The sequence below is a fragment of the Camellia sinensis genome, chromosome 7, assembly GCF_055761805.1.
Source record: "Camellia sinensis isolate YWXY chromosome 7, ASM5576180v1, whole genome shotgun sequence".
NCBI classification, from domain to species: domain Eukaryota; kingdom Viridiplantae; phylum Streptophyta; class Magnoliopsida; order Ericales; family Theaceae; genus Camellia; species Camellia sinensis.
In genome coordinates, this window is record NC_138967.1 from 26967158 (window position 1) to 27039246 (window position 72089).

General features: G+C 38.6%; 2 protein-coding genes across 5 annotated transcripts; one reads left to right on the forward strand and one right to left on the reverse strand.

Annotated features, from left to right (window-relative positions):
* The first annotated feature begins 17234 nt into the window (after nt 1-17234).
* LOC114298905 (protein ACCELERATED CELL DEATH 6) lies at nt 17235-36631 on the forward strand. The gene is made up of 3 exons (XM_028243559.2): nt 17235-18081; nt 35115-35641; nt 35792-36631. Exons 1-3 carry the CDS (start codon nt 17424-17426, stop codon nt 36380-36382), a joined length of 1776 nt encoding a protein of 591 aa, XP_028099360.2. The 5' UTR covers nt 17235-17423; the 3' UTR covers nt 36383-36631.
* A 684-nt stretch (nt 36632-37315) lies between these two features.
* On the reverse strand, nt 37316-44389 carry LOC114298906 (DNA-directed RNA polymerase V subunit 7). Of its 4 annotated transcripts, none has more exons than XM_028243560.2 (3): nt 44237-44374; nt 39140-39242; nt 37316-38057 (listed from the first exon to the last, which is right to left on the reverse strand). In XM_028243560.2, the coding sequence occupies exon 3, from the start codon at nt 38044-38046 to the stop codon at nt 37507-37509; it is 540 nt and encodes a 179-aa protein (XP_028099361.1). In that variant the 5' UTR covers nt 38047-38057; nt 39140-39242; nt 44237-44374; the 3' UTR covers nt 37316-37506. The 4 variants fall into 4 exon arrangements, 2 of the variants coding, with proteins under 2 accessions (XP_028099361.1, XP_028099364.1); XR_014335096.1 differs by lacking the exon at nt 37316-38057 and adding an exon at nt 38636-38992 and having other exon boundaries at nt 44237-44389; XR_014335097.1 differs by lacking the exon at nt 37316-38057 and adding an exon at nt 38916-39017.
* Between the last annotated feature and the right edge of the window lie 27700 nt (nt 44390-72089).

Below are 72089 nucleotides of genomic sequence, written 5' to 3' on the forward strand. Positions count from 1 at the left end.
GATAGAGGGCGGCTTGGGCTTCATTCTAATCTGGAAAATAGTGGATTTGGAGCACTTGGATTTCAGGTCATCATCTCTTTTTGAGTTCTCTTTTGAGGTAGGGATTCTCCTTGTTTCATTTCAATACTTCATCTATAGATAGACATGTGGTAGTTTTTGTATTACATAAAAATTGTATCATGTTGGATTTGTGAAAATCATGGGACTGAACCTTGGGTTGGTTGTTGAATTTGGGTTTATTATCATTAGTTGTGGTTTGGGCTAATTGGAGTCTTAATTAGCATGTGGTTGTTGAAAGGAGAGGAAACCCTAAATTTTCTTATTTGATTTAATAGATTAATTGAGGGGTTTAGATCTTTGGGCAAATACTTAGGTATTTTGAGTCTTAATTGTGGTTATTGTTGTTTGTTGATGTTAATTGGGCCTTTTTGGTCAATATTGAGAAAGAGGAAGGAAAGACCCAAATTTATTGTTTATGACCTAATGTGCATAATTAGTATGAAATGGCTTTGAAAAGAATGTAGTGAATTTAAATGAAGTATGGCTTTTGTCCATAGGAGTGATTTTTGTGAAAACAAAGGAAGTGGAATTCATTTTGTGAAATGGGAAAGGTATTTTGAAACAAGTATAAGAGAATTGAAATGTTGTATCTTGAGTGTTGAACACACTTGTGTGGGGTATAGCTTTAACTACCATGTTCATGTTGTTGCTGATTTTTGTACTCTCATGTTAGTTGGGTCTGTTAATAGATGTATAATATGCATGCATCTGGAGATTTTGGTCATCGGTGGAGGATGATAAGGTTGTGTTGAATTGTTGTGTATGTATTACACCATTGTTGATTGAACATCATATGTAATGAAATGCTGAATTACATTATTTTTGTATACCGGTTGGGGAGAAGAGAGGGGTTGTACTCCAGTGTGTGTGAGAAGATAGGGGATGGACTCCACACACTTATGTGTTCAGCGCTTATAATCAGAGGTATCATACCCTTCCAGCTAGCGCCTGGAGAACTGACGCGCTGATAATCTAAGGTACCATACCCTTCCAGCTAGCGCCTGGTAAACTGGTAGATTGTTGTGAGAAGTGTATCTTTGGCTTACTACGCATATAGCTAGTAGTGCATTGTTGTTTTGTTATTGTTTCAGTGTATCTGGAAACATTGTGATTGTATTTGTTACAGTGTTGGAGGGACGAGTTGACTCATTGATTGATTTTATGTATGTAGTTGAGTTGTTATCTTTTTTATAGAAGTATGTATGGATAATTATGATGTAATTGGAATTGCATTGAAATGCCAAATATGTTTTGAAAAGGCACATCTGTTGTATGTGTGGCAAATGGAAGAGTAATGGGCTTAGTGAATCTATTTTTTTTAAATAGTTGTTAATGTTATAAAAGATTGGGAACGGGGGTTAATGAAAGGAAAAAGGAAGGATAAGTTGCTTATAGCGGTGAATTAAATTATTGTTTTCAAGAAAAGTTCATATATATATTCATATATATATTTTGTATAAACTGTCACATTATTATTCTAGTATGAGAATGGGTGTTCATGATCATAGCTATCTGTAATGTTGTTATTGTTAAGGAGCATGTTGAGTTCCCTACTGGACTATATGTTCATCCCACGTTGTTGAATCTTTTTCAGGTGTTTAGCTGGGTGTGCTACAAGATTTGGATCTTCTTATTTGTTGGCCACGGGGCCTCTGTTATGTTGGCGGAATGCCATTGTTGTAAAGGGTTACACCCTTCTTCTTGTACTTTTAATGATGTAAGCCCAAGGGCAATTTATTAAGTTAGTTCATGTAATATTTACTTGCATACGAATGAGAGTATTGTTAATCACTTCTACGGATTGAATGTATGAGTTTATTTCCGCATGTTATCTCTGAAATTGAATTAAGTTAAAGAATTTGGTAATGACTTCGAGTAATAAAAAGTGGGGCGTGACACGAGCGGTTAAACATCTTTCCCAGAAGTTCAGTTTGCAAGTAGAGGTACTGGATGATCCACTTCACCGCTGATCCCTCTAAATAGTCAGCAAAATGGCAAATAAGAAATGTGGAATGCTCAAAATACGAAATGTCAGCACAAAGTCCTCTACACAGGCACAATTTGGGTTAGATTCATATCTAAACACTCACAGCCTGACTAAAATAAGAAAGCGAATAAAATTACAATTAAAAGAAATTTTGTCAAACAGGATTGTCAATTACGACAACCTAACAAAACCACCATTGAAAAAATGTGAAAATAGAACAAATCCATTCAAAACCCCACCAATTGAGAATATGCAACCAAACAAGCCATGATCTCTGGCAAAGAAGGAGGATGTGATCTAGGCCCAATTTTGGGGGCAAGCCCACAAAGTAGCCTCTTTGGACCCCCAAAAAAAGGTTGAAAATAGGGTCTCACAATTATTTAGTCTTATACTAGTCCATTAAGAAAAAGGCCCAATTCAATTCAAAGTACTAAATGAATAAAAGACCCAATCTAAAATAGAAATTCATAAAAATAAAAATAAAAATAAAAAAATGACTTGAATTTTAGAAGTTCAAAATTATGTTTAATACAAGGCCCAAATTGAATTCAAAAAGGTCCAAAAATTAAGGCCCTAATGTATATTATAAAAACTTGTAAAAATAAGTGTAAATAATTTGAGGCCCAACCCAATAATATACATTTCATTGCCTTGCCTGGCAATCTTTTTAAAAACTTGTAAAACAAAATATTTTTCAATAAAGCTTTCATGACAGTATATTTAAAATAAATAAATAAATAAATAAAATAAAAAATAGAAGATGGTTAGTATAATCAAATGTTGAAAGGTATTACTAAAAAAGATTTAGTTGATAAGTTGGAATATAAAAGCTTGTTTGGTAATTTTGCAGTTAAAAATGCAAGAAGGGTGACGTTCAAGTGATACTTCGTTATTTTTTGTTCACTTTTTTGGTACTCCAATTCAGATTTTAGTCATTTTTGTTATTATAAACTTTGTTATATATTTAAGCAAAATTTAGTAGACTTTATGCGAGTATCATTTTTTTAAATATGTATGAAAGACCCCATATTTAATGTTTACTTTGGACCCTGACAAAATCAGAACCGGCCCTAATGTGATCCGATGATTCAATATTGCAGCCACGTAAAGCACAAAAGCAATCAGCTCCCATAGGGATTGTTATGCAATGATCTGGTTTCAATCACACAATAAATAACAAGGAGAAGAACAATCACAAACACAAACACAAGATATGCGTGGTTCGGTGAGATGCCTACATCCATAGCAGATAAACAATCAAAATCCACTATATGCAATAAGTATTACAAATCACTCTGCAGTTCTCTCTATTTTTCTCTAACCCTAAAACGTATTAATTGATACAATTTATAGGGTAAAAACAGTTCTGCAATTGACTTATTTTTCTGAGTGGAGAGGGAGAAAAGCCGAGGGAAATTAGTTGATAGAGGCTCAACTCCAATCGATAGATCAATCCAAAAAAGAATATCACAACCTAATCCTAATTTTAGCACAAGATTGTTGGTCAATAATTCACTAAACACATCACCACTGCTGCCCACTTCAAGAATGCTTCTCCAACCTTTGGAAATTCGTAATCCATGAAGATCAAACGGCAGCCAACTGCTAGGCCTTGTTTCGTATATTTCAACCACTACTTTTCCCCAAAGAGCATTCTTTTTGCCAAAGGGCATTTTTTCTGTGCCACAACACCACCACCATTTGGCAAAGAGAGCAGATTTTTTTAGCTTAAGTGAATGAACGCCTAAACCTCCAAACTCTTTCCTATTTGTAATTGATTTTCATTTGGCAAGATGACTGCCGTTTTTATCCTCACTGCCTTCCCAAAGGAATCTTCTTTGGAGTTTTTCCATCTCACTCTTCTTTGTTGAACTCATCTTCTTCAAAGCATTGTACCCAATACTCAATGGGTAACAATTTACCTTCATGTTTGGAGACAATACTATCAATCAACTTCCAAACATGATGGTTTTCGTGAATCTCCATTATACGTCCATACCTCTGAATGTATGGCCTTCTTTAGAGCTCCGATTGCTTTTTCCTGTTTCTTCTCTCGAATTCTTTGAGGCAACCTGTTACTTAGCTTTTCTTCAACCACATCGAACAAGTCACATGCTTTGAAATATGAAAAGAGAACAATCTTCAATCTCTTGTAATTTGAGAACATCATTTTCTCACACCAAAATACATATTTGGTGATTCCTCCGTGATCATATACTACAATGATCTATCAAGACTTCCAAGCTGCTTCGTTGGCGGATGGGCTACAGCTCCATCTTCAAGAAGATGGATAAGAAAATCTGGAATGCTCTTCCATTTGCAGTGTTCTGGACTTTGTGGAAAGTAAGGAATGAATGTACGGTCAATGAAATCCATCCCAAATGGGACAATATTAGTGAGCTGATTAAGGTTAATGTGACTCTTTCGATTAAATACAACTGTAAAGAGGTAAACTATTCCGTTAATAACTTGGTTTCAAGCTTGATGCAATAAGATGTAATGGTCATTAGCTTTATGGGTTGCTGTTGGACTGTTGTTGTCCTTATTGTTTTGGGTTTGCTTTGGCCTGCTGCTGTTGGCCCTTAGAATGTTTGTTCTAGTTGATGCCTCTTCAACCTCTGTTTGTGGGGATGGTGATGCAAATGATTTGGCTTGCCCCTTTTTGCCAACCTAGTTGGGATGATTGGGTTTGCTTTGATGTTTATAGCACCTCCCTTGTGTTTATTTCCTTGTTTGTTGCTTTACTGATGTTTGATGTAAGGAACTTTCCTTGATTCTTATCAATGAAGTTTAATCTTTGCTGATCAAAAAAAAAAAAAATGGCTTCCAGGATCATAGTGGCTCTAATGCCACTTTGTTAGAAATAAATTGGCCACACAACAATCACTCTCAAATTTGGAAGCGAATTAGAGACGGAAAAGATGCAATCATGTTATTCTCATTGCATTCTCATTATATTCTCCTACTAATTTTTATCCTCATTACATAAGTTGCATGACTATATATAAGATCCTAACATGTAACTCACACACTCACATTAAGGCCCGCTAACTCTATTATGCTTTGTAATCACTAACACATTAACATACTACTAATGCTCTTAACACACCATTATGCATCATTACATGCATATCCTTATTCCTCCATAATTAGCAGAACTAACTATAGGAAATATAACTCCTAATAATAAAAACAAAGTTTATTATTTTCAACAAAAAGTTGTTTCGAAAAGTAAAAATAGAGCTTTTAGTGGCAAAATTTTTAAAATGTTGCCAATAATTGAGTACAATGGAAAATAAAATTGTTGTTTCAGTAAGGAATAAACAATTTTCACCAAAGTAATTCCCTTGTGAAATTTTACTACTACATGTAGGCATAAAACACAATAACAAAAAAAATAATAATAATAATCCATCATATCTTAGATCTATGAAGCAGGGAAGGAAGGGTAAGAAACTGCATAAAAAATTTCTTGTACAAATATTCCTGAAAGTAAAAAAGAAAAAAGAAAAAAAAAGCATTTTCATTGTTACATTGTTTGTTATTATTTTCTTTCCAATTTAAGATATTATATGTTTGTATTTAATTTCAGAAATCACCAAAACACTATTGGATTGGAACAAAGATTTGGCCAAGGAACCAGATATGTATGGTTGGACACCACTTCATTATGCGGCCCGATTTGGTCATGTAGAAAGGGCTAAACAGCTACTAGATGTGGATAAATCCATTGCATATGTGATTGCAAACAAAGATGGTAAGAAGACAGCTCTTCATGTAGCAGCTAGTCAAGGACATGTCGGCGTAATGAAAGAGCTTCGATCTCAATGTCCCGATTGTTGGAAGATGGTTAATGATAAAGGCTAAAGTATTCTTCATGTTGCAGTGCAGAATGAGAACAAAAAGGTGGTCAAATTCATCTTAGAAAATTCCCAGCTCAATAGCCTTATAAATCATAAAGATATTGATGGGAACACCCCTCTCCACCTTACTACTACTACGGTGCATGCAAACCGACTCATATACGATGAAAGAGCAGAGAGGATGGCCTTTAACAAGGAAAATCAAACTCCCCTTGATGTAACAACACATTATGAAAACATAACATTAGTAAACCAGGTAACCCTTCTCAGTCCGAGAGATGGCAGGAATCTTCTGCACAAGGCCGCCTTATTGCTTTATTAATTCATTAATGCTTTCCAAACTGATTGAAGAATGATTATTGCATGCAGGCTCTCAAGAGGTCAGAATCAAAAAAACGTGGTCATTCGCTAGGTTGGCGAAACATGATTAGCGACGATATTGAGAATTTAACAAAGAAAATGAAAGCTAATGATGATAAGCGTAAAAGGATTACATCCACAAACATCAAGAAAACAATGGACACCCAATTGATAGTGGCTGCACTTATAGCAACGGTGACTTTTGCAGCTGGTTTCACCATGCCTGGTGGCTACGATGGAAACCAGGGCCCAAATCAAGGCATGGCAACTCTAACAAAAGAAGCAGCTTTCAAAGCTTTTGCGGTAACAAATACCATTGCCATGATATTATCCACTTCTGCTATTTTAATATATTTTTGGATGGTTCCAATTAATGATCCTGATATGCTTTTGAAGCACTATCATTTCGCTGCTTATTTCATATAGATTGCGACTGTAGCAATGGTGTTGGCATTCATTACAGGCACATATGCTGTATTAGAACATTCACGAGCCCTAGGAATTGCAGTTTGCGTTACTAGTTGCCTGTTCTTTGGGATTTTTAACAACTTAATTAAAGAGAGTTTCAACATGGCAATAGAAATGTCATCTGTATAAATACTACATGTGTTACAGTCCTCCTATCTAGTGTTCAATGTTCATATCTGATGAATAACATCAAGGAATGCATTCTTGATCAATAATGTATTTTGATAATAATTTCAAGTATGAGATTGTAGGCTTGAGTTTGAGGGCACCCAATCTGTGTCGATAATGATGTAAATCAAGCCTATGCGAGCATATGGTTCGATTGCTATTGTAATAAAAGAATGAAGTTCCTGGAGCAGCAACACTCCTTTAGCTCGAAATTCTGTGGATTCCACAAGCATAGCAAACCACCAGCACTCCCTTCTGCACCCACCTCCATGAACTCCAGCTGATCCCACGGCCATAGTGACTTAACAAAATTAACATCTACTAAGCTTCTCTTTGTCTCCTGCAGCAGAAGAAAATCTACCTTCCTCGCCCAAACTACACTTTTAACTTTTGTTCTCTTCTCGGGTCTTCGCAGACCCCTAATATTCCAAGATAATACAATCATAAAAAATGCACAACTCCGAAAGCCTCCTGCCATAAGTCCTGCCCTGACTTACAGAGCAACACCTTTACCTTCTACCCTCTCCAAGTCTTTCTGTTCGAGTTCAGTCAGCTTGCCAATCACCTCTTTCTCTTTCCCTTGAAAGTCCAATCCCAGAATCTTCCCAACTTCCATGGTAGCTTGGGCTTCATTTAATAACTTGTTCCTCCTTTGCGGGCAGAGTAACATTAATCAAGTCCGTCATGTCAAGTTTGCCAGTTTATTTTTTATCAATTTTTAAGCTTCCAGTGGGCATTGCAAAAGCACTACACAGAATTCAAGCCAATTTTCTTTGGGGAGGATTTGAAATCAGGAAGAAAGTGCACCTAATTAACTGGAAGGAGGTATGCCTAAGTAAAACTAAAGGTGGGTTAGGTGTGAGAAATCTAAGCCAGGTTAATGAATGCCTACTAGTTAAATGGTGGTGGAGGTATGGCAAGAAGGAGGCAGCGTTGTGGAAACAAGTGATATGTAGTAAGTATGGAGGTTTAGGTGGTGGTTGGTGCCCATTTTTTTCTAATTCAGTGTGGCTATCACATACGTGGAAAGATATATTGTCAGTGGCTGTAGTTAACACTGCCCTGCGTGATTTCTTCTTGCGAAACTTCAGGTTAGTTGTTGGAAATGGTAGAAGGTTGCATTTTTGGACTAATAGGTGGTGCCACAACCAAAATCTAAGTGTGTCTTTTCCCAGATTATTCACACTATCAGTTGATAAAGATGGAAAGTTGTTTGATTTTTTTCACCGAAGAGTGGCAGATCCCGACTGGAATCTGGTTTTCAGAAGACCACTTCTAGCATGGGAAGAGGAGGAAGTGCAAAAACTTAATGATCTTCTGCAGAGTGCGCCTAGGCTCAATGAAGGGGTGGTAGATTCTTGTGCTTGGTTAGGCCATCCGTCTGAAGAATTCACTGTGGCATCAATTTGGAAGTGGATGGAAGCAAATCAAGGGGTGGACTGCACAGTCACTAGGTGCATTTGGAATAATATAGCCCCCCCCCCCCCCCCAAAGTTCAATTCTTGAGTTGGCTAGCGTGGAAAGGAAGGATAAAATGTTCTGAATTTTTGCAAAGAATAGCAATGTTGAGCCCAAATGCCTCGGCTGTCTGTGTGTTCTGCAGATCTGGGGTGGAGTCTGTAAATCATGTTTTTCTGCACTGTCCTATCATTTGGAAATTGTGGGCCATGTTAGTGAACTGGTGGAATTATAAGTGGGTTATCCCTGGATCAGTGGAGGGACAACTTCTGTCGTGGTCAGGTATAAAAGTGAAGAAGAAGTTGCAAGCAGTTTGGAAGATTATACCTCTAACAGTCATGTGGTCTGTGTGGAAAAGTAGAAATGATTGTTTATTTAATAAGGTACAACCGGATTGGAATTCATTGGTAGAACTGATAAAGGCTAGAGTCGCGTTGTGGGTTTCTTCATCTTTGAAGGGGTTTAACTATTCGGTGCAAGATATTATCTATAACCTGAGTCAAGTGTGTCACTGTGTGTAATTCAGTGCTGAATTGCTACTGGTTTTGTGGCTGGTTAGTTGGTCTGCTCTGAAGTCTATTTTGAGTTTGTTATAAATTGGTTCAGTTGGCTATGGCTGGGTTTTTGGTCTGGATTGTACCTTCAAGGCTTAATGCTGTGTGATTCAGTCAGTTAGAGGAGTATCCATCTGCATCTTTGGTATGCACTCAGAATTTGCAGAGGTGGCTAGTTACAGAGGAGGTTGATTCAGAATTTGCATTGCAGAGAGGGCTGGTCTCTTGGTCTATACAGAAGTGGCATGCTATTCACTTTACAGTCTTATTAAATAAGTGATCAAGCTGCTAATTGTGATCAAGCTGCTCTTATTTTTGATCTGCAGCTGTGTTTGCCTTCATAGTTTGGTGTGTGGTTTGGTTGAAGGGCTGCAGCTGTTCAAGGAAAGGTGTTTGGTATATTTAGTTGGGCTGTTGTAAGGCAATGTAGCTCAAGGCAAATCTGCTTCATCTGTTCTGTTTTGGTGCTTCATATCTGTTGTTTCTGGTTTTTTTTTTTTTCTCTTGTTTTGTTTGCCCGTTGGTTTCTCACCAACTAGGAGGTTGGAGCTTGTTTTTAGCTCCAAACTCCTCTTTATTGATGTTTTTTTCCTTTTCCATCAATAAAGTCTTCTTTTTGCCGATCAAAAAAATAAAATAAAATAATGTCTGATTGTCAATATATATGCATTGCAATATATCAAATTTTTAGAGTGAATCTGTATTGTTTCTCAAAATACTCCGCTAGAGATATATTTAGGCTCTCGATTATATTTTTAATCAAGTTCTCATTCAAACTTCGAAATCATAGAGAACTTTTGGTATCAAAGCTCTCAATCACCATATGTACTTTTTGTTCCACCTCATTTCTCATTTATTATTTTGTACCCAAAAAGTTAATTTTACGAGCAGTTGAGTAATAAGTAATTGCTTATCAGATGATTATTGGTTCACTTACAAAAGGGATTAGATTTAGTGGGTTGTCTTACAATTTCTTTGTAAGTTAATGGAATAGTAGTGCCCTCTATTGTGTTTTACTCCTAATTTCAATTGTTGTCTACATAATATTTGTTGGTGTAGCTTATATGGGGTGTTTGGTAGAGCTTAAATCCAGCTTATTTCAATTTTTAGTTTAAATTAAGTGATTTTTGTGTGTTTGGTGTAGCTCAAGTGATCAACTTTTAACTTAAATTAAGTCAAAAAAGTAGTTATTCTTTGAGTTGCTCCGGAGGTGCTTTTGGATTTAGCTTAAGCGCGCAGCTAGGGGTTTGAAGGGTAAAATGACTTAAATGCCCCTCATCATTTCAAGTTATTACCAGTGTGCCATGTATATAAACCAAACACAACTCATTTCTGTCTCTCGCACGACTCTGAGAGGCGATTTTCGGTGAGGTGGAGGTGATTTCCAACCAATCCTAGCTCTCTGAAACCCTAGCTCTCTCTCTCTCTCTCTCTCTCCCTCTCTCTCTTTCTATTTGGATTCAGATCTATGAGAGTGACAATCACCGCCCTAGATAGGCTCGTGGTGGCAAAGGACGACAGAAACCTAGTGTTTATGGGAGCCGAATCGACAGCCTCGATCAATGGTGGTGGATCTACCATTGCCCAGATTTGTCTCTCTGCCTTCGGTGATGGCGATGACAACGGATGGGGAGGCAGTGGTGGTTGTTATGTTGTCGGAGAAGACAAGGAGATGAAGATCTTGGCCTATAAGATGAAATGAAGAGGCAGCTCAAACCCTAGCACCGCTGTGACCGTCGAAGCTAGGGTTTCAATGTTTTGTTTTTGGTTTTTTTTTTTTTTTTTGTTGAAGGTTTTCAGTGTTTATTTAATTAAAAATAATAATAATTAAGCATTTTAGTCACTAATTAATAATTTTAGTATTAATTGATGGTAATTAATAATTTTAGTATTAATTGATGCTTAGTCATCAATTGACACTAATTAATTTATAATTAAAAAAAAGAAATAATTTTATATTAATTGATACTATTAATGAAATGATAATTTTAGTATTAATTGATGCTACTTAAGCCAGTAATTGACACCTAATTCATTCATAATGAAAAAATGAAAAAATGAAAAAAAGTATACTAATTGATAATATTAATAATTTTAGTATTAATTGAAGGTAATTAAGCCATTAATTGACACCTAATTCATTTATAATGAAAAAATGAAAAAAATTATACTAATTGATACTATTAATAATTTTAGTATTAATTTATGCTAATTATATTAACTTTTGTAATACTAATTACATTAACTTTTATTAATGAAATAATTTTTTTTAAATTAAAACTGAAAAAATTACAAAATAATCATTTTTATATCATATAAGGACAAAATGGATAATTACACAATTTTACTGCTTATTAACCAAATACTACTCTGCTGTTTAAATTCATAATCCCACAGCTGCACCAAATAGGCTAACAGCTTAGGCTCACAGCTATAAGCCATAATCTGTTAAGCTATAATCTATAATCACTTTTCCACAGCTCTACCAAACGAGGCCATAGTCAAAGTGATCATTGCCATGACAATCAATTCGGATATCTAAGGCAACACTCCCTCTCATACTTTCCCTAATCATCAACCAATCATATCACTTATACATCATTGACTCTAGAAAATGGGTCTAAAAAGTGGGCTAAGTTTGGTGAAATTGTTGATAGAAGAAGATGGTGGGTTTAAATATGAAGCCAACAGTGCAGGTGAAACTCCACTTTACATCGCTGCAGAGAAAGGATGGCATGCAGTGGTGTCCAAAATCTTGAAACCTTTTAGAGCTCCGGCTTATGGTGGCCCTGGTGGTATAACTGCTTTGCACGCAGCAGTTATTTCTAACAACCAGGGTATTAGTCATTAATTTTAAACAAATTTTCTTTCGATTTTATTTATTTTTTTCTAGACAAAAAAATAGTGGATTCATATTAACAGAAAATAGTATAAAACCTGTGATATGCATGGTCTTAGACATTAATTCAAAATTGTATTTTGAAAGTAAATGGTACATTGAAAAAAATATATATATTAACAAAAAATAATCAATATTAAGTATATAAATTTAGCAAATCTGAAGTCATATATAGCACACATGCACATGCATTTGTTAAAATATTTAGATTGACTCGTACTTTATAATTTGTATAAAAATGCCCATAAATTTGAGTAAAGAATTCACTATTCAGATACAGCCTAAAGAAAATTACTTCTTTTTTTTTCTTTTTTTTTTTTGCCCAACTAAGGAAATAGCAGTTATTTCAGTCAACCATGTAATGGTATGGGAAGGGTGTAAGGAACTGGTGAGAAGACTTTTGGCAGAAATATTGCTAAAGAAAATGAATGATTTTGGTTTTGATTTTGAATTTAGTTTTTTAATTTCTATTTAATTTATTACATTATATGCTCTGTATTTCATTTCAGGAAGCACAAAAACATTATTATATTGGAAGAAAGATTTGGATTATTCATCATGGTATTAGTGTAGGAGATCAACCCAAATTGAGTTGGCAGCCACATGGAAGGGTGGCCAACCCACATGGTAAAAGGAAGGCAAAAGAGGTTGGCATGAGTTGGCAAGCCATGAGGCTTGAGTTGGCAGCCATGAGGCTTGCCATGCGCCAGCAACAAAGGAGACTATTGGGCTGGCAGCCAACACACCCATGAGGCCTCCTCCACCTTCTGTTTTGGTGTATAAAATGGAATGGTGATGGTGAGTTGAATACACGGCAAACATAGCAAGCAAGAGAGAAACACACTGCTGAGAGAGAGGCACAAAACAGAGAGAGCTAGTGAGAGCTATATTCTGTTTGTGTATCAGAGAGTGTGAGAGAGTGTGTTATATAGAGAGACAGTGAGTTGAGAGTGTGTAATCTCCTCCATTTGTTGATATATAACAACATCGCTCCCGTGGACGTAGGCCGGTTTGCCGAACCACGTTAAAAGTCTTGTGTTTTTACTTGTGAGTGTCCCCTGGTGTGCCCAAGATCCGCAACAATTAGAGCTTCGAGCTTCAATGAGCATTCGCACCAATTTAATCTTCATTTCATTCAAAGAACTTTGATCTTCATCAAGCAGTTTCAATGGAGTCTTCTTCTTCTTCTTCGACCATCCCTCCCAATCTTGAAATGTTAATCTCTAATTAAGCTCACTTGTGACTGTCAAATTGGATAGTACAAACTTTCTCATCTGGAAACATCAGATGCAAAATATTCTTCGAGCTACTGATCTCCTGAAGGTTGTCAATGGATCATATCAATGTCCTCCAGCAATGATTCAAAATTCTTCTGGATCAAAGATTTCAAATTCAGAATTCATACAATGGCGTATGATCGATGCACATCTTCTGAGTTGTATAACTGCTACTCTTTTCTCCAGCAATCTTCACAACTGTGATTCATCTTCAAACGAGCTTTGAGGTTTGGCTATCACTAGATAAGCGATTTACCTCGTTGTCTAGGTCACACATTCATCAGCTCAAGAACAAATTAAATTCAATATCAAAGAGTTTTGATTCAATGAAGTTTTATCTTAGTCACATCAAAAGTCTTGTGGATCAGTTGAGCATGGCTTCATCCTTTGTTGATGATGAGGATGTGGTCCTCATTACACTGAATGGGTGCTCATGAAATTTTAAGGGGTAAAAGAAAAAAAACTCTAAGGCCTGACTCTTATAATAAAATAAATCTTTAATTTTTAATTTTTTTAATTTTAACCTTAATATTTTAATTTGTTTTGAATCTAAACTATTTACTTATTTTTATTAAATAATCTTGACGAAAAAATAATATTTTAATCATTAAACTCAATATGAATAAATGATGAATGCATGTGTATTGATTATATTTATTTTTATTAATATTTGGTTTGGATGTCAATGACTGGGTGAATCAGTATTGTTTAAATTTATTTAAATTAAATTTCAATGTGGATGAATTAGATTCAAAACAACGAATTTGTGGATTGTTATGATACAGGAATGTCACAAAAAATAGTTCTTAGATATTTGCAACACCAAGACACCGTCACAAATAATTATTTATTTTTTTACAATGTGTTTGTACTTTTTGAGACAAGGAAATTCGGTGGCTCACTCTCTTGCTAGACTGTCTCGCACTCTTCAACAGCAACAAGTTTGGATGGAGGAGGTGCCCCCATCACTGGATCAGTTCATTGCTTTGGATGCTTTTACTTGCTACTAGTAGTTGTTCTTGCTTTGTGCTTTTTGGCTGCTAGTCCTCATGCTTTTGTTTCCTTGGCTTTTGCAGTTCATGACTATGTAAAAAAAATAATCCGATCCTTAAAAGACTTTTAAATCTTAAATCTGTCCATTTTATCTAATAAATATAGACTATTAATTTTTTTATGAGCTAAATATAGAATTAATTACCAATCAGTCCTATTAAGTAAACTTAAATACTAATAGGTCCTATTGACTTTTGGAATGCACCAATAAGTCCTACAATATCTATATTGCCATTAAATTTATTCCCTCATTAAATTTCTTTCTTTTATTATCTTCTCTCTTTTTCTTCCATTTTTCTAGAAAAATTTTTATCTTCTTCTTCTCTCTCTCTACCATTCTTTCTAGAGAACTTCACACCACCACCATCTACCTCTACTGTTGCCATACTACAATCGTTTACCGCTATCGTTGCAACACCACCGCTATCGCGATAACCGTTCGCTCACTACTACCGCCGTCATTTTTCTTATTATTACTTTCAATGTTATTGTTTAAATATTATTGGTAAAACTCACTAAATTATAACATTTATAATTATTTATTACATCTTAACAAGTACTAACATTTGCCTAAAAGAAAGGACTTTCATTGAAGCAAGGAATCACTCAAATCAATGGGCAAAATCTTTGTACACACAAAAAGGATGTGAAATAGTTAGTAGATTGAGGAGGACAAAAGAGGAGGTAAATTTTAAAAATTAAGCAAGATATATTACTTCACTGCATAAAGTGAATTGTAAAAGAATCCAATTAACAAACAGAAAAAGTGAAAGAAAATAGGACATTAACAGGATTGATTATAGTTAAGACTGCAAATGAAACAAGTTGTTTGTGAACTGATTTGGCTCGGCTTGTTAAGGGTTCTGTTTGACTTGACTCGTTTAGTAAATGAGCCGAGTTCAAGCTCGAATAAGTTAGGCTCGTCAAGGTTTACTTATCTTTATTTAAATTATATAATAAATATATTATTTATATATTAAATAATATACAAATATATAAATAATATTTTTATTTAAATAATATAAATAAGAAAAAATATCTTATCAAGTTAAGCCAAACTCGAGTGTCATTAATATTAATGAGCCAAACTCAAGTGTAATTAGTTATCAAGCCGAGCTCGAACTCAATAAACAAGCTCAATAAGTAAACAAGTTAAGTTCTAACTTAGCAAAACTTGACTCAGAATGACTCATTTACAACCTTAATTACGGTTTTGTTTGGACTATCAATTTAGTTTTAGGTAGTGATTTATAGAAAGAAAAGAATAAAGAAAAGAAAAAAGAATAAAATGTGAAGTGGAATTTCACGCACTACAAGAACTTCACAGTGCGGGGAAGATATATGCCAATGTATTTTCCAATTTTTAGTGGGCCATCTCTCAAACTTCAGAATAATTAAGGAGTGGTTTAGAATGATTTAAATAAGTGTATTTTTTTATTTTTTATGAAATATGAGTTGGGTATGGGTTGAATTGAAGTGATGTGATAGAGAGGTGATGTAACTTAAACAAGATGATGTAACTTAAATAAGATAGTGACGTTTTGACTTTTTTAAGTTATGGCAAACAAGATCTAATTCTAGTTCTAGTTACAACAGTGATTTTCAAATTTTAATGGGGCATTTTCTGGAACTTCAAAATTATTAGTTCTAGTTTTAGTTCCGGTATTAATTTTAAGGATCAGGCAATTTTCGGTCCGAAATCGGACCGGAACATATTATTGGATTCATAGGGTTTACAACGAGTGTAATTTCGATAATTTGAATCGTTCAATGTGTAAAACTCGTCGTGTATTTTATTTCTATAAAAAATTACGTCGATCAGATATCGATAGCCACTTAATCATATCGTATTTTTGTCAATGGTAAATATAATTTTAAAAATAAATTATTGACAAAAATATGTTCTGATCAAGTAGCTATTGATATCCGATCAACTTGATTTTTTACAGAGATGAAATACTCAACGAGTGCTACACATTAAACGATTTGAATCATCGAAATTGAAACCGTGGTGCACCCCACGGACCCAATCTAGATCCTAACTTTAAATAACAATATTGAGATGCATGTTAATATTGGTGATACAATTAAATATCAATTTGTATTGAATAATATCAATTAATATATTTATAATTAATTATGTTGAAGATTCAAAATACAGACATATATAAATCAATACAATACATAATGACCAATATTTGAAACTATACTTTTGACATACCTAAAGTCGACTACAAATCAACATCTAATTACTTTATTCATAGGCTCATAGCCTTCATTTTTAGGGTAATTACTGATAGGCTCATAGCCTTCATTTTTAGGGTAATTATTGAGTAATCTTAGAGTATTATATGGTATGGTATTGTGTGATGCTCTCAACAAATGGCATGGCGGAAAAACTTTAGGAGTAGAACAATATTGATCCACCTTATTAGGTAGTTAGAAGACAAGAAATAATATATGCAGCTTTTAATTGGCCAAGAACACCACGTAAGTAATATCATATGATATCCGAGGACCATTCAATAATTTTTTTTCATTTTAAGGATTGTTTTTCAGATACAAAGCTTTTCCATATAACTTGTGTTGAAAGTGTTGCTATGGAAATACTATATACCATGAAAAGTATTCCGAAACAAATGGTGAGATATGAGTTACACTTATTGGTGAGATATGAGTTACACATATAATGATTGTGATTGTTAGATTTTTTCTTTTTCAAAGTTGGTGTCACTATTATTCATGATGTAAAGTAGTGACCATTGTACGATTTGTGAGACTCATTTCAAGTTATATTTTGATGATCTAAACATTCAAATTTAGGAAACATCGAGAATAATGTACCTCTAAAAAAATAAGTTGATCGAATATCAATAGCTTTTTCATCAAATCACACCTATACGAAGAAAAAAAAAAATGAGTATGTATGTATCAAATTGAACACAAAATTGATTTGAAGAAAGGTTATTAATATTCAATTAACTTGATTTTTTAGTATATTCTTCTCAATAGTCTTAAAATTTGAACTGTTCAAATAAACAAAACAAGATACAAAATGAGTCCCACGAACTGCACAACGGTCACTGCTGTGCAGGACGCCAAATCTTTTTTTCCTCGTTAATTTTTCTCGGGGTTGTATTGTTGAGCATTGCTAACCTACTACATTGTTTAGCATTGCTAATCTACTACCCACTCCTCTCAATAAACAACATATATATATACAAATGCAAAAGCAAGCTAATTAAGTTCCAAAAACAATATAGAGAGCAGTCAGTCATGGATCCTGGTTTATACAGAGCTGCAAAGGAAGGCAACATTGTTGTCTTGGAGCAATATGTTGACCAACTTGAATCCCAGGTCACCCCAAACAAGAACACTGTCCTCCACATTGCAGCCCAATTCGGCAATTCACAATGTGTCCGAGAGATCCTAAGCAAGAATTCGTCGCTGTTAAATCGTCAGAATGCAAAAGGCGACACCGCTCTTCATGTTGCAGCAAGGGAGGGACACTCGGACATAGTCAAATCACTCATTGAATATGCAACGTCACTGGATCATGATCAAGTAGCGATAGAAAGCGGCTCTGACATCACCAAGAAGATGTTGAGGGCAACAAATGATGATGGAGACACGGCCTTACATGACGCTGTGAGGTATCGTCAACCTGATCTTGTCAGATTAAAACCGTTCAAACTACGACCATTACCACAGCCATTACTACGACCAAAACCCGATCTGGTCAGGCTGTTTATTGAAGAAGATCCTGGGTTTACATACCGGGCAAACAATGCCGGTGAAAGTCCGCTTTACATTGCTGCCGAGAGAGGGTACCTTGAAGTGGTGTCCGATATCTTGAAAACTTGCAGAGCACCGGCTTATGGTGGCCCTGCTGGTAGAACAGCTTTGCACGCTGCAGTAATTTCTAACAATGAAGGTATGTATATGTAGCAGTAAAGCGAATCCATAATATGTGGCCTGTATTTTTATGCATCACTCAAAAAAGATAAAATTTAAATTAAAAAAATGAATATAAAAATTTAAAAAGATTAAATTTAGTATTATTGTTTTATATATTTTAACCATTTACATAAAGAAAAAAAAAATACTCCACAAAATGTTTCAAACTCTTGGTAAAACTTCATAATTTCACCTACAAGAATGTGAAATGGTAGGGTGTCAATTTTTTATTTGTCACATGTTCAATTATGTGAAACTCTACTTCTTATCACATCATTGTGGGTATATTTGGAAGTCTCAAATGTTAGTCTCTAGCGTTACTCTATACAAAAATCTAGCTTTATAACAACAAAGAAAAATTGAACAAATTATATTAGTGTTTCACTTAAATATTACTGTTCTTATGTTTTTATTTGCAATTAATTCAATTATTGAGATTCAATTTTGAAGTAAGATCACTGATTGAGATTCAATAAATTTTTCTATATTGTCTAGGATGTATAATTAAATAAAGTTTATTTTACTTTTTGTAAGAGGGGCTAATTTGAGCCCACTAAATTATTTAGGCCCAATAGTCCAAGATTAGTGGACCCGAATTTATCGCAAGTCCAAGAATCGGTGGGCCCAGATTTATCGCCATCAAACGGATTGAATCGCTCTAAGCCTCGAAAGGGTTCGGATCCACGAACCTAGAGACTTACTTAGGCCCGGACTCGAAAAGGTATTAGGCAAGCCTAGAGATCCGAGGCACTCGGACTCGAAAGGGTTCAGCTCCACGAACCTAGAGGTCCGAAATACTTGGCTTCGAACGGATTCAGACGCAATCTAGAAGTCGCTCCGTTAATGAGTCCCAGAACACTTGCGGGCTCGGAGCTTTCCGGGATCTACGCACCAGAACCATGGGCGTAATGGAGTTCGAACAAAGGACCCAATCCCGAGGACGGTGAGTGGAGACAAATTCACTCTTCGGTTAAACTAGCCTATACCCGGGTCGAGGTGGCACGACCCCGGGGGGTCCATGAGACTCGGCAATATTTTTGCGGCAGGACGTCCTCTGGGACTACCCCTGACCCTTTGGGATGATTGGGGATCATTGGTTAGGTGTGGCTAAGAAGAAGGGTTCGCCGAGGGATTGATCTCCTCTTCGGGGTTTTCTCATCCTCGGAGAAGTCACCTCCTCGGAGAGGTCACCTCCTCGGACAAGGTGGTTAGAGAGAATATCTCCCATGTGCCTTGCACATGGGCTCCATCCTACATCATGAGGTGCCTATAAATAGCACCCACCCATAGCTTTACAAGGGATGGATTTTGGAGATTTTTAACTCTTGGGAAAGAACTAATTTCCCTTCTCCATTATCAACCTTGAGAGTGAAAGTGGGAGATCCATGGGAGAGCCTTGCCATTATTTTATTCTCTAGCCATTTTGCCTTCTTCTTCACCCAATCTCTTATCTCCATCATCTCCTTTGTTGTTGTGTTCCTAAGTTGAGATTATTGAAAAATCTAAGCCTCTCACTATATTCTAGAGAATTCGAAGTTGTTCTTCAAGGATCTTCGAAGATCTTCGAATTTTCTAACTCTTTTCTTGAACCCTCTCCTACATTTTGGCGACTCCGCTGGGGAGGCGGATTGGTTAATGGTCTCAACGAGATCTGGAATCCACACAACTCCAACAAGGATGGCGGAAGAAGATGAAGTTCACCAACAAGGATCCTCTAATGGTGGTGATGACAGAACCATGGCTCCAGATCAACCACTTTTGCTTGAAGCCATTCAAGGACTACAGAATACTCAGCAAGAGATTCTTACCACTCTTCAGAATCTCACTCACACCATGTTGGTGATGAGTTCTAACTTTGCACCGGCGCCAAACGGAAATCAAACTGGTGGTGGAGTTATTCCCGCCGGAGCGCAAAATCAAATCCAAGGAGAAGTAGGCCCCAATCAGCCTATGGCTCATGGCAACACGGCCACAGTAACACATGCTCAAACCATAGTAGGCGGCGGCAATTTGCCCATGCCCGGGCTCCATGGCGTGCCAAGCCAAGATCCAATGGTGACTAGGGGAGTTTCTGGTGTAATGAATGGTGCTCCGGTGACTGTTGGTGTCCAGGAAAACATAAGGAGCATAATGGCGCAAAAGGGAGCTCTGCCCGTACCTAATCTTGTTACGCCACCAGTAAATGTTACCCAAGCACCAAGCGGGCCTCCTTTGGTGCCGACAACAAATCTGCAAGCACAACCCGGTATAGCAGCGCCGTGCGGTGGACTCTACGGGCCTCAATTCAATATCCCATCACCAACTGGCTTGTCTATAGGCGCTGACGGCCAGTATCGTCAAATGTCCTCACCAATGATGAATTCGCAGCACCAGAATGGCCAAGTTGCCCCTAGCTCAGTCTTTGGGTCCACAGGCCAAGTCCCGGGAATACCACCATCAAACTCTCTCCCTCAACAGTTTCTCACTCTCGCCGATGTGCAGGCCATGTTCGATCTCGAACGGGGCAAGAGGACCTTACCCTCTTTTCCTGATCCAGACGTCAAGCCGCCTTACCCCATTGAGATACTGAGCTATCCATACCCTGAGGGGTATACAGTGCCAAAGTTCATCAAGTTCGACGGCAAACAAGGAAATGCCCGAGAACATGTTGTGCGATTCATCGAGACTCTGGGTATTCACGGTTCAAACCACGTCCTCCGACTGAGAGAATTCTCTAAGTCCCTCACCGACCGAGCATATAGTTGGTATGTTAATTTGGCCCCAAACTCTGTCCGAAGTTGGGAGGAAATGGTTAACAAATTCCACTCCAAGTTCTTTCAAGTGGCGGAGAGGGTGACCACACTTACATTGTGTAAAGAGAAGCAACAAGAAAGTGAAGACATCCTTGACTACGTCAAAAGGTTTCAGGACAAGGCCGTAGATTGTCATGAAGCAGTCGAGGAGAGTTATCTGGTTCAAATCTGTCTAGAAGGGGCATTGAGCAGATACAAAATGTTTCTTGTTAATCACAAGCTACCCACCTTCTCGGCATTAATAGAAGCAGCTCGGAACATTAGCATTCCTTATGCTCAGGAGTCCGGATTTAAGGCCAGTTACAAGACTAGTTTCAAATCGTCTCGTGGACCTATTGTTGCTGCTGCCTCTGCCCCAGATACCCGACATTCACAAGGAGGAGGTCATAGAGGCCAGAAGAGAAAGCAATATAATGGTGAAAAGGGGAATGTTTCTTATCCATGTGGAATCGAGGAAGTGAAAGCTCTAGTTAAGGAATGGGTGGCTGACGGAGAGCTAAAATTGCCTTATGTTGAAGAAATGCCATCAAAGAAGGACCGTGAGAGCCCTGAATTCTGTGTCTACCATCGTACATTGAAACATCCGACAGAGAAGTGTTGGACTCTCAGGAAAATCTTCAGAGATAAAGTCGAGGCAGACGAATTGAGGTTCAAAAAGCAAGGGACTCAAGACATCCGAGAACAACCATATCCTCAACACCGAGACAAGGGGAAGAATGTTGCTATGATAGCTTATGAAGGCCCGATGATCGAGGCTATCGCCAATCTCGATGACGATGATTGTTATCTGGACGACATCCTCGAGCCAGAGGGTGAGCAAGTTTACTATGGAAGTGCTCTCGATCCAGAGGGCAAAACATTTATGACTCATGGCGAAGATCCCTTTGATCCAGAAGGAGGAGAAGAATACTATGGAAAAGGAGGACACCATGTTTATGTGGCATCTTATTTTGAAGAGACCGAGGAGATGGTTAACTACGAGCCTCCAAGAGTGGAAAAAGATCCGGATCACTATGCCAAAACCTTGCAAGACTGTGTAAAGTTCAAGCAGTTCTTTGACCAGCTTGGACTTTCCAAGGTGGCAAGAACAGAAATCACCAAGTCTATCATTAATATAGCCGAGGCACACCATGAGGAATGCATGTCGACTGAGGGATCTATCCCGAGGAAGGCAAAAGAGCAATCTAGTGCCATTACTTTCTCCGAGGTTGATCGGAAGTATCCTTTTTCTCACAATCGCCCGCTTTATGTGACTGCTTTTATTAACGGGGTTGAGTTCAAAAGGGCCTTTCTAGATAGTGGAGCCTCTATCAACATTATGACTCGCGCTACTCTAGAAAAGGCCGGAATCTCTGAAGAACGCATTGTGAAGCAGCCGATAGTCATCACTGGCTTCGGTGGAGAAAGGAGAGTTACTATCGGATGCGTAACAGTTGATTTAGCCGTTGGAGAGATTCGCTCGGCCACCAAGTTCCATATTATCGATTCTGAGGCAAATTATCACATCATTTTAGGGAGGACCTGGATGCATAGATATGGGGCTGTACCGTCAAGTTATCATCAGTGTGTTAAGGCTAAATGGGGAAAGAAGACGGTGACAATTCAAGCTACAGAAAGGCCTTTCGAGATCCATGAAGCTCATTATTCTGATCCCATCTACTTCACTGAATTGGCTGTCGAAGAAGTTCCCACAACCTCTAAGCCTCGAGGGGTCAAAATTCCTCGTTGGGAGGATATCAAAGATGACAAGGAGTCGATGGCAGAATCAAGTAAGCGGGCGATGTCGAGACCAGAAAGTCCGCCTATTCCTCGGAAGGTGATGAAAGTCCGAGAAGGAGGCAAGATGGTGTACTATTTATGAAGGTGCGGGGAGTCGGTTTCTTCAGTCACCGACTCCGAGCCAAAAGAAGAGCCTCCTGACAATGATATAGTAATAAAGCCTGAAGTGGCTCCAGAATGTATGCAAGATGGGCCGAAGCCTCAGCCCGAACAACTTATTGAAATAGATCTGAGTGATGGACAAGATGCACCAAGGCCGGTATTCGTAAGTTCGAGCCTTAGCCCAGAGAAGCGGGAACAGTTGTTAAAGTTGATAAGCCGATACTCAGATGTGTTTGCTTGGTCATATAAGGAAATGCCCGGACTAGATCCTGACCTAGTCTCCCACTATCTTGATGTGTTCCCAAACTCCAAGCCAATTAAGCAAGCTGCTCGAAAATATCATCCAGATCTCGAAGAGAAGATTAAGGAGGAGATTGAAAAACTTCAACAGGCTGGTTTCATCCGGCCAATACAGTACCCCATGTGGTTAGCAAACATCGTGCCAGTAAAGAAGAAGAATGGCCAAATCAGAGTATGTGTAGACTTTCGAGATTTGAACAAATCTTGCCCGAAGGATGAATTCCCTCTTCCTCACATCGACACCCTCGTGGATACTACCTCGGGACACCAGATGTTCTCATTCATGGATGGATTCAGTGGATACAATCAGATTAAGATGGCTGAAGAGGACGCAGAAAAGACTGCTTTTAGAACACCTCTCGGAAACTTCTTCTATACAGTCATGCCTTTCGGACTCAAGAATGCCGGTGCAACTTACCAAAGGGCTATGACTGCAATCTTTCATGACATGATCCATCATGAGGTGGAAGATTATGTTGATGATCTAGTGGTGAAATCCAAGAAAGAAGAAGACCATCTTCGAGACCTTGAGAAGGTATTCAAGAGGTGCCAGAAATTCAAAATGAGGATGAATCCTCTCAAATGTGCTTTCGGGATGACGGCCGGGAAGTTCCTCGGGTTTCTTGTACATAGGCATGGTATCGAGGCAGATGAAGACAAGGTCAAATCTATCAGAGCAATGCCTCCCCCGCATTCTCAGAAGGAGTTAAAGAAATTCCTCGGGAAGGTGTCTTATATTCGGAGGTTTATCCCAGCACTGGCAGAGATCTCTGCGCCTTTTGGCTCTTTGTTAAAAGGAGATGCCAAGTTCGAGTGGAACCAAGAGCACCAAAAGGCCTTTGAGAGAATCAAGGCGGCCTTGACCTCGCCTCAGACCATGATAGCCCCGCAGCCCGGGGTGCCTCTAATGTTGTACCTAACTTCAACCCCCAAGTCCATAGGGGCATTATTGGTCCAAGATGTAGATGGAGTAGAACGCCCGGTGTATTACATCAGTCGGAAGATTCGAGGAGCAGAAGTCCGATATACTCCAGTAGAGAGACATTGTTTAGCTTTGGTATTCACTGCCCAAAAGCTCAGACATTACTTCCTAGCACATCAGATTCAGATTGTTACTAGAAGTGATCCAATCCGATACCTCCTCAGCAAGCCTGCTCTAACCGGGAAGGTGGCAAGATGGTTGTTAGCACTGGGTGAATTCGAGATCACATGTGTAGCCCCCAAGGCGATCAAAAGCCAAGCCTTAGCTGATCTCCTTGCCCAATTTCCAAGTGGTGACTATGAACCAGTGAATGAAGAATTAAGAGGAGAGGTGCACGCAGCTATGGCTTCCGAGGAAAGCTTCTGGACATTGAGCTTTGACGGAGCAGCAGCCGGAGGGAATGGAGGAACCGGGATAGTCCTTACAAGCAAAAGTGGGGAAAAGTTATATTTGTCTTATAAACTGGATTTTCATTGTTCGAATAACGAAGCCGAGTATGAGGCTCTTATTTTAGGCTTGATAGCAGCTGAGAAGCACAGTATCAAGAAGATTCGGATCCAGGGGGACTCAAAGCTGATAGTGAAGCAAGTTTCAAGACAGTTCGTCTTAAAGGAGCCTACTTTGGCCACATATCGAACAACAGTCCAAAGGCTTCTTGACAAATTTCAGAAGGTCGAAATAGAGCATGTGCCTCGCTCCGACAACAAGTTTTCAGATGCCCTCGCAACATTAGGGGCAAGAGTTGACATTCCAGAGGAAGAGGCAACGATTGTTATCAAGAAGAGAACAGAACCTTCAATAATACCCGAAGACAAAGACCTTCCGGAGGACTGGAGAGGAGAAGTCCTCGAACAACTCAGAAGCAAAGTTGGAAAACTGACTATGGCCAAGCTTGCCCAATTCACAATTATTCAAGGTGAACTTTACTTCCGAGGGGGTACCGGATTCCTAGCCCGGTGTGTTGGCCAACAAGAAGCGAGCTTCCGACTACAACAAATCCATGAAAAGTCTTGCGGGGATGGGGATATCAGTCTGTATATAAGAATCCAAAGACAAGGTTATTATTGGCCCGAGATGGAGAAGGACTCGAATCAATTACAGAAGGAATGCCCCAAGTGTCAGTCATACATCCGGGAGGATGAGAGTTGCTTTGAAATTGATACCCCTGACTGGAGGCAAGTCTACATTAACTATCTCAAAGAGGGAACACTACCTGAGAGCCCAAGGGACATTGCACACCTCAAGAGGAGAGCGAGGCGGTACTTTCTTGATCAGGACAAGCTGTATAGAAGAAGTATTGAGGGCACTCCCCTGAGGTGTCTCTCCAAGGAGGAGTCAGATCTAGTCCTCGGAAGAGCCCACGAGATTGAACATCAAGGAGGGGCTCGGCTGTTCGAGCAACTTATACACCTTGGGTATTACTGGCCGACCATGGAGTCAGATGCATCCCATCACGTGAAGAGGTGCCAGACTTGTCAGAAACACAGAAATTTGATCCATGCTCCCGCTGTAGACCTGCATAGTATCCGAACGCCATGGCCGTTCCATACCTGGGCTTTCGATCTGATAGGGCCCATCTCCACATCTTCTAAGGGGTACAAGTGGATTCTCGCAGCCACAGAATTGAGTACAAAGTGGGTCGAAGCAATTCCTCTGAAGAACGCTACGGGGCCTGCAGTCGCGAACTTCATCAAGGAGAATATCATTTGCCGATTTGGAGTACCAAACACCATCCTCTCGGATAACGGCACTCCCTTCATAAACAAATATGTGAAGAGCCTCCTAGAGACTTACCAAGTGAAGCATCACAAATCCACACCCTACTATCCAAAAGGGAACGGGCAAGCGGAAGCCACAAACAAGACACTGATGAGGATTCTGAGCAAGATGATGGATGAGTTTGGGGGGACTTGGTCCGAACAGTTGATAGTAGCCCTATGGGCATATCGCACTTCGAAGAGAAAGCCAACTCAAGCAACTCCTTACTCCCTTGTGTATGGGTCCGAGGCAGTGTTACCTATAGAGTTGGAAACGCCATCTGCTCGAATGGCTCTCGCCTCGGGGATGGTATTGGAGCCTCGAACCACCAGATTGGAAGCATTAAAGGAAAAGCATGACAGAGCTGCAAAATTCATGGAAAGGTATCATGAGTCCATCGCCCGAGCCTATAACCAGACTGTGGTACCAAGGAAGTTTGAAGAAGGTGATCTAGTATGGAAGATTGTAGACCCAATCATGCGAGGACAGCCTTTACCCAAGTTTTCTCCAAAATGGGAAGGGCCCTACAAGGTGGCTCAGGCGAGCTCAAGCGGGTACTACAAACTCGTAAGGGTTGAAGACGGCTTCCGAACTGGCCCGCTCAATGCAAAGTTTATCAAGCATTACTACCCATAGTTGGACTCATCTATGTTGAAATTCATTTTCACTTTCTTACTTTGTCTAAAAGTTGTATTTCCCTTACGTTATGAAGAAGCTGGTTTTCTCTATGGTGTATGTTTTATCCCATCACTTACAGTGAATCTATTATACTTTTGTCAAGAAAGTTGAAGAACTAATGAGAATATTTCAGCTTTTATAAACATGTGCATATGATTGTTCTTTCCATTGTATCATTCGAAATAAATATTTTATCAAGTAGAATGAGAAAACAATGCGAAAATATCCAAACAACAAAAATTTTGTCATTTCATTGCATTGTCCTAGATAAAACATTTTTATCGAAAGGGGCAAGAAAGTAATGATAAAAAAAAAATCAATCTTTCCTAAAGACACCCTCGAAGAAGCTACCCGTCACATCTACATCCGGAGGACAAATAGTACAGTGTGCCTCTAAAGTCTCCAAGGCCCGAGCATAACCCGACTCAAGTTCACGAAGAGTTGCCTTTGTCTCATCTATAGAAGTCCGATAAGAGGCAAGCACAGACATAAGTTCCACCCGATGACTGGCGTTCGAAGCTATATCCAGGCGCTTCCGAAGCCATGATAAGTCCACTTGGTGACGCTCCATGTCAGAGATCCCCTGATACGCCGTCTCGACTACCTTCCCATTAAGGTCACACAACCGTTGCCTGTCCAAGCTATATAAGATAGTGGCAAGAGACTCGAGAAGAGCAGTCTGAATGAGTGGACACTGGCAAGCAAATGAAGCAAAATTCTCCGGGTAACTCGAATGCACAAGCTGTAGAACTGAAGCAAACTCAGGAGCTACCCAATAATGGAGAAATGATACTTTGCCAGAAGCCGAAGAAGGAATTGGGGCCGGAAAGATGCTAGTCTCAGGAATCTCCCCAATATCTATCGGGTTAGATGAACCACCCGGAGGGGTAACTCCCGGCAGAGGTCCCGAGCCTGAGAATGCCGAACGATAAGGGGAAAGACCAAAAGCATCACTATCAATGTGGAAATCACTAAGATTCAGATCCAAAATGTTCGAAGGCACTGGCGATGAAGAACCTCTGGCAGTCGTCTCAAAGGCAGGTGTCCCCCCTTGAGAAGGAGAACCGTGAGGAGTTACAAAGAGAGTCGGAGTAGAGCCCTAGGCAGGTGAAGGCAGGACCTCGGTAGCAGCTAACACTGGAGCAGAGTCCGAGGCATGTGAAGGCAGGACCCCGGTAGCAGCTAACACTGGAGCAGAGTCTGAGGTAGGTGAAGGCAAGACCCCGGTAGCAGCTAACACTGGAGCAGAGTCTGAGGTAGGTGAAGGCAAGACCCCGGTAGCAGCTAACACTGAAGAAAAGATAAGAAGGCCTTATTAGAGGTAGGGAACAGGAAAGTCATTTAAATAAAGATTTCTCACAGATATAAGTAAATGACAAACTTCAGAAAGAAAGATTACCAGAGGGAGAATCAATATGCAAAGCCGGGGCAACTGAAGGACTCCTAGCATCAACAAAGTCACTTAGTCGTGTAGAGACCACCTGATCGATCTCAATGTCTGATGAAGCCTGAACAGTAGCAGTCATCCCTGAAAAAGGAAGGAGGGCCGGAGGATGAGAATCACCATAAGTGCCAGAGCGAGTCTCAGAGATCTCTGGCACATCCACCTCCACACCATTCCCAGAGGCGCACCTCATCTCTACATCGCTTCTAGAAGCATGGCCCGCGACATCAATTTCTGTGGCATCAGTCCCTCCAGCAATCTCAACATCAGAACGGTGAGCCCCAATAAACTCGTCACCAAGGTAGTGCTCTTCCTCAGCTACGGTAGGGCGGTGACGACGCGTGCGTGGAATAAGGTCACAAAAATGATCGGAGGACTCAGCCTCATCATCATCGTCATCTATAACTGCTATACGAGGGGTGCGCATCTTCACAAGTCTTGCAGACAAAGGGAGGGTGTCGTCCAAGTCTGAGTCCGGCCTGGGGGAGGCAGCATGGCCAGGAGCCACGGTACCGAGAACGTCAACAACCGCAGGATCCTACACAACATGGGCAAATAAAAGTTTTCATTTTAGAAGGTATAGTCGCAAGAAGGAAAGTAGCTTCAAATCAAGAATTTCGGGTACCTCATGAAGCCTTTTGGAAAGGCGAGGAGCGGAAGGACTGGCATCAGAAGTCCTCTTGTGAGCCATCTTCTTAAGGCGTGTCGTCCGAGGACCAGAGGCCTTATTCAAAGGGACTGGCTCTGGAGAAGTAATTGCCAAGCTAGAAGCAGATGCCCGAGCAAAAGGGTCAGTTGGAGCAGATGAAGTGAAGAAACCCTCGTACATGTGGTCAGATTTTCGGCTCTCGGGTAGCCGAAGAGAAGAATCCTTCTTATAAATTGACGGAGGCAGACATACGGTCGGTCTGCTCTGGACAAATACAATAAACGCATCGATATTCTTCTGCCAATACCGCCTGAAAGAGGGGGTGAAACCCCCTACTCGGCTCAAGCCTGGCATCGTCAAACAGCCGGATATGGGAAGCACGGTGTGTACAAGCCGGCGACTGAAGCGCCCGTAGCTCTCTGAAAATGATAATAAATGAGGTGCTGGCCCCGGGGCACATTGATCAAACTCGAATTGACATGCTACACGGTCAGGCCTATAAACAGCACTATCAACGCCTTCCTCATGCCACACCGGTAATGAACCCGGACGGATCATAATCAGCATATCAATAAAGGGTGCAGGGATGTTCTTCGGCAAAGGAAAAGACACCGAGCGGGAGGAACCATGATAGATAAGCGGTGTGGCCACACCCACAGGTGGGCATACATACGGCCGTGCCACAAAGCGTCGGGGATCATTCACCAGAGTATTCAAGGATAAGGTGGAAATGGTACGTGACCAGCGTGTAATCAACGGCTGACAAGACTTCGCTTTCTCAAATGTCTGAGACCCATCAGTATCGAGCACGGGGATGCCATCTTTATCCACTATCTCCCGAAGAACCTCCGCCTCGAATACAGTCGGAGCAGGGGCAAATTTTGGGAACCTCTCGAAGAAGAAACAAAGCAGGAACTGGTTGTGAATGAAGGAGACAGGCTCATATCGACCCACGGAGCGAACCATATCTCGATGTAGCAGATCCAGCCGATAATAGAGATTCCCAAGAAATAGGGGAGCCAAAGGGATCCGATCTCCTCTGAAGAGCCTGACTGCCAAGGGGAAGACGAAGGGATTGAGGGAATCCGGAGGTGTGCTCGGAAGAATGAAGAATGAAAGGAAGCAAGCCAGAAATCCCAAGAAATAGAGCCTGGAGCCATACATCGGACCGGCCTCATACTCCCGAGAGTCAGGGTCAGCATCTCTGGCCAAGGGCTGAAGATCCTTGAAGAAGTGGCGGATCCATGCAGTATAGGAGGCACGGTCCGTCCTTACTCGACTAGTCCTTCTCGCTGAACCATCGAAAACGGAACTCCACCGACCACAAGTTTGAAGATTTAGCTTCAGAGATTGGATCAAAGAATCATCTTCAGGGGGTGTCTACTCAGGGTCGAAGGCATCAGGGCCGGTCACTTCCAGACGCAGCAACATGAACACATCCTCAAGGGTGGGCCCCATCTCGTGCTGGCCAAGTATAAAGGTGTGTGTCTCGGTGCTCCACCGAAGAGCCATGGCTTCCAGGCTAGCATTGTTGCGACGGATGGATAGAGATCTAGATATTTTCACCGGGATCAATAACCGGGCCTCCTGAAGCCGTTGATAGAGGCTCTTGTCTGAAAGGACATCATCGACCCACTCCTGCCAGCCGAAAGGAGGATTTCAGAAGGCCTTGAACTGAGGATAACAGTATGGAAAGTCCCCCCGCTCAATCCGAAAGCGTAGCATCAAGGAAGGAGAAATGAGGGCCTCATGTCCAGAGTCAGTGTCCTCAGTGAGACATAATAGAGCCCCCTTCGGAGATAGAAGAGAAGTGGTGGAGGTAGCCGCCCGCCAGAAGGGGTCCTTCCGACCAAAATAAGGAGATTTCCTCCACTCAGATGCCGGAGGTACATCCCTCTCTTTCATGAGAGCCGGTTCTGATGACCCCGGGACTACGGGTTTCTTTCGAGAAGACATATGGCTGAAATAACAGGTATAAATAGCAAGGAGTTGACCGTATTAAAATTTAGAATATTGGAATTAAAGCAACACATTCGAATGAAATTTCGGCATCAACTATTCGTTTCTCAGAGAATCCATGAATTCAACAAATTCTACGAGGAATTTTTACACCAAGAGTTCAGGCACGATGTCTACTATGCTAAGGGCCGCAACAATCAGTCATTTTTATAATAAGATTTACATGATGGGCTTATCAATAGATTCAACCCCGGAAGTCATCAACAATTCATTTTCTCGAGTATTTTTCAAGCTCAACAAATTGTAATACCAATGGGTGTATCATCAACATACAGAGTTCAGGTTTCTATCATCAATAAGAGGTGCAATGTCATGGGTCGCTTTGTGATGAAGTTCAATCGGGTCAATTTCTCAAAGTCACTATGTTCCATATTAAAGGTTCAATTTATACGGGGCTCAAAATTTGGACAGAGTGAAGTTCAATAGCAAATTTCAGGTCCGAGATCCGAAGTATATTACATTGCTCATCAGTAGCAAGATTTAATGGATTGTCGTGCAAGCTACAAGAATGTTCCTCCCAAGTCAATATTATTTTTTGCTCAATTCAAGTGGCAAATATTCTATTACGACGGCAAAATTCAGCAGCAATGGTTCAAGTTATACAATAGCCCATAATTTCTTTGGCAAATTTCAAGTCAGAAAATCCAGTTAAATAAATCCCACAGCCTATTTCAAAAATTGCAAAGCCCAAACAAATTCAAGATTCACATTGGGATTTCAAATCACCGATATTATTTTTATTTAATGTATCAATGCATGGATTCATTCGTTTATTTGTTTATTTATTTATATATATATATATATATATAAATATATATATATATAAACAGTGCTGCCACCATACAAAGAATATATATATATAAATAAAATAAATAAATAAACAAAACAATTAAAAGAACTTGCTCACAGATTCAAGCCAATGGAGGAAGAGCACGGCTGGAAGTAGTGGCGAGACCACAAACGCGAGACAGATACACCTAAGGCCGACGCTGAGTTGAGCAGGCGCTAAGCAAGACCACACACGTCGCGTTGAGTGGGCGCACGTGTGTGGTCGGCGCTGGATAATTCGAAGACGGAAGTAACAGTGGCACCACAGAGGAGTCGGCAACCACACACGTCACGTTGAGTGGGCAACGTGTGTGGCCTGCGTTGGAATAGTTGAAGCCGACGGCGGGGTTCCAGCAGAGTGAAGGCAATAGTGAGCGACGTTGGGCAGTCGAGATACGCGTCACAGGTGATGTCACGGAGACGACGCCGTTAGTGGCTCTAGAAAGCCAGAAGCAGTAGTGATGTTACAGAGATGCCGGCGTTGGTGTTATTCGGTGAAACAGGGCTCCGGAAAGTCTGGATTTCTGAGGAAATTGCGTTGATTGGCTCTGCAATAACAACCAATGTGCACACGGCTTCAACCTCTAATCTGTTAAAAGAAGAATGTGTGTCATTGAAGTCATGGATTTTGAAATAAAATTTTCCACAAAAAGCTGCTACAAAAACAAATTCATATATATACAAGAGGAAGAGGTTCAAGAATGGTGGAAATATAAGCTGAAAATCAGAAAGGTTTACGGACTGTGATCAACAAAATAGAAGCTAAGCGACATTAGGCCAGACCACACACGGCGTTGAGTGGGCAAACGTGCGTGGTCGGCGTTGGATGAGCGAGGCCGAAAGCAGCGGTGATGTCGCAGCAGAGTTGGTGATCACACACGATGCGTTGAAAGGGCAACGTGTGTGGTTGGCACTGGAGCAAGCAGCGGCGTCGGCGTCGGCGTCGGTACTGGTCAGTTGAGAAAGGCAATGGCAGTAGGACCACGGAAGAGGCTGGTGTTGGCTTGACGACGTTGTCACGACACCGATGATAGCCGAGGGTGTAGCCGCCAATGGTGTGCAAAATAACGATGAACAGACGAAGCAGGAGCTTGGTCGAAGTTGGCGCAGGTTGATGGCTGGGTTGCGACGCCAGGACAAGTCAGTGACGGGTCTGTGGTGTCTGTAACAGTCAGAGCTGGGTCTTCAACGGCGACGGCGGCGACGGGACTGGAAGTTGCAATGGAGGTCTGTGCAGAAACGAAGTGCAGAAACGAAGCTTTCTTGAGGATGAAGTTGGGTCTCTCGATATAGAGAGAGAGAGAGAGAGAGAGAGGGAGAGAGAAGGCTGGAATGGGTGCGGCGGCTGTGCAAAGTTTGTAGGGTTTAGGTTTTTTGAGCCTTTCCTTAAGTAGAAAAAAGAAGAGGCATCATGCTTGGTATATTCCATCACACATTCCTTCATATATATCTATACATAGCTGCCTGCTGACTCACGGATTTGCCAAACAAAAAGAATATTTGAATATTTGCCAAACAAAAAGAATGTGTTAAAAAAAAAAATACAAAAAAATACAAAAAAATAAAATTTTTGCTTGTCATTTTTTTCTATAAATTGAAGTGCGTCATCAACTTTATCCATAGGCTCTGTCGTGACAAAATGTTTTTTTTTTTTTTTGGGGAACGTGATGCGAAACAGGGTCGAAGAAATGACAGTATGCATGTCTGAGAAATTTAAAATTTCTCATACACGCAAAGGGCAAATGTAAGAGGGGCTAATTTGAGCCCACTAAATTATTTAGGCCTAATAGCCCAAGATTAGTGGGCCCGAATTTATCGCAAGTCCAAGAATCGGTGGGCCCAGATTTATCGCCATCAAACGGATTGAATCGCTCTAAACCTCGAAAGGGTTCGGATCCACGAACCTAGAGACTTACTCAGGCCCGGACTCGAAAAGGTATTAGGCAAGCCTAGAGATCCGAGGCACTCGGACTCGAAAGGGTTCAGATCCACGAACCTAGAGGTCCTAAATACTTGGCTTCGAACGGATTCAGACGCAATCTAGAAGTCGCTCCGTTAATGAGTCCCAGAACACTTGCGGGCTCGGAGCTTTCCGGGATCTACGCACCAGAACCATGGGCGTAATGGAGTTCGAACAAAGGACCCGATCCCAAGGATGGTGAGTGGAGACAAATTCACTCTTCGGTTAAACTAGCCTATACCCGGGTCGAGGTGGCACGACCCCGGGGGGTCCATGAGACTCGGCAATATTTTTGCGGCAGGACGTCCTCTGGGACTACCCCTGACCCTTTGGGATGATTGGGGATCATTGGTTAGGTGTGGCTAAGAAGAAGGGTTCGCCGAGGGATTGATCTCCTCTTCGGGGTTTTCTCATCCTCGGAGAAGTCACCTCCTCGGAGAGGTCACCTCCTCGGACAAGGTGGTTAGAGAGAATATCTCCCATGTGCCTTGCACATGGGCTCCATCCTACATCATGAGGTGCCTATAAATAGCACCCACCCATAGCTTTACAAGGGATGGATTTTGGAGATTTTTAACTCTTGGGAAAAAACTAATTTCCCTTCTCCATTATCAACCTTGAGAGTGAAAGTGGGAGATCCATGGGAGAGCCTTGCCATTATTCTATTCTCTAGCCATTTTGCCTTCTTCTTCACCCAATCTCTTATCTCCATCATCTCCTTTGTTGTTGTGTTCCTAAGTTGAGATTATTGAAGAATCTAAGCCTCTCACTATATTCTAGAGAATTCGAAGTTGTTCTTCAAGGATCTTCGAAGATCTTCGAATTTTCTAACTCTTTTCTTGAACCCTCTCCTACACTTTTTACTCCGTCAAATTATCTATTTAGTCCCTAATTATAGATTGAGTCTATTAGGTCCTTAAAAGTATATAAATCAAAGTCTATTTAGGCCTCATTTGGCAATTTTAGCTAAAAGTCAAAAAGTTACTAAAAAATCAAAAAGCCAACAACATATATCAAAAAGTTAAAAATTTCTTTTTCTCTCTACTTTTGCACATTTTTTCATAAAACATCAAAAAATCATCCCAAACATACTAGTTTTTTTTATTCTCAAACGTGGCCTTAGTTCATGAACTATCGATTCAATCTATTAATTTCCTAAAGTATTTAATTCAAACCTATTTAGTCCCTGCAAAAATTATAAAAATAAAATATAAGCCATAAATATTATAAATTACTAAAAGATCCTACCTAATTAAGATTGTATTGCAAAAAATTAATTTCAGATTTTGTTTCAATTTAGTTCAATTGACAATGACATTAGGGTTATTACAAAAAAATAACGCTGGGTTAGTTGAGATTAATTGACTGAGTTGATCAAATGTATAATTTTGCTCCTAAAAACATCACTCGTGACGCTTATGTGCGCATTTTCTATAAAATAATGCTTTATTAGTTCTAATCAATTAGACTAAATTGAGACAAAGTAAAAAAATTCATGGTCAAATTCAAGCCAATTACAATTATAGAAATCGAAATGACACCAGGGCTAAAGTAGGATTACTAGTGTAATTTTCCCTCAGATCTATGAAGGAGGGATGGAAGGGTACGTAGGGAATTGCTGAGAAAATTTTGTCCCCTTGTTTTAGGAAGACAGGAAGCATTTTCCTTGTTCAGGTGGTTTTCATCTTTGTTATTGCTTTTTGCTTAATTGTACTCCAGGAGGCACCAAAACATTGTTGGATTGGAAGAAAGATTTGGCCAAGGAACCAGACGTGCATGGCTGGACACCACTTCACTATGCTGCACGGTTCGGTCATGTACAAAGGGCTAAACAGCTACTAGACTCGGATAAATCCATTGCATACCTTATTGCAGACCAAGATGATAATAAGACAGCTCTTCATGTAGCAGCTAGTCAAGGACATGTTAGTGTAATACAAGAGCTTATATCACAATGTCCTGATTGTTGGGAGATGGTTAATCATAAAGGCCAAAATATTCTTCATGTTGCAGTGGAGAATGAGAAAAAGATGGTGATTAAATTCATCTTAAAAAATTATTCCCTCAGTGGCCTTATAAATCAGAAAGATGTCGATGGGAACACCCCTCTCCACCTCATTGCTACTGGTAGATTACTTGCAATCGACCTCATGGCCCACCGAAAAGCAGATAAGGTTGTCTTTAACAAAGGAAACTGGACTCCCCTTGACATATCGACATATTCTGAAACCGCAGCTGTACAAAAGGTACATCGATGTCAACCCTCAATCCTATCCAGACTGCATAGTCACAGAAGCCTTGTACACACGACTGCAGGGCGGCTTTTTACTTTAATTCACTAAAGTTATTATTTAGATACAATGTTTTTCTAATTGATTGAAGAATGATTGTTGCAGGTTCTCATAAAAGAAGAATTGGAAGCAGCTGGTGCTACACTAGGTTTGCGAAATGTAATTAGCAAAGATAATGAGGTTTTAGCAAACGAGAAGAAAGAACGCGCTGAATTTAAAAAGTCGATACCCATTGACATCAGGAAAGCAGGAGACACCCATTTGATAGTGGCTACACTCATAGCAACTGTGACTTTTGCAGCTGGTTTCACCATGCCAGGTGGCTACAACAGCAACGATGGCCCAAATCAAGGCATGGCGATTCTAACAAGAGAAGCAGCTTTCAAAGCTTTTGTCGTAACAGATTCCATGGCCATGATATTATCCACTTGTGCTGTTTTGGTTTATTTTGCTTCAGCTGATTATGGGGATCAAACTAAGCTTCTGTATCGCTATTCTCTCGCCGCTGGTCTTCTACAGATTGCAACAGGAGCAATGGTATTGGCATTCATTACAGGCATATATGCCGTATTACCACACTCATCAAGCCTTGCCATTCCAATTTGCATTATCGGTTGCTTCTCCTTCGTGATTTACTACTGCCTATTCAAAGAAAATTACCACAAGCAATTTGAAGCGATATCTTTTAATATTTGAACCCCCGTCTCTCGAATGCATTCAAGGATCAAACATCAAAGAAGGCATTTTCTTGAATGTATTTCTTTTTAGATTAATTTGCAGTAGTGTTGGATTGCATCTTTGAGTTTGAGGGAACCGCAATCAGTATTAATAGTGAGGGAAATCAAGGATATACTAGCTTATGCTTCCAGTACTTTGTAAAAGTCTATGATTCGTAAGGTGACAATCATATATTTCTTTGGGTTAAGTATTTTGATTAGCATATAACTATTTGCTAGTTTGTACCTTTTGGGTATACATACTATTTTATCAAGAGCAATGAAGTAGAGTACAATCACAAAAAGCAAACCCCCATTAATTCCTGCAAGCAGGATGCCCCAAATTCAAAAATCAAAAGTGAACTTAAAATTCTGGGGATTATTTGAATATTAGATAAGTCCACTGCACATTAGACAGCAGATCATAGGCCTTTGTGTAAGTGCCACCCTGTGTTTGGAAATTGAATTAATGCCTCCAATTTTAATTCGTAAGTTATTATCTCTTCCACCCGTCACCTGTCCCATCTCTTAGCGGCTTCCCTCTAAGGAGTATACTAGATATATAAACTGCATTTTGGTCCTCAAAAAGATTTCAAGACTACAGAGAACCGACCAAAGAACCAATCACATAAAGCATGGGTAGAACAATCTAAGTAAAACTGTATCTTTTATAATGAATTCCACTATCTGATGTTTTATGTAATTGGTTCTAAAATCATTCTTGTGTTATAGACTAGTTGTTTCCATAAATTCATAATTTAAACACAACTTAAAAATTCCCGTGAGAGGCTGGAGAATGGATGCAGAGACCATCCTAAAGTGATGCTCAAGTTAATGAATGAAACATAATGATAAATAACACAGCAGTAAATGCTTTGGCTATTGCTAATACCAAGTTACCAACCACATAAGATTTGTAAACAGCCCACAAATCACCTTTTATAAGAAGCAGCTCAAAACTTAAAAAGGCTTAAGATGTGCGAAAACCATTTTGAATAACACTTCACAACAAAAGACTAGTCATCATCAGTTTAAGCTGTCAAACATGTTTTTACATTGCCAAACGAGATAAGAAGCAGTGACTCAAGTAATGAGAAGCTTCACCTAAGAAACAGGTCCAACAGGTCCAAGAAAGTCGCCCTCCAAGCTTACCACTGCTTGAAAATCCTTCTCGGCCTCTATATACTTTGTCCCAATGACAATGAAGCGCACTGCCACCTCTTTCTCGATTCTGGACATCTTGTCATTCATGAAGATGGGATTTTCCCCAGGGACATACCGATAATCGCGCATTTTCTGATTCGAGAGGTAGATATTCTCAACGGGCCCACATCTCAAGAACACACCATGCTTCAAGATCTTGTGAACAACCCCTTCTAAGATCTCGCCCCTGTGAAGCTTGAAAGTGATGCAGCTGAAAAGTACAGGAAAGAGTACATCACCCGAATGCTGCCTAACTCTTCCTTCCCCAATGTTGTCAAGAGTGGTTAGTGCAAGAAAATAACCGAGCTCTTTTGTTGCCTTCTTCGTTGAAAAGTCATCTAAGAGGCGAATTATTATAGACTTTTGGAGCATAAGTCCTTTGGTGTCGAGGCTTTCAGCGGGAATTACGACGTTCCAAGGCAGCTGCACCTTTAGAAACATCCTTACAGTTTCTGCTAGTCAAGATAAACAATAGAAGAATGTAACTCCTAGTAAATGTCCTACTATTTTCTGTAGTAAATATATCCCACAAACAAGATTCTAATATCATTTTGCTGAAAAATAATGGGAAAATTGTACTTCAGTGCATGTTTTTAAATAAATAAAAAATTACAAATCGGTGGTAACTTTATCAAATTATCAACTTCAAATTAAAGTTATAAACTTTTACATGAATTTGTAAATATTTTGTGAAGACACCACTGATTTGCAATTTTCCCAAAAATAATCTTCCAACTCTGGAAATAAAAGCACCTAATGAGCTGCTTAGGATTGTTTTTGAATCCAATAACAAAAGCTTAGAAAAACCATGTACGACTTACAATTCCAGCCTGCTTGGTGCCCTCTCTCAGGTTTAATTTTTATTTTTTTTTTTTTTAAATGACAATTTAACGCATGAAAGAAGTCGTTAAGTTTTGACTCTTAGCTAAGAAGCACAGGTATGGCTGGGGTAAAGCTAATTTTTATTTTTTTAATTTTAAATTTATACCTAAACATTCAACATACAAATTAAATTCAATAACATAATTAAAAAGAGAAATTACCACCCAAAAAAAAAAAAAAAGTAAATCATACGACCTCTTTTAATGTCATTATTACATAGAAATAGAACAGAAGAAACTAGAAAAGAGAGTTTAATGCCAAAAACAAGCTAAACAAAAATAAAAGAGGAAACAAAAATCTGGAAAAAAAAATGAAAAAAGAAAAATCTGGACAGAACAAAGAGAGTTTAATTGTTCTTCGTTTGCTGCCAAGGAGTAGTACAAAAATCTGGAAAAAAAATGAAAAAAGAGGAAACAGAAATCTGGACAGAACAGAAAAAAATCTGGACAGAACAGAAACCTGGAAAAAAAAAAATGAAAAATGATGTATCTTCGTTCTTCGTTTGCTGCAAAGAAACAGGAAAAAAAAATCTGGAAAAAAAAAATGAAAGAAGTGGAAGAATCGAAGAACAAAGAGATCGAAGATGGACAGAACAAAGAAAAGGAAGAAGAATCGAAGAAGAAGAGTAGGAAGAATCGAAGATGAACTTTACCGGAATGTGATCTTTGAAGGAGAGAATCGATCAGCACCTTCAATTAAACCTCTTCAATAGCTTCGATGGAGTTCTTCAGACTCTTGGGAGTCTCTCTGTGTTTCTGGAAAGAGAGAGACAATCGAATAGTAAGTTGAAGCTTGATGTGTTACGGTTCTTTCCTTTTTCTCCTATTGACAATATATGTTATCCTGGACAGTTGTTCATCATAACTAGCTAGTTATATACTTCCTCCACTAAAGAAACTGAGGGAAGTAGGAATAAATCTTTTGGACCTCTAAATTTAGTGAATTGTGGCAAAAAATGCAACAAATTTCAAGGCATCTATTCGGAAGTATAACTTGGTAGGTATTAGGGGAGAAATTCTTTCAGTTTCAGATTTTGAAGCCTGATTCTTATATTTGTACAATTTCACACGTGTTCTAGTATATTTCCTTTGGTTCATATAATACATTTGTGAGGTTAAAGAACTGAGATTCAAGGTAGATTTAGACATCTTGAGCCATGACCACTAAAAAAATGAAACTGAATTGATGGTTAAAAACTCAGAATAATCAATGGAAATAAGGAATTACTTATCATCTGTCTAACAAAGGATACATGCACCCATTCTGCTCCTTTTGATACCCACCCTTAAATTGATTGACCCTCTACCTATTAGGGACATTGATTTAAAAATTTGAGGAAACATCTTGCTTCATTTTCCTCAAATTTTTTATGCTTGTAGAGCACCCACTCAATCTCCTTTTCCTTTACAAATTACAATTGTCTTCAACAAAAAGTTGTCTTGTGCTCTCTCTAAAGCCCAACAACAATAAAAGTAAGAGTAAAATGCCGGAAAAACATGTAACACATGCATCATGGCTTCAAGTATTGGCATCAGACTCTATACCGCTGAGCATCAATTATATGAAAAGATATGCCCATAGGTAATGTTTGATTCACAACACTAATAGTGAAGTATTAATAATCCTATTAAATTAGTGTGGTATTAACTATCTCATCTCTACCCCATTACTAATAATCCTACAAATTTGTTCGATTAATTATCCATTGGATTAATAATCCTAAACCAAAATGTCAAAACAAACATAGGATGATTGGGCCCACGGATTAATAATTCCAATCTCATGCTTTAATCCTTCTAATCAAACATGCCAATAAGTTATAAACAATATCCTTTCCTTTTACTATTGTCTTTTTTTTAAAACATGTGTTAGACTCTCTCTTTGGCCCAACAATCCAAGGACCATGAAAATGGGGGATGAAAGTAACAATGTTACAAAAAACATACGACACATACACAATGGTTTCAAATAGTGGCATCAACCTCAATTTGAGAATTACAAACAAACTCGGGATTAAAAAAGAACATATGGTTTAAGGTAGTTGTACACAAAATATTAACAAAAACAAACAGATAAAAATTTACCCCCCAAAAAAATTGAACTATTGCATTTTTAAAAATTGGGTTTACATCTATAAATACACATTATACACAAGGATAGGATTTTCAATACACCCACTTGGAGAAAAGGGATATATCATGTATGTCACCAATCCTCAGTATGTAAGGTTGTTGGAAAATAATATGATTTTTTAGCAACTTTAATTTGAAATTAAAGTGGAACTCAACCGCCGGTTGAAGTGGGTCTGAGTAGTTTTGTATTCTCTCAAGTGAGATGATTACAATATAAAATGATGGGCCGAAACCATTAAATTGTGAATAAGAATTGTATCATAAAGTGGGCATCAATAAAAGTTGAGCTTAAATTTGGACTTAGTCTTCGTTTGGATTGGGCCTAGGCTTGTGCTTATATATGTGCTGGGTTTAGTCTTAGTCTTAGACTTAGACTTGCACTTAAACTTAATCTTGAGTTTGGACTAAGCTATGTTGTGTTGGGCTTAGCATGTGCATGTGTTTGAGAATTGGGTTTGGATCTGGTTGTAACTCAACATTAGTATCCATTGTGTGCCCCATCTAGTAGGTTTATTCAAACATCATTATATACATATTATTTGTATATATTAAGCACATGGGAGGTTTAAACCTTTGTAACTCTCATTTTTTTATGATGGAGTTGATGACCATATTAGTGACCATAGATTTTGAACCTTTGTAACTCTAACCCTAATGACTACAGTTGATGGCCTTAGTTAATGACATTTGATAGCCCTATTGATGTATAACCTTCATGGTTCGGGATTCCTCTGCTTGTATAAATAAAGGCCTTTCTCCTCCAAATAGGAAGGATAATTTTGGAGAGATTTTTTATGAAAAATGGAGATGGTGTTTGGAGATAAAAAGTATGAGATGTTTTTTTCCCCCAAGAAAATTTTTCCTATCTTCTTTTGCTAACCCCTTCTTTGGTTCTTGTTAGAAAGAGCGCAACCATTGTCAAGTTCGCTAAAGCTATTCAAAAGGTCCTTCTACATTAACTAGTTTCGACCGTCGTATCTTGAAAGACAGACGCCAGCATACCTCCAACATCCATCGAGAGGTGGTGAATCTATTTTAAGGAAACTGTCAAGTGCAGACTTCGATTTGTTTCTTTTCTTATCACTTGTTCTTATTTTTTCAAAAATTTAGTTTACAAAGATGAGTTCTAATCTTTAGTTATCCATGTTAATAATTTGTTCTATTAGTAATGTAATCTAATTCATTTTTGTATTTTTAGTTGTGTATTCTATTTTGTATTTCATTCTTTAAATATAAAAAATAAAAATAAAAAATTTGTTTTGTCATTTCTATTTAATTTATTTTATATATTTTTCTTATATTATTATGGAAAAATACCAACAAAGGCCTGTTAACTTGAGTTGTGTATATATTCATATGTATTGTGTAGATAGAACAGCTAAACAAACAAGCAAACTTTGAAGGCCCTCAATACTTGGACAAATTTCCAGTCCTAAGAGCATCAACAGCAGCTTAGCTAAAAGTTCATTTTCACTACTTTAGAGAGCATCAAGCAACAAAAGCAGCTCCAACAGCCTCGGCAGAAGCTTGCTACTTTGACAAATGCTACAGTAACTCACTGAAGTTGACAAGTTACTGTACACAAAGCTAATTCATTTTTTATTAGTTTCAAGTCTCCTCTATCTCTCTCTCAAGCTTTGTTCTGCACTTGTAGTGTTTCAAAAAATAAATAAATAAAAAGAAAAATATTTTAAGGGTTCATGGTTAATGTAGAGAGCATTGTTAGAATATATATTGAAAAAGTGACTAACTAAAATAGAAAAATGAGATTTTGGGTAGCTATTGAAGCTAACATTGCTACAGATGCTCTAGCATCTCATCAAATTACCTTTTGAACCATCACAACAAATTAATGTGATTTAGTCATAAGACCCTAATGACTACAGATTACGTTTTAAACCTTTTAAACCTTTGTAACTCTCATTTTTTTATGATGGAGTTGATGACCATATTAGTGACCATAGATTTTGAACCTTTGTAACTCTAACCCTAATGACTACAGTTGATGGCTTTGGTTAATGACATTTGGTAGCCCTATTGATGTATAACCTTCATGGTTCGGGATTCCCCTACTCCTCCAAATAGGAAGAATAATTTTGGAGAGATTTTTTATGGAAAATGGAGATGGTGTTTGGAGATAAAAAGTAGGAGATGTTTTTTTCCCCCAAGAAAATTTTTCCTATCTTCTTTTGCTAGCGTCTTCTTTGGTTCTTGTTAGAAAGAGTGCAACCATTGTCAAGTTTGCTAAAGCTATTCAGAAGGTCCTTCTACATTAACTAGTTTCGACCATCGTATCTTGAAAGACAGACGCCAGCATACCTCCAACATCCATCGGGAGGTGGTGAATCTATTTTAAGGAAACTGTCAAGTGCAAACTTCGATTTGTTTCTTTTCTTATCATTTGTTCTTATTTTTTCAAAAATTTAGTTTACAAAGATGAGTTCTAATCTTTAGTTATCCATGTTAATAATTTGTTCTATTAGTAATATAATCTAATTCATTTCTGTATTTTTAGTTGTGTATTCTATTTTGTATTTCATTCTTTAAATATAAAAAATAAAAATAAAAAATTTGTTTTGTCATTGCTATTTAATTTATTTTATATATTTTTCTTGTATTATTATGGAAAAATACCAACAAAGGCTTGTTAACTTGAGTTGTGTATATATTCATATGTATTGTGTAGATAGAACAGCTAAACAAACAAGCAAACTTTGAAGGCCCTCAATACTCGGACCAAATTTCCAGTCCTAAGAGCATCAACAGCAGCTTAGCTAAAAGTTCATTTTCACTACTTTAGAGAGCATCAAGCAACAAAAGCAGCTCCAACAGCCTCGGCAGAAGCTTGCTACTTTGACAAATGCTACAGTAACTCACTGAAGTTGACAAGTTACTGTACACAAAGGTAATTCATTTTTTATTAGTTTCAAGTCTCCTCTATCTCTCTCTCAAGCTTTGTTCTGCACTTGTAGTGTTTCAAAAAATAAATGAATAAAAAGAAAAATATTTTAAGGGTTCATGGTTAATGTAGAGAGCATTGTTAGAATATATATTGAAAAAGTGACTAACTAAAATAGAAAAATGAGATTTTGGGTAGCTATTGAAGCTAACATTGCTACAGATGCTCTAACATCTCATCAAATTACCTTTTAAACCATCACAACAAATAGATGTGATTTAGTCATAAGACCCTAAAAACCCCCAAATTTCTAAAACCCTAAAAGGCAATAACAAAAAGATTGCAACCATGGCCTTGAAAAAGGTTCAAAACCAAACCCTAAAACCAAAAACGAAAGAAACAAAGAAGATTGAGGGCATTAATATGCAACTTTGCTAGCAATCCAAAACCTCAAAAATATTACAAAAGCACAAACACGAAAGCCAACATATCAATACTCACAACTTTTGAACTGTACATTAAGATTTACAACAAGAAAAACATAGAACCCGAAGAACATTTCCCCAATTAAAACAATAAAGACCCAACTACAGATTCAAGAAAGAACCAAAAAAAAAAAAAGGCAGTAGTAAATATTGATTTTACTTGACTATTTTTCACAATGTGCATTACATTTAAGGATATCACAATGAAAAGAAAGTGGGTTTTGATGGAAGACCTGATCAGAAGAAGAATCGTCCGGGTGGTCTTGGTCTGCTGCTTGTTTCGTGATTCCAGGTTACTAGTAAGAGAGTGATTCTACGCGATTGTGAGCGAGAATCGAAAAGAGATGGGGAGAGAGAGAGAGAGAGAGAGGGGGTAATAGGAATGTATTTATGTATTTATAATTTGGACGGTCTTGCTGGGCAGCATTGGGCCTTGATTCGGGTCCATTTTCATAATTTAAATGGTTTAATATATAAAATTTGTTAATTATATTATTTTTATAAAAAATTATTTTGATTAGATATTAATAGTTACTTGATTATATTTTTGTTATAATTTATTTTGAAAATCATAATTGTCGTCAATAGAAATGTGATCCGATCAAGTAACTATTCAGTTTGTTTGCTTTGAGTTTTTTGAATTAAATTTTTTGAAAGCTCAGTTTTTTGGTTTTCGTATTTTTTTGTTTTTAGTGAATATTTTTAAAATTTTAAACATTTTTTTTATTTTTTTAGACGCACCTTACTTAGATGTATCTAAAAAGTAAAAAAATTGTGAAAAAATATTTTAAAATTTTAATAAATACATAAAAATATGAAAAATGTACTGAATTCTCGTATTTTTTTTATATTTTTTGTAAAAATTCACAATTTTTTTACTTTTTAGGTATATTTATGTTAGGTATGTCTAAAAAGTAAAAAAATTACTTAAAATATTAAAAAAATTCAGTAAAAACAAAAAAACATGAAAAAAAAGAAAGTAGAATTTTTTGAAAAGTATTTTTGAAAAAACACAACCAGGCATAGTGATTGGTATCCGTTTAAGGTGATTTTTTATAAAGATAATATACTCAACGAGTTCTATACATTGAACGATTTGAGTTATTGAAATGGACTTGGATTAGAGCCCACCACGGCACAACAGATCTGTCCAATTCAATGACGGACTGAAGAAGTGCCATTTCTTATAATTTATTCAAAAAATAAAAACTCAAAATTTGACTTTAATAACAAATCAAACCTAATTTTTTAATTTTTTTTTTTAAAAATGATTACCTAAAAGTCCAATTTGGTGAGGTTGTGCTATGATAAATCTCATGTAATTATAATTAGGAAAATTTAGGCAAAACTCTTCCATTAGACCTTTGTTTGTGAAAATACAGCTTAATTTATTTTGTTTCATAAATCCCCTAAAAAAGATACGCACAATTAAGTAAAAAAAAAATAAAGAATATTGTTAGAGTTATATGTTATTATGAACCAAAGTAATCTGCTACTGTGAGACAAAATAACATGTTATTGTTTACATCAATTTTGAAGGTAATAAATTTTTTTTTAAGAATTTTATAGTCAATATAGATTATATTTGATAGATCTTGATGAGAGAATTCTAAAAATATTAATTTTATTAAAAAAAAAAGACATGTAGATTAAAATTTATATTATTTTAAAATTTAATATTTTAGTAATAGTGGTATGTGTTAAACTTTTTAAGAAAAAAACTTTGTGATTATTCCTAATGCATTAAAGTTTTATTATGAGAGGATTTTGACCAAATCCCCCAAAATTTTATTCCAAGAAATCTTTCTTTTCTAACTATTTTTGTTGTTACATGATTTTGCTCCCAATTAAAAATAAAAAAAAATAAAAATAAAAAAAAAAAAAAACGAACACACAAACAAATTACACTAATGGTTACTATAGTTTAGGTGTTGTGTCACTTTGGTCCTTAACCTTTTAATTGTAATCCGTTTAATCTTAAATTTTGAATCTTGCTCCAAATAAAGATAATTGATTATAATGTTGCTTCATTTCAAGGGCAAAATCGTTAATTTGATAAAATATAAACTAGTTTGACAAAAATAAATGTCAACAAATTATTTTTGGATTTTTAAAAATTATTTCTACTGACCAAGATAAAATTATATAAAAATGATAAATCTTTTACATTTTTAATTTTTTTTTTACCAAATTAATTTTTAGTATGTATTTGTATGATGATCATGTAATGGGTGTTTTTTTTTTATGATTATCATGTAATAGATTGTTGTATTTGTTGTTAAAAGATAGTTTTTGGATAGTTATTAGGCTTTTAATGTGTAATCAACATGTTTAATATATGAAATATTTTTAATTTTGAATTTTTTTTATTTAATGGATTGATTTAATAATGACATCAAAATTATCACCATATTTTACTTTTGAAAAAATAAAAACTAATTTAATGAAAATAAATATAAAAAAAATATTTTAAAAATTTATTCACCTTGCTTGTTTCCACTTTTCAAAAAACACTTTTCAGAAAATTCTACTTTCTTATTTTTTGTATTTTTTTGTTTTTACTGAATTTTTTTAATATTTTAAGCAATTTTTTTACTTTTTAGACACACCTAACATAAATACACCTAAAAAGTAAAAAAATTGTAAAAAAATCTTTTAAAAATTAACTAAATATCAAAAATACAAAAATTCAGCACATTTTTTGTATTTTTATGTATTTATTAATTTTTTAAAATATTTTTTTACAAATTTTTTACTTTTTTAGATACATCTAAGTAAGGTGCATCTAAAAAAGTAAAAAAATGTTTAAAATTTAAAAAATATTCACTAAAAATAAAAATAAAAAAACACGAAAACCAAAAAAGTCAGTTTTTAATAAACTTAATCCAGAAAACTCATACTAAATGCACTGATTTCTACTCTCCCAAAAGATAAAATTATATAAAAGTAATATGTTTTTAATTTTTTTCACCAATTTAATTTTTAATTTCTTAGAAAAAATTTCTTAAAATAGATTCTGAAAAATAAACCAAATATAACTTTATAATCAATAAAGTTTTAACATTATTCATTAAAAAAGAAAGTCATTACATTTCAAACAACATACAAATTAAGGGAAATTTTATTTTCATACACCAAGTTTCCTTACTCCACACACTTGATGAATTTTTTCATAATTACAATTTTATCCTTTAACAAAATTACTATCTCACCCACCACCATCTCACCCACACATCTCACAATTTCTCCATGCACATCTCACCCCAATATTGCCTCCGAGTTGCCTTGTAGAGAGAGTCAAATGATGTCAACTTCAGACCCATCTATCCCAGTCAGCATGAACGATGAAAAGAACAATGTTTCTTTTAATTCAATTCATGGAATGTTATTGTAGTTAAGCTCTCTTCTGGAAAACAATTGTAAGAATCTCACTGATTTTGCTAAGAAAGATCAGATAATCGGGGACTTGCTCCAAGTTCTTGTGATGTGTTCATGCATTGAAAGACCCAGATTGTGCCCTTGCCTAACCATCAATTGCTACTTCTTAAAGGTGCTAGATAACATGCTCGGTTTTACAAGAGCATGCCATATAAGCAAAAATATGCGACCGGTGATGATCGCGATGAAAGTGATGGTGACGAGCGATGATCGCGATGCAGGTGACGACAGCGCGAGGGGCTATGTGAGAATGGCTAAGAGGCTAGGAAGGGGCGGTGGTTGATGTCGTCACTGCCGCCATCGTCGGTAGCTGGTGTAGTTAGAGTTAAGGTTTTTGCAGTGAGAAATAATGAAAGGAGAGGATGTGCACAAAGAAAGTGAAGATATATTTGGAATGTGAAGTGTGTAAACTGAGATAAAGAAGTAAAAATCAAATTACTAAATGTGTGGATTGAGAAAAGATGTACATAGAAATAATTTGGTGTGTGGAAATAGAAATTCTCACAAATTAACCAATACAAAATAAGTTGTATCACAATTTTACCCTTGAAATGGACCATTTGCAAAAGAAACATCTTTGATTATCCTTATTTTGAATAAAATTCAAAATTCAGGATTATATATAGGGTGATTCTACTTACATTACTAGTTTACCTCTTTACACCTTCCATATGAGGTTTTTTTTTTTTTCAATTTTATCTATGTGTGAAATTACCTTTAAGGACAAAACACTAAAACTAAATATATTTTATTATCTCCTTACACCCCTTGGTCTTCCATCCCTACTTTTCTTTTTCCTTATTTTTTTTCTTTTCTCTTACACTTTTGTTGTTCAAAAAGTGAGAATCATAGTATTTTGATCACTAAAGAAAGCAATGGATGAAGAAACGGTGGTGAAGAACAATCAAAAAAGTAAAATGGTGAGTTTTTTTATTTAACTGGTAGGTTTTTGTTTCGTTTTTCTGGACTGGTATTCGAATTTCGTTCGGGGGTTCGAAATCAAACAAAATAAAATAGTCCGACATTACATTGTCGAACAAAAAATATAAGTCTGGTAACCAGCTACTGAATAAATGATACATTTTCGATAACCCCAAACCAATTTTTTTTAATTTATTCGGCTTCTCATTACCATGTATTTTCAGTTTTATTTTATTTTATTTTATTTTATTTTATTTTTTTGCCTGGAAGGATTATACTTATACTCATTGCAACAACGTAAATACTGTAATTTTAGTGGACTCTGGTCATAAATTCATTACAGACGAGGTTTGTTAAGTTTTTTTTATGAATACAATTTTTTCTTATTTTTAATTTGTATTGAGTTGTATTAATAATTTGACGTATAAATGTATTTATTATCTTTAGATTTTTTATAGTCGTGGAACATTAATTAAATGGGCTTCTAACGTCCGGAAGAAGACTGGATTTGTCATTATTATAAAGACATCAGATATGGGAGGCAATGGCAGAAAATCAAGACTTACACTTGCTTGTAAAAGAAGTGGTTACTATAGAGACAATAGGAAGATCAAGAGGGAACGATTGAGGTTGACAGGTTCTAAAAAGTATGGATGTCTATTTCTATTACAGGGGGAAAAATTATCTACAAATTACCAAGATGAATATTCGTACACTTGATGAATATTCAAGTATGGATGTCTACTTTATGAATATTCGTACACTTGATGTTTTTATGAATAATTTTATGAATATTTTTTATGTATGATTTTATGAATGAGTGTTTGATTTATGATTTTTTTTTTACGAATGCTTTAAGGAAAAAGTAAATATTTCAATGTATAGCGACGATGGCTTAGACAACTCTATTGTAATTTGGCAACATAACACTAAAATAATCTTATTTGTATAACATTGTATCACTGAATATGCACTTCACAAGTGGCCCAAATTAATTTATTGTTATCATCTAATTCGACGGTAATATAATGCTGGAAAAAAAATTTTGTCCGGTTACATGGCACTGGAGTAATTCAAATTGTGTGGGTGAAAATCTGACCACACTGCCCGTTTAGTGATCAGCTGGAGAGCACAAGCAGAACAGATGGCTAAAGTAACCTGAAACAGAAAGAAAAAACTCCGGCGGTGGTTCTTCCACCCGGGGGCACTCCGACGATCAAGTCAGTATATCTCTCAAAAATAATCAAGTACTAAATTGAATACTCAAAGTATAAGTTACATACCTTAGACCCATGGGGGTGCCTCTCTTTTATAATATACTCAATCCAAGTCCCACTAGAAGTATGACTTCTATGGATTCTAGTTCACTGTTTACTCTGGACTCTTTTAAGTGATATAGATAAACTCCTTGAGAGTTTTATCCTTATCTTGGTTCAATCCCCTGTGTGCCTTAGGACTCTTGCCCATATCTCGGATTCCGATATCTTCGGGGATGACCTCGGCTTCTCCGAGATTACCTCGGCTTAACTACCAGGGTACGTGGCACCTCGGCTGACACGTCGGCGTCACCATGCCACGTGTTGGTATACAGAAAATATATCCCCACAACTGCCCCCTAGGTTCTATTACCTCGGCATTCTGAGGTGATGGAACCTATTCCGAAATTTTATCGCTTCTTTCCTGAGTAATGGCTCAAAAAACTATTTTGTCAAGTTTATCTACTTTCAGCCGACATGTTCTCTTCGGAGAACAAGGCTTTGATCGTATTCTCCCATGCGCATGAGCTGTCATGCATCTCTAACTGTTTCTCTTACGTGTTTCGTCTTTATTGGAGCATGTTAGTGACGCGCCTGCAGCTGTCTGTTCATTTCGTCTGCGCCGTCTGACGCGTGCGTTACCCTAGGCGTAATGATTGCCCTAATTTTGCCGCCGTTTCATATTTTTGACAAAACTTTTCTTTTGCCTCTATCTTTTCTTCACTTTTGCATTCCATCTTCTCGCTCCTTCTCTCTCTAAAAAGCTCATTCTTCTTTGAATCTGCCATTGCCTCATTCTTTCTTCTGGAACTGCTCTTAATTCTTGCAAAAGCCCTCTTTGCTGTTGCAATCAATTTCTGAGTTCGGCGAGCACAGCCTTGGCTTCATTTGTCCTGGTAAGATCTTCTTCTTTAATTTTTCCATTCTCTTTATGTGCTTTTGTCTGTCTGTTGCCATTACTGATCTTGTTCGAGGTCTTGGATTTATTTGTATCTTGAATTTGTGGCTTTTACCTTGAACTTCTATGCTTTTTCATCATTCTCTTTGCCGTTGTCCTTGATTTTTTCTGTATTTCTATTGTTTCTGAGAACTATACCTCTGTTCTTGAATCTGAAACTTCATCTTTGTTTTCTCTTTTTTGTATCTGCCCCAGATCTGTGCCCTAGATTTTTATCTTCATACCTTATAGATTTGGGATTTGTCTGTAGAACCCTTAATCTTTTAGGGAAACCTGAAAAACGCCCACCTTCTAAAACATATTCCTCTTAGTTTAAGCCAACATAATGGGTATGTGGAGGCATAGGGTGAATACCCCAACAAAACTTGAATACTTTAGACAAGAATTCTCTATCCCAGCCGATGTTCATCTTAAATTGGCTGGGGATAATGATACCATCGTGCCCACAGATCATACAATGCCCTTTCCAATAGTTGCTTTTACCGAATGTGGACTTCGGCTTCCACTCGATCCCCTTTTTCGTCAAGTTCTCCATTTCTATAAGCTGAACCCTATGCAACTTACTATCAACTCCTATAGGGTAATTAACGGTATTATTGCCTTAGCTAGGCAAGAAAACCTTAGAATCACCCTAGCCGACCTTCAATATTGTTATACCATGTGCCCTCTCAATCTGAAGGATAGGGGTTTTGTCTATTACCTTAAGCCGAGATCCACTCAGTACAAAATTATAGCCGACCTCCCAGACTCCAACAAGGGGGCTGGAGATGATTTTCTCATTGCTTCTGGAAATTGGGAATTTGGCCCAGATGAAGATGTCCACCTCTACCCTCTTCCTCGAACACTTACAGAGGGCAAGAGTAAGAGCCCTGAGTCAACACTTAGTTGTTTTTACTTAAGACTTTAATACTTTATTTCTGACGTCTGTTTCTTTGCAGATCTTCATCAGCCACCGAAAAATTTTCGCCAATCCTTCTTCCCAGGAACAGATCTGAAAACACTTCTTGGCCTCCCAATCCATAAACGAAAAGCCCCAGTATTACTAAACTTCATCCCTACATACAAATCCACCTTACCCGACGTCCCAAGAAAAAGGAAAAAGAGCCTTTCTCCACCTACAGCCACAACCTTAACTGCTTCTACATCCCGAACAGATCAAGAATCCACATCTGACCCAGCCGATCTTTCATCAACTTCGGCCCCCTACTTAATACCAATTCCAGAACGTAAACGCCGAAGAAAGCTTGTAAAAACAGCCGAAATGGTTCGTCCAAGGCCTGTCGTCCAAGATCTTCTTGCCGACATTCCAACTGACGCCGAAGCCGCACCAACGCAAACAGTGCTTCCACCCAAACCAAAGAGGGTAAAAAAGGCTCAGCCTAAGGCCAAGGCTACAGATGCCGAGGCTGAGGATGCTCTGCCGATTTCGAAGCTAGCTGAAAGCAAAAAATCAGCCTCTACTTCAGCCAAAAGGTCTGCTGAGGGCCAACCCTCAGGGTCTACACAAACAAAGAGGCCAAGGTCATCGTCTGCGACGACCTCGGCTTCGAAGAAGCCCGACGTCCCCTGGGCCCCTGATCTATCCCTGGAGGACAGGCCTATCATGGCTAGTGAAAGTGCTGATGATATCAACGTTGCTGTCGCCCTTAGCACTGCTCTTCTTCTACCAAATGACTTGGAGCGAAATGCCAAGTTTAGTGAGTATGAAAATTACGCTCTGATGCTCCAACACTCTGCTCAAGTAAGTATTTCTGTCTGTACTTGTGATTCTTTCTTCCGTTCTTCACTGAGAGTACTGTCTCACATTTCTGTTCTTTTTGCAGGCCATTCAGCATGCCCACTCTTTTTCCATGCAAGCCTTTGAAAATCGTCAAAGGTTGGTTGATATGAAGAGGGAAGCATCTTCTATGAAGAGAGAGATCAGGTCTCTTGAAGCAAAAATGAAAAAATTGGAGGATCAAGCCGAGGCTGCAACTAAGGTTCAAACTCTAGCTCTTGAGAAGGCCGAGGCTGCTGAGGCCGTTAAAAAGGTTGCTGAGGCCGAGAAAAGAGAGGCCGAGGTTCAGAAGGCCCAAGCGGAGAAAGAACTACAGCAAGCTTTGGCCACCAAAGAGGCCGAAATCAAAGAGGCCGATGAAAAGGCCTATGCTCAAGGTATGGCCGACGTTGCAGAAGACTACAAGCTTCAAGTCAGGCAGGCATGCAACAGGGGATTTTCCCTTGGTTGGATGTCCTTGATAAAGAAGCTTGACCTTCCTGTTGACTCGCCATTGCGTCAGGCCGACGCTATTCCGTTACCATTTCCTCCACCTCCTCCTGAAGGTGAATCAGAGTCCGAGGCCGAGGAGGAAGATGAAGAAAAAGATGATGGTGAGGCCTTGGTGAGAAAACCCAAGAATGCTGCCGAAGTCAAGTCCCCTCCTCCCGCTGAGCTGGTTATGGACTTAACTCAAGATGAGGGGGGTGATGATGCTGAGGAAGTGCCCAGGGAGTCTGTTCAAGGGTATCTATCATCTGACCTCCTTCTGACTGAAAGAAGTCTTGACACAACATTGGCAGAGATAGATGCCGAAATACAAGCGGAGAAAGTGGCCGAGGAGATTCCACCTGAATCGTCCGAGGTCCCCGTTCCTGCAGTGGCTGATACTGAAGAATCTTGAAAATGTTTTTTGTACTTTTATTCCTTCTTTTTTCTGTACTTTGCACTTTGTACTTTCTGGGTAATGCAGAACTCTTTCTTTTGGCCGACGTGGCTTCTTCAATATGTAACTGCAACAGTTCTTTCTTTGAATGTTTCAATCTTGTGATATATAGTCTTGTGCTTAGAAAATTTTTGCATATTTCCTCATGTTGCTTTCTTTATGCAATCTCCTCGGGGTTTCATACCTCGGGTATAACCATGAAACTTTTACTTCGGCAAGATACTGTCCTGCAGTCTTTTCATAGATTTCAACAAGTATTAAATAGTAAGGTTAGTCCTACCTACTTGTAAATTGCTACAAATTTCAACAAGTAATGAACAATATACTTAGCCTTTATTTTAACCTGTAACTTACTGTATACCTCGGCGGGTGATCATACGTCGGCTTAACATAAACTTGTAAATTGCTACAAATTTCAACAAGTGTTAAGCATCTTCCCTTGGGTTTAAACGACCCACACATTGCTATGAGAACTTAAGCAATAACCTCGGCCTATCTTCAACTTGTAAATTGCTACAAATTTCAACAAGTGAAGATAAGGAATCAGCTTAATTCCAACTTGTAAATTGCTACAAATTTCAACAAGTGGATTAAGGAATAACATCGGCTTAACTTCAACTTGTAAATTGCTACAAATTTCAACAAGTGAAGATAAGGAATCAGCTTAATTCCAACTTGTAAATTGCTACAAATTTCAACAAGTGGATTAAGGAATAACATCGGCTTAACTTCGACTTGTAAATTGCTACAAATTTCAACAAGTGAAGATAAGGAATCAGCTTAATTCCAACTTGTAAATTGCTACAAATTTCAACAAGTGGATTAAGGAATAACATCGGCTTAGCTTTGAGTTTGATATGTCTTCAAAAACATCCATGCATAACTTTATCAATCGATCATGTTGAAAGGATTCTGAAAAGATTTTATTGATAACATCGGCCAAACAATGATGTTTTTCTAATGATAGAAAAATTTCAAATTACAAGTATTCCAAGGTCTGGGCAATGCTTTGCCCTCATTGTCCTCAAGCCGATATGCTCCATTCCCAAGTACTGAAGTAACTCTGTAGGGTCCTTCCCAGTTTGGGCCAAGCTTGCCCTCCCTGGGATCCCTCTTGTTCCCGACGACTTTTCTTAGGACTAAGTCGCCAACTTGAAAATCTCTTGGATTGACTCTCTTGTTGTAAGCTCTGGCAAGCTGTTGTTGGTATACTGCGAGCTGAATTGCAGCCTTCTCTCTTCGTTCTTCCAATAAATCCAGGTCTTGGGCTAAGAGTATGTCATTGGTGCCATTCTCTACTCCCTGGGTTCTGATCCCTGGGATGCCGATCTCCAATGGGATGACTGCTTCTGTGCCATATGCCATGGCGAATGGGGATTCTCCTGTTGATCTTCTCGGCGTAGTCCGATATGCCCAAAGTACGTTGGGCAATTCGTCCACCCACTTTCCCTTTGCTGCCTGGAGCCTCTTCTTTATTCCATCCAGGATTACTTTGTTGGATGCCTCTGCTTGCCCATTGCTTTGAGGAAAACTTGGTGTTGAGAAATAATTCTTGATCTTGAATTTTGCACAAAAGTTTTTGATAAGTTTACTGTCGAATTGTGTTCCGTTGTCGGCAACTATAGCTCTTGGAATCCCAAATCTGGTGATTATGTTTCTCCAAATAAAATTCTTGACATCCACATCTCGGATTTTGGCAAGAGGTTCTGCCTCTATCCATTTTGTGAAGTAGTCTGTTGCTACCAACAAGTATTTTCTCTGCCCAGTTGCCTGGGGAAGTTGTCCAATCAGATCCATGCCCCATTGGGCAAACGGCCAGGGGCTGGATACTGGGTTTAGGTCGGCAGCTGGCTGATGTATCAAAGGTGCAAACTTTTGACACTGTTCACACTTCTTTACATAAGCTTCGGCATCCTTTTGCATGTAGGGCCACCAATACCCCTGGGTAATGGCCCTGTGGGCTAACGATCTGCCCCCTGCGTGGCTTCCACAAATTCCTTCATGAATCTCGTAAAGGAAATCTTCAACCTGCAAAGGATGTACGCACCTTAAAAGTGGTCCAGTGAAGGACCTCCTGTAGAGATGGCCTTCCTCTGTTAGACTGAATCTGGCCGATTTCAGCCTAATTTTATGTGCTTCTTTATGGTCTTCTGGCAGCTTTCCCTCTTTTAGGAATGCAATGATTGCATCCATCCAACTTGGTCCAAGGCCCACGCACATTGCTTCTTGTTCAATGCTTTGTTTATCTATGCTCGGGGCCGACATGTAGTCGATCATAATTGTCCTTGTTTTTCCAGTTTGAATTGAGCTGGCCAAGTTGGCTAACGCGTCGGCGTGGGTGTTGTCATCTCGGCTTACTTGGAGTAATCTGCAGTTTTGGAATAGGGCTGCCAGTCGGATGACTTCCTTTGCATATGCCGACATTCTTTCGTCCCTGGCTGCAAATTCCCCTGTTGACTGGTTAACAATTAATTGTGAATCACAAAAAACAATTACCTCGTCTGCATCTGCTGCTGCTGCTAGCTTTAGTCCTGCAATTAATGCTTCATATTCTGCTTCATTATTGGAGGCTTTGAACCCCAGACGGATGGACTGTTCTACAATTTCTCCATCTGGAGATATCAGCAGTACTCCTGCTCCTGCTCCCTGGCGGTTTGAACTTCCATCGACGAATAGTCTGAATGAATCGCTGATGTAGATGCTGCATGGTCTGAGCTTTTCTTTCTCTTGCTTTTTTGTCTTTGACTGGGATTCTTTTTGCTTGTCGGGGCAATGTTCCTCTTGGCTCGACGGAGCCCGAGGTGTGATGGCTTCAGGTGTGAGTTCTGCGACGAAGTCGGCCAAAACTTGGCCCTTTATTGCTGTTCTTGGCCTAAATTCTAGGTCAAAATGGCCTAGTGTTACTGCCCATTTTGCTATTCTTCCTGTTAAGTCTCCTTGATGTAATAAGGACTTCAGTGGGTGCTCTGTTAGAACCACAATCTTGTGTGCCTGAAAGTAATGGCTCAATTTCTTTGAGGCCATTACCAAGGCTAGCATCAATTTTTCCAGTGGTAGGTACCTTATTTCCGCGTTGGCCAGAGTTTTGCTTACATAATAGACAGCCTTTTGCTCCCCTTTTTCCTCTCGGATTAGCACTGCACTGACTGCGTGTTCAGAGACTGCTAAGTACAAAAACAATTCCTCCCCTGGGATTGGGTTAGAAAGGACCGGGGTTGTGGTCAAGTACTTTTTTAGGTCGGCTAAGGCAGCTTCACATTCTTCTGTCCACAGGAAGTTTGTGGCTTTTTTCACTAGGTTAAAGAAGGGTCTGCACTTGTCTGAGCTTCTGCTGATGAATCGGTTTAGGGCTGCGGCCCTTCCAGTGAGCACTTGAACTTGCTTTGCCGATGTTGGGCTCTGTAGTTCCAGGATGGCCTTGATTTGGTCTGGGCTGGCTTCAATGCCCTTTCTTGTTACCAGATATCCTAGGAATTTACCTGACCCAACTCCGAATGCGCACTTTGAGGCGTTGAGTCGGAGCCGATATGTTTTGAGTATGTCAAAGACCTCTTTTAGGTCGGGAAGATGACCTTTTGATTCCTTGGTTTTTACGACCATATCATCGATGTAAACTTCTACCGTTTTGCCAATCAGGTGTCTAAACATCTTTGTCACTAACCTCTGATAGGTTGCTCCTGCGTTTTTCAGCCCAAAAGGCATTACCCTGTAACAGTACAGGCCTTTCGGGGTGATGAACGCGGTCTTCTCTTCATCTGGAGGGTACATAGCAATCTGGTGGTACCCTCTGTATGCATCTAAAAAACTCGTCCTTTCATGTCCCGAGGTGGCGTCTACCAGTTGGTCGATTTTGGGCAGAGGAAAGCTGTCTTTCGGGCAAGCTTTGTTGAGGCTGGTGAAGTCTACACAAACTCTCCACTTGCCATTCTTCTTTTTTACTACTATTGTGTTGGACAGCCACGTTGGGTACTGGACTTCTCGGATGGCCCTGGCTTCAAGGAGTCTGTCTACCTCTTCCTCGACTGCTTCGACGTGCATTAACGTCGGCCTTCTGGCTCGTTGAATCACAGGTTTTGCCGATCTGTCGACATTCAGACTGTGGCAAGTGACTTCGGGGTCAATGCCAGGCATTTCATAAGGTGTCCAGGCGAACGCCTCTATGTTTGCCCTTAAAAAATCTTCCAGTTCTTTTTCTTCTTCTCTAGCTAAGCCTGAGCCGAGAAGAAAAAACCGTTCTTCGTCGCCCTCCTGGACGAGGATTTTCTTTAGCGCCTCTTCGCTTTTCTCGGCTGGTTCTTTCCCGACGTCTTCTAGGACTTCCATGTCCTCGTCTTCAACTTCTGCTTTCTTTGGCTCTCGTATACTACAGGTGGATTTTATTGCTGCCATGGAGCAATTTTTGGCTTGTAGTTGATCCCCTCTGACTTCTTCAATCCCATGCTCTGTTGGGAACCGGAGTAGTTGATGCAACGTCGAGGGAACTGCCCTCATTGCATGCAACCACGGTCTTCCCAGGATGATGTTGTATGGTGAGGGTGTGTCAATCACCAGGAATTCCGTCCTGATTTTCTTAGTGCCGGCTTGTACCTCCAAGCTTGTTGCGCCCAGTGGCCATGTCGGCGTTCCATTAAAGCCGACCATCGGGCCGCTGGATTGTTCTAGGTCATCAGGGTGAAGGCCTAGCTCTTTGTAACATCTGACGTACATGATGTCACAGGAGCTGCCTTGGTCTATTAGGATGCGTTTTACTTGGCACTCCCCAACCTGGAGGGATACTACCAAGGCATCATTATGCGGATGTTGGACCAGGTCTAGGTCGGCTTCAGTAAAGGTTATCATTGGCCCTTGGCATTCTTCTGGCCGATGTCTCTTTTCCCCGACTTGGTAGATATGTTGTAAATGTCTTACCCTCTGGGTTTCTCCTCTGACTTCGTTTTCGTTGACCCTTGAATGGATCACATTAACCACCCTCGGTTCTCCTGCTTGTGGTAGCTGTGCTGGGGGGGGTGCCGCTGGTGCTTGAGGCAACCTTGCCTGTTCTTCCCTCGTTCTGGCCTCGTCGACCAAGTCCCTCAGAAGGCCTTGTCTTACTAGGTCTTCCAAGTGTGCTTTTAAGGCTTTGCAACCTTGAGTTGGATGCCCTTCTTCATTGTGGTAGGCGCAACGTCTACCAACGTTCCTTCCCATGAATTCCCCTGGTGCTCTTGCTGGAGCCCTGAAATAAGGTTGATTTCGAATCCGATCTAAGATTTTATGGATTGGGATCCGGAATACCGTTGTTACTGCCTGTTTATTTCTTAATTCTATTTCTTGTTTGGTCGGTCCATTGTTGATTCGGCCTCGCTTTGGCGAGCCGTTTCCCTTTTCTTGTTTCACCTCCTTGTTTCCCGATGTATCTTCCTCGGCCCTGGCGTATTTCTCAATCCTTGCCATGAGTTCTTCCATGCTTTTTGGCAATGTTTTTGCCAAAGATTTCCGTAGTGGGCAGTCATCTTTCAGGCCGTTCTTGAAGGATACGACTGCTACTTCCTGGTTGCATTCAGGTATTCGGTTGAACACCTCGTAGTACCTCTTTGCATAGGCCCTGAGGCCTTCTTCCTTGGTGATTCGTAGAGCCATCAAAGCATCAACCCTCAGGGGTTGCAGCTTGTTGGTTACGAATCTGGCCACAAACATCTCGGCCAAGCCTTCCCATGTCTTTACGCTTCCTTTTGGTAACTTATGGAACCAATCAGATGCAATTTCCCCAAAGGATGAGGGGAATACTTTGCAGAGCAATGGCTCGTTCCCGCTATACAACGCCATTGAATTTAGGTACAACCCAACATGAAAGTTTGGATCCGATTTACCGTCATAGATTTGAAACCTCGGCATACTGAATCTTTTGGGTGGTTCGAATTTGTCCAGTTCCGCCGAGAAGGCTGTCTTCGGTTTCACTGGGGAGTTTACCTCGGCTTCTCCATTCTGTTGCCTCCTCTTGAGGTAGTCCCTCAAGTCTTCTTTGCTCCTCCCTGGAGCTCGGCTGTCTTTGGATTTTAGTCTTTTTGGTACACTGCTTTCGGCCTCGTGGTGGGGTCGTTTGGATCTTTCTTCGTGGGATGTGTCAAAATGGAGTACTTGCCCCTGAACATGTCGATGTTCTTTGGGGTCTGGATTCTTCATGTGGTGTGTCCGTCGGGACTCCTCTTGCCTCGGCTTTTCCCGTCCGACTTCCCTGGAAGGTTGGTGTGAATGCCTTCCGCTTCTGGTATGCTGAGGGACCTCGGGGATTGTTTTTCTTACCTCCTTCTGAGTGTTGTTTGCTGGCATCGGCGTATCTTGCAGCGGGTATGGTGGCTGCATAACATTATTCTGCATCATGAAGTTGACGACTGACTGGAGGTCCGCCAACTTGTTTGCTAGTTCCTTTACTTCCTCATCCCTCCGTAGGCACCTGTCCCTCCATACCTGGAGGTTATCTTCATTGTAGTATTTTCCTTGGTTAGCTCTTTTTGACGTGTCGCCTTCTGGGATGACGTCGTTCTCTCTGTGACCCTGGTCACGGGCTTCTGCATTGCGGTTATCTCCTTCGATATCAAGATCAATTGGGCTGTCCCTCCTGGTGGGAGCGTCCTCCCCAATATTTTCCTGCTGTCCGTTACTGGCCATCTATTCTTCCTTCGATTCCCACAGACGGCGCCAAATTGTGTGGGTGAAAATCTGACCACACTGCCCGTTTAGTGATCAGTTGGAGAGCACAAGCAGAACAGATGGCTAAAGTAACCTGAAACAGAAAGAAAAAACTCTGGCGGTGGTTCTTCCACCCGGGGGCACTCCGACGATCAAGTCAGTATATCTCTCAAAGATAATCAAGTACTAAATTGAATACTCAAAGTATAAGTTACATACCTTAGACCCATGGGGGTGCCTCTCTTTTATAATATACTCAATCCAAGTCCCACTAGAAGTATGACTTCTATGGATTCTAGTTCACTGTTTACTCTGGACTCTTTTAAGTGATATAGATAAACTCCTTGAGAGTTTTATCCTTATCTTGGTTCAATCCCCTTTGTGCCTTAGGACTCTTGCCCATATCTCGGATTCCGATATCTTCGGGGATGACCTCGGCTTCTCCGAGATTACCTCGGCTTAACTACCAGGGTACGTGGCACCTCGGCTGACACGTCGGCGTCACCATGCCACGTGTTGGTATACAGAAAATATATCCCCACACAAATTAATTAGCGTTATATTACCGAATAAGCCCACCACAGATTAAAAAATCATTCTTTCGAAGAAAGTGTCTCTGTAAATGTATAGCAACAAAATGCTGGAGATATCTATTTTTTTCGGCAACATAACACCGGAATAATGTAAATTGTTTAGCACTGTGTTATCAAAATTAGTGGTGTAAAGAGATGAAATAGTTAATTTAGGGTTAGTTTTGGTAATATATTAGGGGTGTAATGAGAATTACATTTTTTTATTATTATTGTTATAGTGAGATGGAGGGTGTAAAGAGGTTAAATAGTGATATAAGTAAAATTACCCTTATATATATCACAATTAAAAAATCAAAAACTAAAGTGACACAACCCTAAACTACGAGAACTATTAATATAATTGGCCTAAGAAAAAAAAGTCTTACATGTGCTGATGCAAAAGCTTAATAATGTGGCAAAATTTAATCTTTTTTGTATTTTAAATTTTAAAATGTCATAGTTACAATATTATACATCCGTTTTTTATATATTTGTAGAACATGCTTGTCGAAATCTATTAAATATGATCAATATAAAAATAACAAATAATTGTTTGGCAAAACAATTGTATAGAACATTATTGTATGAAACTCAGAAATTTCTCAGTTCCGTAGAGCTAAAAAAAATTAGTTTATTTTCATAAAATTTTATATTCTATATTGGTCTAATATTAAATATAAAATTATATAAAAATAACAAATAATTTTTTGGCAAAACAATTGTATAGGACATTATTGTATGAAAATAAGAAATTCTCAGTTCCGTAGAGCTAAAAAAATTAATTTATTTTCATAAAATTTTATATTCTATATTGATTTTATTTGATGGATCTCATTGTGTATATTCTATTATTAAAAATGAATGTTTATAATACAAGTTATGAAATTTTAAAATTTGAAACAATAAAAATAAAAGTAAATGTCACATGAGCCTCTTGAAGCATGTCACTTCAACTACAAGAAGTTATTTTACAAAAGAGTTGTGATTAGTGAAAAAGGTAAGACTCACAATTTTTTTGTTGTAATAATATTTTATGATTGGTGAATGGCAGTACCACATGATACACTTGGAACACCTAATAATTTCTATTTAAGTTAGGTGTACATATTTGCATGTGTGGGTATTTCTAGAACAAATAAACTAACAAGATTTATTGAAATAAAATATCTTCAGCAGGATTTAGCTAGCCTCAAACAATTCTATAAAATAGAACTTCTTACTAATGCCTCTTTTTAAAATGATATTAATTCTAACTATCTATTTATATCTGCTAGTTAACTAATAAAGAATGGACAAATTTAAATAATTTACACACCCCTTTTTGGGGTGTACCATATGCAAGATATCATAAATAGCGTAACTACATAATTTTTAGTCATAATTAACAAAATACAATGAGTCATAACCAAATACCACTTAGGGCATAACTAAAATAATATGGACAAATTACAGTAAATCGTTTTAAATTATGACTATGTTGGCACCATAAATCTGTAATTTTTATTATTATTTATTATTTATATAATTGTAGGACATGTGGCATCCTCCTATTCATTTGAAGCTTATGAGAAATTATGAAATTTGAAAAGATGATGGAAAATTAAGTGGAGAACATGGAGCATGAAATGGAGATTGAAGGAAGTTATGGAAGATCATGTAGTATGAAATGGAGGAGGTGAAAGAGTGGATAGTTTTAGGTAGTTTTTTCCTGCAAATGTTTGCCTATAAATAGCCATCATGACTACATTGTAATAAATGCAGAACTCAAATTAAAGACAATTGATTTATATTTTTCTTGTCATTTATATTTACTGCATTTTATTTTACGCACTTCCTTTTCAAAGAATTTATTTTCAGTACTTCCTTTTCAAAGCATAGGAGTAGAGGTAAGCAATTGTTATTTTGATTGTTCACTCAATCATATTTATCCTTCTCCCTCATTCTTCTTTCAATTTTTCTTTTCTCTACACTTGACAATTTTGAAGTCCTCTTTGTTAAGGCAAAAAAACCGTCAACGCAATCGATTGATAATTGGCTTGAATTTAATCTGTAAGGATTTTTCAATCCTTACTGACACGCTCACGTTTATGGTATTTTCCTTCATAGGAAAAATAAGCTGACAATTTTTGGCATGCCCCGTGGGACGCCAAGTATAAGAAATGAAAAATGAATTGGATTCGTCCATTTCAAATAACCTAGATGAAATCTACTGGCGTAAACAAAAAAATTTTGGATCTTCAAAAAGAGATCAATTTTCTTGATGAAATAGACTTTCATCCCTTACAATATTATTTTGTGGAAAAAAAAGACACCATTTAATTGGAGAAATTCATCAACTTAATATGGAAATTCGCTAATGGAATAATGAGTTGTCATCTCTCACTACCAAGTCTTTAACTGAGGCTTTAATGGTCGGAATTGGTGAGCTTTTCAGAATTTTTCCATGGTTGAAAATACCAAAAGCAAAGAGTTGATTTCATTAATGGCTTGGGGGTTCCAAAAACCAATTTTTAGAGAGTCAAATCATGAAAATAACATACCTATGGGGCATTTTCATAAGCCATTAATGGCTAACATAAAAAAACAGCACATTTTGACAAATAATTATGAAAATCAATTCGGCGAAAGACATGTTTTTAAACCAAACATGGTCAAGAATAATGAACAAACCACTGTTCATGAATTTAAAATTTTTGACATTTTTCAGAGTGTCAAAAAGCATGAATTCTCATGGTCATACTGTATCATGACTTTTGTTGTTCAAAATCCATTTTGAATTTGTGGATCACATCAAACGTTAATTTTGATGGAATGGCTAACAAATAATATTTCATTATTGTAATATATTGGGCAAAAAATATGGTTATTAGTTGATCCATAAAACTATCACCATTAATGGCTAACATAAAAAAACAGCACATTTTGACAAATAATTATGAAAATCAATTCGGCGAAAGACATGTTTTTAAACCAAACATGGTCAAGAATAATGAACAAACCACTGTTCATGAATTTAAAATTTTTGACATTTTTCAGAGTGTCAAAAAGCATGAATTCTCATGGTCATACTGTATCATGACTTTTGTTGTTCAAAATCCATTTTGAATTTGTGGATCACATCAAACGTTAATTTTGATGGAATGGCTAACAAATAATATTTCATTATTGTAATATATTGGGCAAAAAATATGGTTATTAGTTGATCCATAAAACTATCACCATTTGATTTTTTTGGTTACCTTCAAAGCATGTCCCAAGACACTTCGAAACATGTTATTCATTGAAATATCATTTTATAGCCACTAATGGCTAGTTAAAATGCCAAACTAATTTCATTGTCCAGCCCCCAAAATAATACAATAAAGATAACTCATATGCGGAATAAATATGATAAACAACATACTTTCATATATCAGAGTTCACTGTTTAACAACCTGTTAAATGCCATGTATGCTTACATGTTTCCAAGTCATTGCTTGGTTACACAAATTGAGTCTCGCTCATTACATCTTAAGCCCTTGGCTTTAAAAATAACAAACATACACACATAAAGCATAATTAAGAAACTCTTGCTTCCCAAAACTCCATCCACGCTATTGCCTTGGAGGAAGCATCTCACCTGTACCTGAAAATGGTATTTCCATATAGGGTGAGCCAACAGCCCAGTGGAAATAATCTAACACAATTTATGAGATTTAGCAAAGGTATAAATACCACGTACATAAACAATATCGATCCTGAAACATCCACAAGACCTGCATGTCCATATGCCACTAAGACCAACCTTATTCTATTTTTCTTTAATTTCATTTCCAGTTCGTATATGCTACTCTATTCATGAGTTAAATTTGTTATCTTTCAACAATCTAAATGAGATTACAACTCAATAATTTTCCAATTATGCAAAGCTCACATAAACACTTCAAACCTGTCATTTTACGGATATTTCGTCCGAAGGAATCGGCACCCATATATATATATATATATATATAAAATTTCGGGTCTTTCACCTAGGACACTCCAGCCAACTTGCTTTAAATGGAGTCCATCCCCTTTCTCCTCCCAACAAATATACATATGCAATGTATTTATAAACATAATCACATATAGAGTACATCCCCTTTCTCCTTCAAATAAACATACATATACAATGTATCTATAACATAGTCATATTGTAGACAACCCATTTTTGACCGACCTTAAGACTCAGACGTCATCGATTGAGCACTCGGTGATTGCGCATGTTGTGCTCATTTCGAGGTTCCGGAGTTTCGGCTGAGTGCCTTGCCTCCGGGCCTCTGAACTCTTTGTGCTTTGGCTCGGTTTGTGGACCAAGCCCTGTTTCTCTTCCCTGGAGGGAGGGAGAGGTCTTGTAGACCACTCTTTTGTGGTCGTAAACCGCCTTTTGTGGTCGTGGACCACTTTTTCCGCTTGGAGACTAGTTTCCGATTTTCGGAGCCTTCAGTCGCGCGCCTTGTCTCAGGACCGCTTAACGTTCTCCGTTTGGCTTGGTTTTCGGACCACGCCTTGTTGCTTCTGCCTAGAGGGACACTATGGTCTGGAAGACCACTTTTGTGGTTATAAACCACTTTTGATGCTCGTAGACTGGCTTTTGGGTCTCTCGGCTGCGCGCCTTGCCTCCCGGACTTTCGTCTTGCATCCTTTTTGGTTTGTTTTTGGCACAAACCTTGTTTTCCTTGTTTGGAAGGTGGTACAAGGGTGGAAGACCAGTTCTTCCCCTTGGAGACCACTTTTCTTCTTGCTAGCCAGCTTTCTGGTCGGGAAACTGGTTTTCTTGGTCTTTGGGCCACCTTTTCTGGTCACCCACCACACCACCACCTTGGTCTCATGCTGTAGATGTCAAGACCCAAACCCGCCCTTATAGGTTTAGTATCGTAACTGGCCAGTAATCCTTGGATCACCGAAGGCCTCTGAATAGATTTACAAGATTAAGGAGCTAGCGGAAGCAAATACATAGATATAGTTGTCCAATAAGCTGTGCTGACTTATATGAAACAGAATATTTAAAAACTTTATATACATAGTCAAAAGTCAATCATACATTATACCCACACACATTAAAGTATCTAAAGTACAGCCAATAGAATTACATCAAGTCATATATAAACACAGAACTAACAAAACTTGAACACAGGACACTTCGGGAACCTTCACGTGAGGCACAAAGGTTGGCTGACAACAGAACGCAGATCCAGACACAAGCCTTCAGGCTCAAACTCCAGAATGCTCACCTAATATATATATATACAAGCAGTGAGCTAAAACCTAATGAATAACATTAAGGTAAAGGGGTTAGTGAACGAAATCCGAACATATCATAAGCGTAAAACAGATCCTAGCATAATCATCATCATATCAGAACATAATAATGGTACATCCCATAGAACATATCACAGAACAGAACGTCTTCTGACTAGAGTAATCGGTTCCGGATACCAATTAAACACATATCGCCATAATGAAGTGGCTAACGAGATCTCGTAAACTTGTATGTCATGGACCCGCATTTCATGTCGTCCCCCATGACTTTGGACTATCTATGGATGCCATAATAGATTTCAAACTTGGGATGTTCATTCACGTAAACAGATATCATATCAGAAATGATAGCTTATCATATTTCATTTGGAACATAATTCATACGAACGTATCTTTACGATAACGTTACTCACAGTGGTTCTCGCAAACGGTAATCAATCTTTAGACGTTGACTTACAACACAAAGGTACATAACACAACATATCTCATTATTACATATTCACATGGCTAACACAGCTTAACTTTCTTATTACATTGCCTAACACACACACACTTGCAGTCTCGGAACTTAGTACATTCTTTTCTTAGTGTGTCTCTAATCCATAACCTCATTACTATGGCTTAATTAAGGCTTATGAATGCCTAAGATGTAATGAGGATGCCAAAACATGCCTTGGAACACTTAGTCAAAATTTCTGAAAATAAAGTCCACGCTCGAGCGTAGCTTTCCTCGCTCAAGCGGACATGCAAATATGAGAATGGTCGCTCGAGCGCACATTCCTTCGCTCGAGCGATCTGCAAAAGACATGAAACTTCAGGGAGCTTGCAATTCACGCTCGAGCGGACTTTTGGTCACTCGAGCGGAGCGCACGCACTTAGAGTGGTCGCTCGAGCGTGAACTCCCACGCTCGAGCGTAGATGCAAATTCTGGAATTTCCAGATTGCACCTTCAAGCTCAAAACTCGAATTTCAACCTTCAAAACACATCTCTTGGGCCCCAAAACTTGAGATAACATAGCAAACTTGTAAAACATGAAGAATTTAGGATTATTTCGTAAAATCATGGCCCAAGGTTTTGCCAAAAACTCACATTTCATATTGAAATTTAAGAAACAAAGCATGCATGTAAAATCTTTCAAACTCTTTTCTTCAAAACTCAAGAAACTAGCAAATTGAGCTCATAAGCTCCATGCACGTAAGAAATTCTCTTGCAAAACATGAACTTAAGTGATTAACATGGCAATTCTAACATGCAAGTACCAATTAACTTACTAATATAACTTAGATGCTCAAAATCAAACTTAACATGCCAAAGCTCCATATATTCATGCATGCATGTAGATTTCTCTTCCAAATTCTCTTTCAAGACTTCAAAAACATGGGATTGACTTACAAAACTTGATGAAATATGCGTGCATGTACCATTCAACCTCCATATTCAACACCATTGGTGAAACACAAAACTAACATGGTAAATTAACACCTACGTGGGCATGTATGTATGAATTGTAACTCAAATCCTTATTCTAAGCTCAATGTACACATTTAAACTCTACATGTTGATGACTTAGATTCATAAATTAGGGGTTGAATTCATACATATAGTCTTGAATTAACTAAATCCTTGCACAATCTTGATGAGTTCAAGCCAGAGTCTTCAATCTCTTCTTTCCTCTCTCTAGAATTGTGTTCCCTCTCTCTCTAAAACAAACTCTCAGATTTTTCCACTCAAGGGAAATGAAAGAAAATGAGCTCACAAGAGCTAAATGTGGTGCATATATAGTTATGATGATATAATGCACCAATTAAAACATTAGGCTAACCAAACACAACCTAATTAATCGTTCTGAATCAATTTTTAATAAAACTTGCCATATGATTCTAAAAATTCCAAATAACATATTGATGTAATCAATTTCGTTTTCGGGTGCCGACAAGGCTTTCAATTTCCATTTTTAAAGCGGTGTTCCAAACAGATATTTCTATAAGTAATAGATAAAAGGCCTAAATCATGCAAAATACAGAATAAACAAATAATTTATTTTAATCCTCTTATTAATAACATTAATTACGGATTAGTAGCTAATTATGGGTCGGGTTGTTACAGCAGACCGCCACTCCCACCTAGCCGACCACTTTTTGCCTTGGCCGACCACTTCCACTGGTCGGCCGACCAGTAGAAGTAGCTGGCCGACCACTTCAAGTGGTCGGTAGCTTTTTACCAGCTCCCTGGAGATATTTTCATCCAGCTGGCACAACTGGAAGGCACCAGAACCATCCTCCTGGCCTTGAGTCCTTAATTTCCTCAACAAGCTTACACTTTTGTTCTCTATATAAGAGAACCTCCCTCTCCCTCCTCTAGGTTCAGATTTTCTTACTTGAGATATAGATGCACATATATCTCTATATCTCTCTCTTGGTCTCATATTTGTACCTTAAAGTGTAATTTCTTCATACTTTAACACACAAACACACACTCAAACACCATCCTTTTGTTGTTGAGGTGCTTAGGAGCTGGTTTTGGTGTTGTTAGATTGGTTTGAGCTTTGGAAACCTGCTGGAGTTGTGGTTTTGAAGGTATTCATCAAGGGTGAGCTTCTAATCCTTAAAACCCTTGTTTTGGTTTAAGCTTTTGGACCTATTTTCATGCTTATTTAGGACTAACTTTGTACTAAAAAAAGTTCTGATTTTTGGTCCTTAAAATGTTTGTTTTAGATCACTTTTGTGTTGGGGGTAGTCTACCCCCTCTTAGGTCTTGTTTGGCCTTGCTTTTGTGTCTTCTTTTTGAGCTTTTGGGACCACCTTGTTTTGGCCTTCTCACCACTAAAACTCAAAGGAATTTCAATGGTGGAAGTGGTGTTTTGAGGTCCCAAATAGGAGAGGGTCATCCCCTCTCCTTGTGTCTTGCATACTTGCTTTCAAAGCCTCATATGTGAGCGTGTTTGTTAAGTTTATGTTGGCCATATCTTAGCATATATTTGGGGTTAGTTCAGCATGGCATGCCACTATTTTGACTTGGTTTTGTCATTCCTTGCATGCTTTATACACTTGTAGTGTAAATCTCATAAACTAGTCTTGTATGCTTCATGAAGTAGCATGTCATTCTAGCTTGTTTCGAGTCCATTTCAGCATGTTTTTGGTGATGTTTACCCATAGCATACCTCTGTTAAGGTTTGGTTTAGTTGGCCCTTGCATACTTCATGCACTTGTAGTGCAATTCCATGAACTAGCCTAACATGCATCATGTGTTTAGACCATCATTCTAGCATGTTTTGGCTTAACTCTAAGAAGCTTTTATCCATGTTTTATCATGCTCTAGCTCTGATTTGTGTTGTTTTGGCCATGCATGACTTGCTTTGTATAGTCATGGTTCAATCTAGCTTATTAGCTTTGTGTATCAAGTCCACTAGCATGCATTACTTGGACTATTTGAATGATTCGGCATCATTTTTTATGACATTTCAGTGCATGTTTCATGGTCATACACTCACATCTTTCACTTATTCAATGCGTTGGACGGTTTGCCCTTTATGCCTTAACATGAATCATTGCGTATGCCTTCATGCCTAAGCTTGCAAGCTATCATTTCAGTGTTTATTTGGGGTTATTTTGCCATGATATAACTCTGATTTTTGTTGGTTAAGTCATCCCATGCTTGGTCTCGGTAGGTGTAGTGTAATCCTAACTTTTGGCCTCGTATGCATCATGCCTTATGCCCTTCATACTAGCTTGTTTTGGCTTCCTTCCATACATGTTTTAGACTCATTTTAATATGTTCTAGGACTGTTTTGGGTTGCCCTTGCCATATGCTTCATGTTTTGCATAGCTATTGTGTAAGTGCCTATGCTAGTTTCAAGCTTTGAGCTTCATAGCATGTTTCATTTGCATCATGTACATGATTTGGCATCATTTAATACTTCATTTCAAAGCATATAGCATTGTCATGCTCCCACTTCATTCACCCTTTTGAGTGCCTCTAAGGGTTGTGCATTTGTTGCCTTGTTTTTGGCCTAGCATGTATGCCATCTTGCCTAGGTCCTTGAGCCCCCATCTCAGCATGTTTTGGTCTTTGTTTAGACCTATTTAAGCTCTGTCCATGTTTGGTTTAATCATTTGTGCCATGTACTGCATGCCCTTTGTATAGTCCCTTTAATGGCTTTGTGCCTTAGACCCTCTTGCATGCTTTACTTGTGTCATTTGAATGATTTGGCATCATTTCACACTTGATTTCAGAGCCTTTAGTGTTGTCACACTTTCATATTTATCGCTTCTTCATCATGCTTGAGAGTTGTGTTCTTAGGCCTACTTGATAGGCCAATGCATGTGCACGCATGCCTTGCCCTTTGGTGCTCTTGTTTTGGTGTTATGGCCACTGTTTTGGGCATGGCTGAGGTCTGTCCACATTCGGTTTAAGTCCATTTAGCAAGCTTATATTGCATTGCATTGCGCATGCTATGTTGTTGCATTGCATCAAGTATGCCATGTTGTTGTGTATGCCATTTTGTTGCTTTGCATTGAGCATGCATGCCATTAGCATTGAGTATGCTATGTTACATTGCATTGCATGTTTTCATATTTGTCCCTCGCATGTTGTTTGCATGCTTGTTTTATTGCATTGCATGTTTGCATACTTGATGTTGCATTGCATTGTGTATGCCATGTTATTTGTTGCATTTTGTTTGGAGTAAGTGTTAGTCCAAACATGAGAAAGGATGGACGTTTCATACTTGAAGTGATGAAACGTGCCTCAATTCTCGGTCGCCGACACTCTTGACCATACATGATAGAGTTCTAGGCATTTATGTGTTTATGTGTGCATTCATTTCGTATTGAATTGTGCAACTTCACCTCTCAACCATCATGCAACGAGATGCGTGATTGGTGGCCCGAGGGTCAAGAACCGCACTCCCGTGAGCTTATGAAATGATAGGGAGGGTGGTTGTGCACACATATCTTGCAAATACATTGCCATGCCCTTTCTTGCTCTCTGTTGCAACAAACTGGAGAAATGCAGCAACAACTGGTTGGCCAGCCAGAAAAACTAGCTGGCCAACCACTTTTTCTGATTTACAGCAACAAAAAATGATCGGCAGGTGGTCTCCCACATCAACAACTGGTCGGCCACCCTCCTACGGGTCCCTAAGATGAGTTAGAAGCTATCTGGAGCTTGGTGCAAGTTTCTGAGAACAAATGAGAACAGAGGCAAGTTGAGGCATCGCGTTGGATTTCCGAACGAGACGACCAAGCATGCATGCACTCTTCTCCCTCTGAGGACCCCTTTTTACTGTTTTACTTAGCTAATTTGCTTAGCCAGTTTATGCTTTGGGTTATGTACCTTAAGTAGTTAATGCGTTTAGCTGCTTAATCATTTTGTAATAGTTAGTTAACTAGGACTAGTTAATTAGCTTCGTTGTGTAATAATTAGTTTAATTAGCTTAGATTAGCTAGTTAGCTTCTTATTCAGACCCTCTGTCGAGAGGGCCAATTGTTGTAATACGCGTACGTGTGTGTGATGCATGTCTTCTAACCCCCATTTCTTTCTCTTTTTTACTTAACGGCTTACGATGGTTAGTTTTAGGGCATATTTCGATTAGCATACCTTATGCTCGCATGCGTGCATCATTCATCTGTTTTGGGTGCACTGGGCTCGGTACATCATACTAACCGCATTGTATTTCAATTTCAGTTTGAATACATGTACCAAGTTGCATTCCACATGATATTCTAGAATAGCCGAGCCTATTTTAGTTGCATTTTGCATGTGTTGCATTAGCCATCTTAAAATGAACTAAGATCATGCATGATTTCTAACTAGTTCTCTGTTTTGGCTTGGAGTACACTGTGAGTGTTTACGCTTTAGCATACTGCATATGTGTTATTGATTGCCATGTAAGCATGCTTGCCATGAGGCTAACTGCTTATTTGATATAACTGTCTGAATGTCTGTGGGTGAAGGTTGGATTGCTTGAATTGGAACAAGTCATCAAATACCCAATTTAGCCTACATGCGAGTAGCAAACTTCAAAACTATTTTCAAACAAACAAACATGCAATGTTTTGTTCCAAATTAGGCGATCTAGTCTATACTTGTGTGCTGTGCGCATCACGTAGTAAGATTAGCTAATTAACCAGAATAAGAGCACATGTGTTTTCAAAAACAAAATATCATGCTTAGTACAGGCCGATCTTTTGATCGGGCGAGCGGGGGTGCTCATTGCATGACCTTCCCCTCTCGTACCCAAGTTCCCGAGCCGAGGCAACTTTGGTGATGACGGACACGTGGCCTTAGG

Bases quoted from the DNA above. Each gene is read 5' to 3' on its own strand.
- LOC114298905 (XM_028243559.2), top strand. From the start codon at position 17,424: ATGGATCCTGGTTTATACAGAGCTGCAAAGGAAGGCAACATTGTTGTC. The intron at 18,082-35,114 runs GTATGTATATGT...ATTGTACTCCAG, and splicing joins AGTAATTTCTAACAATGAAG to GAGGCACCAAAACATTGTTG. The intron at 35,642-35,791 runs GTACATCGATGT...TGATTGTTGCAG, and splicing joins AAACCGCAGCTGTACAAAAG to GTTCTCATAAAAGAAGAATT.
- LOC114298906 (XM_028243563.2), bottom strand. From the start codon at position 38,046: ATGTTTCTAAAGGTGCAGCTGCCTTGGAACGTCGTAATTCCCGCTGAA.